The sequence below is a fragment of the Rhopalosiphum maidis genome, chromosome 1 (assembly GCF_003676215.2).
Source record: "Rhopalosiphum maidis isolate BTI-1 chromosome 1, ASM367621v3, whole genome shotgun sequence".
In the NCBI taxonomy this organism is placed as follows: Eukaryota; Metazoa; Arthropoda; class Insecta; order Hemiptera; family Aphididae; genus Rhopalosiphum; species Rhopalosiphum maidis.
In genome coordinates this window covers 39833570-39898791 of record NC_040877.1, presented here as the reverse complement: position 1 = coordinate 39898791, position 65222 = coordinate 39833570, and the positions used below count along the sequence as shown (strand labels likewise).

Sequence of the window (65222 nt, the reverse complement as noted above, 5' to 3'; positions counted from 1 at the left end):
GGACACAACAAAACATGACGTAGCTGTGATGCTGTGAACCAATATTTATTATTTTTGTTTAAAAGCTAGTACATCGATGATGCGTTCTATTTTTAAAAATTGATTTTCGTTTACTGTTATATTTACTATTTACATTGTTATAAAATGTCATCAATTTATCATGGATTACTAGAAACCAGTGGCGTCATTTGAGGGAGGGCAAGGTGGGCATTTGTCCCTGTCTGATTTTAACAGCAGCCCAATGAGCCAGTGTCGGGTTTTTGCCATTTAACCATTATTATATTTTATTAGTGAAAAAACATAATTATTTTTACAGTATTTTCAGAGAATATTTTACAGTCTAAACTAACTACTAAAAAATTATTGTCACAATGATACATTTTTAATTAATTGAAAGTTGGAATTAATTTATATTTAAACGCATGCAGGACGTGCATGTATGTAAATGTATATGCGTGTGTGTATGTGTTTTGTGAAGAAAAAGGATTTAGGAACACTAACAATACGCACAATAATAATAATAATTAATATCATAATCCCGTATAGTTTTATTTTTAAACTTGATCCGATTTTGTTAGTGTCTTTGTAAAAAAAGAACTAATATTATAACTACTTGGAGTCTTTTTATAACAAGTCAAAGAATATTTTTTTTTCAAAACTATTTTATTGTAATACTTTATAAAACGTTAATATTTCTCGTTTCTTGATATAAATAATTATTTAATTGATATTTAATAAAAAAATGTATGCAAGGTAACTAAGATAAGAATAACAGTGTTAGGTAATTTTCTACACCACCTTTATTATTAAAACATGTACAATAACATTGTCCATATTGTTTAATAACTTTATGAGGTATTACACGAGGCGCGTTTTTTTATTGTGGTGTCCCCTGTAGGCCTATTCCACATCGTAAGCGAGAACGCATCATATGCAGGGGCGTATTAGGTAGGGGCTTTGGGTCCCATTGCGCAGAACGGAGAATTTTCAAAGATTTAGAGGGGTGGCAAATTTTTATTTCGTACTTTACATACTGAGTACTGACGTAGTGACGTCAATCATTAATATTTTTCACAATAAATATGTACCATGAGGCATCGAATACTATAGTATTTACATAACATGGTGTTTTATGATATTAACAGTTTCACCATTATTTTTCACCAGTTTTTTAGTTTTTTTTTACTGAGGGGGAGGTAGCAAAATATGTGTTTCCCTTATCCTAAAATTCTTAAATACGCTACTGATCATATGAATGCATTCAAATAATAAAAAAAATATACAACAACTTAAACTATGTAGATACCAATAATACTATATAATTTATTTCAATAAGGAAACCTAGGAATAAAAATACGATTTTCGCTATTGTACAAGCTACAAAAACGGCTAATGTGTATAATATGTGTGTTGCCGGCCGGCGATAGTCAATGTGTTGGATGAGTGGATGAGAGATGAGCGCTGACGCGTAAGGGGACAAATAAATAAAAATTATTATAATATAATAATATCAGTAAAAGGTACATAAATGTATTAAATAAGTGTAAAGTAATAAAATACTTATATATTATATACAACATCATTACAACTACAATACATACTAAAAATAATTTAATAAGTCTATGTACTAAGTCCTTATACTAATACATAGGTATATATATTATATATATACACAGTCGACACATTTTCCATCAGCTCAATGACAAATTCTTCGTCGGTGGATAGTCCATGATCCAGCCAAATTTTTGGTTCCTATAAAACTTCAACTAATGTGCAAATTAAATGTAATTTAAACTTATAGAAAAAACAATTTTAATGTTTAAGAAATCTGTGTTGATGTTCTTTTATTTTTGAATTTAAATTAATTTTAAATTTTATATTCATAATTTATCAGTTAAAAATTTTAAACAAGAAGATTATAGTATAGTGTCATTTCACTTTCTGTTCGGTGGCCAATTTAAACATACACAAAGACAAACTAGCTATGTGTTAAGAAGAAAAATTAAAAAATTTGGTAATTTATCAATGTATTATTAAAATTAAAAAAAAAGAACACCTAAAACCGTAGTACAGTATATTATCTGAAAAAAACCATAAAAGTTAAATACAACTTAAGTAAATATTCATAATATACTGTACTACTGTTCAAAAAATTATCCTATAAAACAAACACATCCTGGCAACACTTAATATTAAGATGAGCTTCTTATTAATGCTGCAAATCTTCCTTCGGGTTGAGTTACACCCAACACATTTCCATTAGCTTTGTGACAAATTCTTCTTCACTAATAAATATTATATATAATATACTGTACCTACTACGATCCTAAAAATTATAATATAATACAAACAAACCCTTTCGACAGTTGAAATTAAGATGAGCTTCTTATTGATGCTGCCAATCTTCATCCGGGTTGAAACGAAGCCGAGTGCCGACATATTTTCCAACAGCTCAATGACAAATTCATCGTCGGTGAGTAGTCCATGATCCAGCTAAATGTTTGGTTCCTATAAAACTTCAACTAATGTGCAGATTAAGTGCAATTAAAACTCATAGAAAAAACAATTTTAATATTTCAGAAATCTATGTTGGTGTTCTTTTATTTTTGAATTTAAATTAATTTTAAATTTTATAATCATAATTTATCAGTTAAAAATATAAACAAGAACTAAGAAGATTATAGTACATTGTAGTTTAACTTTCTGTTCGGTGGCCACCTTTTAAATTACTCACTCTCTTTTATAAGAAAGTTAAACAGCACAATAACTATAAAAAATATAAATTTAAACATACACAAAGACGAACTAGCTATGTAATAAGAAAAGATATTGAAAAAATTGGTAATTTATCAACGTATTATTAAAATAATAAGAACACCTAAAACCGCAGTACAGTAGATTATCTGAAAAAACCCCATAAAAGTTAAATATAATTTAAGTAAATTATATTCATAATATACTGTCCTACTGTTCAAAAAATTATAGTATTAAACAAACACAGCCTTGCGGCACTTGTTATTCAGATGAGCTTCTTTTTGATACTGCCAATCATCCTTCGGGTTGAAATTATATAAGGATATAGCATAATATTTTCAGTTTTTTTGTTTTTCCGATATTATGGCAAGATCTGAATTTTTTTATTTTATTTTACTATTTACCACCCAAAGTACCAAATAGATAATATTTGGTACAAGAATTCACAACAAAAAGAAAATAAACTACATAATTGTAAAATCATTATACATTTTTCGCTATGTCCAGGATCTAAGAAGTACTTAACGACTTTATTTTATTCTTGGCAATTTCATTATTAATGCATGGTCGGTAACCTTTTTTGAACTCTCAGGCCACATTCACAAATTAAAAACAGTTTGCGGACCAGATAAAAATAAAAATTTTATATTCTTAAATTATTTTCTATGGAAAAAAATATTGTCTAGAACTTTAAAATAATAAAATATAAATAAAAAAAAATTTTCAGTATTTTAGAATTTAAAACGGGACGTATATACAATAACCCACTGGTTACCGACCACTTCATTGGACTGGACGATCGGAAATAAAATATAGGTCTGTCATCGGGATAACAGCTTTTAGAAGTCAATAAACATTTATATTATGTATAAAAAGTAAATTTATTACTACCCCAAAATGATAGGATAATTAACCTACGTAAGTATCCTTCGACGCTTTTCGGATAAATTAAGCTGTGCCATATTAAAGTTCAAACTTGTACCGTCGCCGAAGAAACAGCTAGTTTATTTCTTCATTCGTCTTCTTTACGCTTCGGAATGGAATTATTGAAATATTTTATGAAAATGAGAGTACTTGTCATGAACTGGTTGTTTGACGACTGTTCAATAAAATTATTAGAATTGTTAATCGTCTCCTACAAATGACGACGATTGTCGTTTGCCATGGATGATAAATATTATAACGATGTTTTTTTTATAGAACTCTTTGTGATTTTATAGGATTTATTATTATATTACAGTTGTCTTGCATACAAAACTTTTGGTATCTAATTAACTTCATACGTAAAATCATAATATTTTTGTATTATCCTGAATTTTTTTTTTTTTTTATTAAAATTTTATAATTTCAGTATTTGTTTGGTTTAATTTCTCACCGAAAAATAAGACCATCATTGACCAGCATAATTTTACATTGTACACAATGCTTATACATTAAATTCAAATGGTACAAATTCGTTAAAGTGACATACTTAACCTAGTTTACATGTAGTCACCTTATATAGTAACTATTATACAAGAGTTTACGATTTGGCTGAACTAAATGATTATAATTTTAAAAATATTTAAAAGTTTAATCATTAAACTGATATTACATACTAAATAGTTAATAGATTATGATCTATTACATATAATAAAGAAAGCTTCCAAAATTAATAAAATTAATTTCTAAATAAAAGCAGTTATTCACATTAAACTCGTTGTATACATTAAGTCACATATCATTTCCATTTAGGTACCGTCCTATTTAGGAATAATACATACTCAAACTATTTTTACTGATTTTAAAATTAATCGATAAATTCTAAATAGTATGCTCAGATAATTTGCGATATTAATATAGATATATAATAAATGTATCTATTTATGATATTATGCTGTGTTTATTTTTTCCTATAAGTGTACAGTTAAAATATTTTCAAAATTATAATATTTATAAGAAATGCAAACGTTAACATTTGTTAAAATTATCAAATAACTATAGTAATTCGTTTTTAAATTAAAACAAAAAACGGTTGAGGAGAAATAGTTATCACAGAAATATGAAATGAATATTTAATAATGTCATAAAAATTCAATTATAAAATATTAATGTGTTTTTCGGAAACTTTTTATTTTTGTTAGGGATAAAAACAACTTATATTAGTCGGGTACTCTGCCGGTTAAAAATGAAAAATACTATTTATACAATTAATATAAATATAAATTATTATTCTATAAAATGGGTCTGATAATATGACGATTATGTATTTTCGATCTCACGTATTTTATGCATTGCGCGTTCGGGAATAAAATATGCATACGTGTACGTCACCCGGCGGGTAGAAGATTGTCCGGTGCAATAAGTATTTATTTATGTTATGTCTAAAAAAGTAAATTAAAGCTCCAAAAGTATAGAAAATTAAACTCACGTAAACATCGATTTTTTTTTTGTGAAACTTAGTTGTGTCATATTTAATGTCCATACGTTCAGTAACCACATCGCCAACCCAGGAACACCTTTCCTCGTCCGTCTTTACCGCGTTTCGAATTGAAAATATTGAGATATTTCATAAAAATATGCTGAACAGAATGCATATGCGTGTAAAATATTATATATATTTAAGTACGGTTTAACGATTTGTACGTCTATTTTGTTTCTCTGTTAAAATTATTCGACGAATAGCGAAGATTGATGATTGCCATAGATAATGAATTAATATGATAGATCCATATCCATAGATCATATACTGTATTATTATATTGTAATATTATAATTAGCCAGACATTTAAATTTATTCGGGAGTCTGCCGTTCGAGAGACTCAATTGTATACTTATACAAATTTTATATGCACGACAAGGCAAAGGGCGTGGTAGATTGTATAGATGTTGTTCAGTACATTGAGACTAATAAATATAGATTCATTCAAAGTTTCTACCATTGGCATCGCATAAATTAGTAATTAGTTGTTGTTATCGATATTTTTCGCCCTATATTAAAAAAATAATAATAGTATTTTTATATTATTATTTTATTAGTAATACATGATACATAGAACAATTATTTTTTTAAATACAGCATATATATTATACAAAATAGAACACTTAAACGACCAATATGAATGGTGAATTACACCATTGTTTAATAAATTACAAGGGTGATATTTACAGCGTTTTTTAACATGAAGAATCAAAATAATTATGACAACCTACAATATACCAACAAATATGTTAGTTAAGACTGGTGTTGACCAATTGTCCTCGCATAATATTATATACACGATTATATTACTAACCCGTAAAATAAAGGAAGTAAATAATAAAATAATAAATAATTTACAATTAAAAACCAGATTTTGCATATTTTATGCATGTTGTTATTTTCAACATAATATACACGCATTCAAGTCAATGAGTGTCTAAAAAATCATTAAACTTATCTAACTGATTAAATATCAAATTTTTTTACTGCATATTTTTGCATATTCTGACATTAGTGCATGTTCTCAGTTTTGTATATTTTCGCATATTTTAACAGATATCCTCACGGTTTAAAAAGGTGTCGAACAAAAACATAAAGATTATAGGTAAGTTAATATATAAAATATTTTACGTTTCAAAGAATTATAATTATGTATAGGTGCATAAAAACAAAAGTAGCAAAAAATCATAATTTTTAACCTGCATAATATTATATGGACAGTGGACAGTCCTAAATTTGTATAAAATGGAAAGGAAAATTATGACATTCATAGTATAAGTAATGATCATATTATGAATGTAGACATTTACTTTTAGTAATTTTAGACAAATAGCATATTATCTATAATATCCACATAACATACATTCAATATACAGTCCATATTATTAATGGTTTATGACAACAATAAATTTCAAGAAAAAAAATATTTAACAACTAGTGCCATTTATATAGTTATTAATAATACAAGATCAAAAACAAACTATGAAAAATTAGAAACAAAAATACTACACTATTTTATAAAAAAAAATATATGTTAGCAAAAATAACAGATTTTTTTAACATAAAATAAATACACTTTACTTTTAAATAATAGAAATATTTAGTTAGAATGTCTTGTGATTAAAATATAATAATAATATAATGTAATGTTTAGTAATAACTTTTTTGAATATTAATAAACTATCAGTTATTATTACCTATTTTTCTTAGTCCCTTGAACACCATAAAAAGTGATTTTTTCGATACTTTTTTTAACAAACAATTATTAAATTTATTTTTATGATCAATTAATTACTCATTGTTTAATATTTCATTATAAATAATGTATCACTTAGCCATTTTATAAAATTAAAAAATATATATTGTACAAAATAACATTTAATATGTTAATTAAAGGATTATTAATTGTTATTTAAAATTATTTGAAACAACAACTTAATAATCATAATATATAATGTGTTGATATAGGTGATGACAATGTGTTTACTTGTAATACTAGCCTTAAAATAATCAATAAAAAATTTAAAAATTGTATATACGTGATCACTTTAGAGGGGTAATGAAATGTCAAGAGATAAATACATGAGACATACTTGCAGTTTATTAATAAAGTCAGCATATACATGTCTAAACATATGCATTTATTTAGCCTACAATTAACATGATACTAGAAATTCAAAACCTATAGATATATTATCAAAATTAAAATGACTGATTATTGCACTAATTAAGCAAAATAAGCAATGGTTTGTAATACTGCTAAGATTTAAATTTTAAATTCTGATTTTAATTAAATCATATCATATTTGTATTTATAGAATTATCATTTCTCATGTCAATGGAATCATCATGAAATAAAGAACTACAAGGTGTCTGTGTTTGAATATTAGTAAATTCTAAATCGCCAAATAAACATTCAGATTCTGCAGTCTGAGTATAAATATCTAAAAATTCGAAATTGGTTTGTGTTTCTGAATCTAAAAACATTGGATCTGGATCATTTTTAATAGAGTCACCCATAGGATCAGTTTGAGTCTGTGCACATAACCGTCTAATAGGACTAGAAGTAGCAGAAGAGAGTTTTGGATCATTATATCTTAACATGCAATCCTTATTTTCAAATGTAGTCTGAGTTGATGAATCTGATAAAGTTTGAATATCAGTAACAGTTTGTGTCTGAGTTGATCTTTTACTAGATTCTAATTCTTGTACATCTTCTGTGTTTGGCAACAACTTTCTTGTCTTCAAAAATCTATTTACGAAAAACATAAGAACAAAAATAATTTTACAACAAATTTATAAAATATATCATACTTCATAATAGTTGAATATCCTAATCCAATGTTATGCTGTTTTCGTTTTGTATGAGTGAGAAATGCTTCTGGAGATTTGTATTGAACCCCACAATAACAAGAATATATTACTCCACATGTTATACGATGTGATTTTAATGTTGATTCTAAAGGAAAACCTTTTTCACAATTATCACATTTGTATTTTTTGTCGGAATGCACTTTGATACAGTGCTAAAAAATTAAAAAACAAAAACATATTTACAATATAATGTATAAAACACACTGTATAGTGTATAAGCTAACAAACTTACTTGTTTAAGAAGTTTTTGAGTTTTAAAAGATTTCATAGATTGACCAAAATGTAAGTTGTACTTACAACCCAAAACTGGGCAATAGAACGTATCATTAACAATTTGTTGACCATTGTTTCTTTTTAGACCGCTTTCCGACAACACCATAACTAAACAGTTTTTTGACATATCTTACAATATTCTTTGCTTATACTAACCACAGATTGCATAATATACTACACCATAAATAATCTTAAAAGTAATCAAATTTAAAAATTACCAGACAAATAGATGAACAATAATTCATTTTAATAGAAATAATTGTTTTATAATAGATACAAAGAAAAAAAGGAATTTACAACAGTTTCCAATTATTGTCTAAGTTAACTAAACTATCTAAATTTTTAGATAACAGTGAAATTGATAATATTGTATAATCACAATAATAACAAATAACAATAATCACACGTGATAAGACTCCTTGATTATATTTTAAATATTGTTTTTTATTCTCGTTTACATTGTGTGATCATAGACCATAGAGTAATTTATTACTCTGTCATAGACTTATTAATAATAATGATATATTTCAAATGATAAGCTTCCTTTAGAATAGTTAAAGATTTAGCATTATTTTAATGTACCAAAATCAGAATTCGAATGAGTAGTAATTGAGTTATTTAACTGTATGTACTAAGGAGTAAGGTCAGTAAGGATAATATCACAACCACACAATACACAGAATGCTTAGGTCTGAAAATGTAGTTTGATCTTCAACCTTAATTATTTAGTTATTTTACTCCATTGTATAACTGTTATACTTATATTATTGTATATTTTGTTAATTCTATATCATATTATCTAAATTTTTTTTCTTTGTAACAGCCAGTTGGCGTATAAATTATAATAAATGAAATAAAAATAATTTTAAAAAAACCAATTATATCCTTAGCTCCTTGAGATAGTACCTGATCGCCTACAATAATTGATTTAGAATTAAATAGATAAAATTTTCTAAAATAGTATCTCATGTTACGGCAAATGATTATAAAACAATTTTGTAAAAAAGTTGTCATTGGTTTTCTTGGAGGTACGGGCCCCCCCTGTGCTCTAGTCCTTTCTTCACCACCCCCTTCTTATCAGCCCTGTACATAAGTCATATTTTAATTATAGTTTACTTAGCTTATTCAAATTTAGACATTAACAAGACAGTTAATTCATATTGGTAATAAAGGAACCAATATATCTGTTGCTATTTAAATATGTATAATAAGAATACATTACTTAAAATTAATATTCATGATTTTTTTTAAATTTAAATATAATTTACTCTCAAGGAATTTTTTTTTTGTTGATAATTTTATAGCAGGTATACTTTCTAAATTAATTTAGATATAATTTGTAAAAATTAATTAATTCAAACATTTCAAAATATATTATTAATTAATGTAGGTATTTATTGTCATTGTCACAGTCAAATATTGTTTTTACAATAATGGCGCGATGCACATTTATAACCACACTAATAATGCTAATAAACCAAAATACTACCTTACGTCAATATGATATAGACTGAACTTAACATTCTTAGTATTGTTTATTCATTACAGAAATGTTTATATACAATTAACATTTTACAGTATTTATTTTTATACAATGTCAAAATGTTCACCTGTTATTCGCCATATTTTAAATATTATCTCATACCATTGATTTCAAAATGTCTATTTTAAATTTAGAGCAAATACTTACCTAGGTATATATTTATTTTAGTGCATAATATTATTAATAACATTAAATGTTATTTCTACAGAATATTAAATAATTTTTTTTGTATATTTAGCACATTTTTTCAATTTTAGACCCACCATTAATGTTAATTCATTATTTTTTTATTTATAACAAATACCAATAGTCACCAAAATTGATAATAAAGGTCAACAATCAATGATTTGGTGGTTACACATCTTAACAAGCATTTTCAGTTTTAATTAATGTAGTTGAATGGTTATCAACCTACTTATCAACAAGCTAACAAAAATCATAAAAAAAAAAAATTAAAGAATGAATTTTTCATAAAAATACCATTCAAACTAGGATTGTAATATTGGCAATGATTAATATAAATAAGCAGGCCCGGAGAGTTGCGAAGTTGGACTCAGTAGACCGCTTAAAATTTGGATCGGAATTAATGTCTGTCTTATTGAAAAATGGGCCATTTACTTTTTTATGGCCGGTTAAAATCCTAAAACTCAGTGGGCCAATACCTTGCCTATCCGGCACTGTAAATAAGCACTTAATAAAATAGAAAGAATAAGAAAAAACAGTACTTGGTTGTTTTAAGACAAAAATGGGCAAATTAAAATTTTTTTTTAGTACTTATTCCAGTTATTATTCAATTATTCACAATACAAAAATAATAATTAATGAAAATAAAAACATTGTTTAACTAATGCATTCCATGTTTGTCCCTCAAAATCTATAAATAATAAATAAACAAGGTAAAATCTATACATATTTTTCACTTTTATGATAAAAGTTTTATCATAAACTATAGTAGAGAAAAATTTGACATTATAGACTTTTTTTTGTACAACTAAAGGAAAGTAGTATTCATTATAAATAATTGAATAAATAAAAACTCATGTAATTTTTTTCAAATGTTGTTTTTCAATGGAATAACATTAACATTGCCTGCGTACAAGTTATTATTATTTTATATATTATATAATATTCACAATAATAATATTAAAAACCGCCTGTATTCCTTTGTTATGTTTGTACAAACCTTAAAATGTGTAATGTAATAATAATTTTTGTAACATTAATAATTTATTAATATTATTTTTTTACATGCTATTTACCTGTACAAAACAAAAAAAAAACTAAAAAGATTTAATTATAATATTAATTGCATTATTATTCGAAAATGTTTTATATGTATAAATATTGACTTTGGTTAGAATAAATATATAATTTAATTTGTTCAAATTGGCTACAATTCTGTTGGAGTTTCTACAGGATTTTTTTTTCTTTTTTGGTCAATTTGATAAATATTTTACATAAATAGTTAATAAAATATATATATATGTATATATGTACAATTCAATAATGATAATAATATACGATAATAAACCAAAATACATTTATAAATAAATATTATACAAGTAGTCTGTTTTAAAAACAGAAAGTGGAGGGGAAATAAAAGCCCAAAAAAAAGAATATATAAAGCTAAGACATTAAAACACAACAACAATCACATTTAAATGTGACTAAAATTGACATTTACTAAAAAAAATAATAATTTAGTAAGATAATAAAAAAGGAGAAATAAATTATATTATACAAAAAAAAAAAAAAACTTAAATATGAACAACCATTAAAACGACACAATATTTTATGGTAACTCGTTCCTTGACAATTTAAACAGAAATTGTCGTTAAAAAAAAAGAAAAAAATAATGTATCAAGAACAATAATAATATTATTACATTCAAAATTTACCTATAATGCACTGTTTAAAATAAAATTGCCCTAAACATTTTTACTATCCATTGGTACCTAAATATTACATTATATGTTATTTGTTAAAAATTTGTAATAAACATTTTGTCTACACTAAAATGGTGTCCAGTTATTTTTCATTTTGTTTTTGTATTTTTTAAATATATATTTTCCTTAAAATAAAGCTACAAATTTACAATAATTAAATATCACCTTAATTGACCTAAAATTAGCTGAAACAATAGAGGAAATGTTTCGCGAAAATTTAACTATGTTATTCGAAAAACATGTTACCGTCATATAAGAGCATTCATAGTGTGGTAAAGCTGCATTAGTACTTGCATGTGTATTGGCAAGCAAGACATTCGATCATGAGTGTTTGAGTCCAATGATAACCATGATAATGCATTGTAACCCTCCAAAACATACCTATGTAGATATTAAATTAATACCAATAATTGCTATATAAGAAATGTTATGATTATTAGTTATTACCTTAGGACATCTGTGGTATATTGTGAATCTAGTGGATGTGCTGAAACCGCAGATGTAGGATGAAGAAGATCTGCAGCTGCCGGATCAGCATTATTAGGTAATTGCACAGTATGCATGTGCAATGCACTTTTAAGGAATGCAGGACTGCATTTCTCTATGTCAGGTGCACATGACGCCCAAAACCATGTGGGCATACGTCCTGTTGGTGCAGTAGATACTAGATAACCTAAAGCCAATGGTTGTTGAAGTAATGCTCCTACTTCTTCATGCCCATCAATACAACTACCATTCTGTATATAAAATAAAAAAATATTTTATAAATAATTGTATTTGTCTCATGACATTTATATTCTTACTCTGTATGAAGATGATCCACAAGTATAGGGACTACACGGTTGCGAAGATGGTGGACTACCAGGTTGAGAAGAACAGTCTCCTCTGGGGCCCATTGACCCTCGACCCATTCCTATCGAACCACCCAATGATCCAGAACCCATAACGCCTCCTATAACATTATTGCTTGGACCACCTAAAACCCCGGAAACACCACCACTAGGAAGTCCCAAGCTCGTATTTCCCACGGCATCCGAATCATTCCATGTGTTAAATATGTCATTGAAGTCACCCATGCCCTCCATACTTTGCATATCTTCTTCATTAAATGCACTGAATAATTCATCATCACCAAGTTCAGGACCATTAATTTGTTGTTCTTGGAACGCAGTTTGTGAAGACTAAAACATAAAAAATATTCGTGTAAAATAGATTAATAGTAACAGCCTACAATCATAAATTACCTGTGTTGTAGCTGATGTTGGAAAAACTAGTATATGAGTTGATGATACATCACGGGGTGTAGAGAGTTGACAAGCAACAGATGCTTGGCTAAAGCGTTCATCAGGTGTGAATTGGTCTGTCATCAGTCTTAATGAAGAATCTGGTTCCAAAGAAACTAAGCAAGCGCTAACTACAGAAGGTACATCAGATTTTTGGTACAACAGACTGCATTGGCCACAAGATTCTTTTAAGTGGCGAGATGCTTTCATCAATGCTTTTCGACTCAATAGCCACGACCAACCTAAAATACACATGATACACATATTTATTTAATGGTTATTAAAAAGCAATCTATATTGTTTATTTACCTTTAAGTTCTCCATGTCCAATTCTTCCCACTCTACCTACAACTAACCGCCAAGGTGTTACACTTTGACTCATTACACCTAAGATGAAATCCATTAACTTCTGAAGACCAATTCTTCGGGCTGGAGATTTTCTTCGCCTACTAAATATTAAATACATATTACATATTTTCATTAATATAATATAAAAATAATATATCTTACTTATTTGGTACATAAATATTAATTGTAGCTGTTTCTAATAAAATGCCCTGTTCGTCGGTTGCTGTAGCTAATATCCACCTTTGATCTTCTGATATACAATAACTGGCATAAAGTACAGAACATTGTTGATCGGTACCTGAAGGAGAACCAGTTCCATTGAGTCCACCAATATTTGATAATGAATCGCCACCACCGCTACTACTATCGCCAGCTATTCCACTATCCGGTCGGCCAGTTTTATTATTTCTATAACCCGCTAAAATAAAAGGGGGAGTATATGCTTTATATGCTGTTCGGCTTTTTTCCTGTAACAAATCACATTAAATAAGTAATTAAAGAACTAATACCCAACTTGAAACTTTTAAATATACGAACATCTTTATTTTTTAAGAACAATTCAGTCATGGCTGCTGTGCCAAATCCAGTTAAGGCTTTAATATTAGCAGTGTGAGTTAAATACCGCCTACATTGACTAAACACTGACAGTGCTAAAGTTCTCATATTATCACTCATTTTAAGATGATCTGAGGATCGACCAAGTTCCAAAACACTTTCTAAAGATATTAACTGAAAATTGAAATTCACATATAGTACACTAGCATAAAATAATTTTTTTTAATATTACTCATTAAAAATTACCTGGACTGATATATTGGATCGTATAGTTTCTGGAAGTGTAGCCAAAACTGTATTATAACATCGTAAAAGACCATGGCAAGCAATTCTTGCAAGATTACTACTATCTTTGCCAATTGAAAAAGGTTCAACCAGATAAATAACAATGGCTGGCACTTCTCCATCATCTTCTTCACAGTGACTGTTATCTCCATTACTATTAAAACTTTTATCAGCCTGTGAACCACTAGAAGAATCATCTAATCCATCACTCTTAGGAGTGGGTGCACGTTCATTAGATGAAACAGGTGATTCCACAGAGTTAGGTGTCATTGACGATGCAGGTGGTGGCATTGGAGAAGGTGGAGGTCTTGGAATACTGCCTTCTGGTGGATCTAATAAAGTCTTATCCATAGAAAATTGAGAGAGTTGTGGAGCTAAATAATGCCGACAAACTTGGGCATATAATTTTAACATGGATGATTGATGATTTTCACCCAACATTGAGAACCATTCATCTACAGGTTCTTTAGCTAATTTTGCAGCAGCTGATTTACCCACTCTAAGAATACCATCTCGTAACACTTTAGTAATAGGACAATGGCGACCTAATCTATTGATTTCATAAGCTGCACTTAATTCTTTGAAAAATGCTCTTGTTCTTTGTAAAATAAATTCATTATCAGGACTAACAACTATGTATGCGACATCACGTGAATATGAAAAAGGTTCTAGTAATAATTTATCCCAATAATGAAGTGCTAATGGAGCAACAGCTACCCAATCTTTGTCATGTCCAACAAGAATTGGAGGGATTGGTTGGGGTTCACATCTATCATCAGTACCCCGACCAGCTAATCTATGGAATTGTCTCCAAGTTAAAGGTCCAGTGACCGTATAAGGTTCCCATAACCTGGTAGTAACACTTCTTCTTTGAATAGCCTCTTGTAAAAGTGGTTGTAATGTCCTCATAACTCTTATAAGCTGCCTACTACTACGTGGTCCTGGTGCTTGACTGTAAGCCCATCTATGCACAGGAGGAGAATTATTATTCAATGGTGGCAATGATTGTTGGTGATGACCAGGCCAACGGTGGTGTTCAACTTGCCAATGAGTATTCATTCCACCCTCCAGCTGTGCAAAATAAATTAACAAATACTTTATAATCTACACAAACAATTTTACTAAACTATAAAATAAATTGTTAAACAAACCTTAGCTAATCTCCCTTGTTCCAGAGCTAGCAGAGCCACTTGATTAGTATCAGTAAATTCTAACATATTGACAGCTGCAGTCTGTGGTGGATGATTTATGGGAAACTTTGCAGCTGCTCGTACTAAAGAACTACAAGAGCTGTAAATCACAGCAGCACATTGTTCCCTAACTAGTTCTAATACATCTGGGTTCATAGAATTATCATCAACACGTACAGGGCTATCTTCAATAAGTCCAGTTATTTCAGCCTCATCTTCAGGAAATAATCCTGATTTATGTGATAATCTTCGGTTCACAACAGCACTAAAACCACAACTACATCGGATTCCATCCTCATCGCCTAAGGTAATATAAAATAAATTTAAGTAAATTACATATGATTTATAAAAATTGTAATAATTACCAGGAATTCCAACAGACATATGATGTTGTTGATACTGAGATGAGTATCCATTAGGAGTTAAAGTATGAGTGAGATAAACAGCTGCATCTGTACCTTTGATGTTACCAACTACTTTTGGACCAGCATTACAAACACACAATGTGCAACTGTCGAAATTATGATCTCGGAAGACATTTAGTAGTGAGTCAGTTAGCAAGACATTCACAACTATTGAGTTAGCTTCAGGTACAGGTGGAGACATATTTGTCGGTACAACATTCATATTGTGATGCTGTGAAAGTGCAGGACTATATGGTGGAGGAGGCACTTGTTGATGTTGTTGTATTTGCTGTTGTGGAGGTCGATGATATTGATTTCCTCCTCCAGGCCATGGTGTACTACTATGTGGTGATGGACTCATCATTATTGGATGATGATAATGATTATTTCGATTGACATTTGGTAATAAATTGTTATTAGCTGAAGATGCTGGCGGAGGAACAATCCTAAAATAAAACAAATTTAAAACTATATTTATGACCAACCACACAATTAAAATTAAGTTTACAGTTCTTTAAACTTAAAAAATTCAATTTATTGTATTTCATAAACGATACAATTTTCAAGCTATTTGACTAATTTTGGTATATTTTTAAGAAATTTTTTAATTAAGTATTAGTTCAAGTTTATAGGATCCACCAAACTAATTGAACATTTAATTCAAGATGCCACATAAGATATCTTATAGCAATTTTAAATATATAAAACATAAATTAGCGTGCAAATTTTTATTTATTAATTTTCTTCAAAATTGGATACTTGAATAACTATTTTAGTTATTTTTTAATTAAAAATACATATATTTTTTGTGGATATTTTCGATTTTCACTATATTATATATAATAGCATACTATTATATTAATAACATTATTAATATAAACAATGAAATTTTCAAAATAAATCAATTCATTTAAAAATATCATAGTAATTAAATTATTAGGAGAAACAAATTATTTATAAATAATGTTTGTAACATCTAATTTATCTTTGTATAGGTAGGTTAAATTCAGCCCTATCTACAGGACCATAACCAAAACTTAACTATTATTTAATTTTAATAACATTCTTTTCTTAAAAAGTGTATATGTTTTAGACAAATTCTACTTGTTTTTCTTATTAATTATTAATTATTAATAAGTGATTAAATTAAGTATTATTTTTTTTTTGCGATTACTGTTGAATTTGTATGTAATAAAAAACCAAAAATATGTACATATTTATATAATTAAAATGGCCAAAATATGTAGTGTAAAATAAAAAGTATGTAATAAATATTAAAAATTCTGTTAACGTGTAAAACTAAATTAAATTCTAAGTAATTATTTTAATTTCTAATCAATTTAATTTAAAAAATATAAAATGTAAAGATATTTTCTAATCCATTACCATTTATCAAAGAAATATTGAATACTCTAGGTAAAGCAGCAATTAAGATAAATCAATAAGAGATAAAAAATAATAAAATTTGTGAATGTATAATCTAACAAATTAAATATCAGTTGTTATTTTGATGTAAATACACATAAATTGATCATCAATCACTTTAAATAGTTAGTGAATATAATTGGAACATGACTGATTATTTACAGAGGATCTCACACATTATATTTCATTAAAATAAAACTACAATAATTTATTATTTTTTAAATCATTTAACAATTATATTATTTAACTATACTAATAGATGTTATACTATAATATACTATTGTTTATAATTATTATTTTCTTTGATAGGTATATAAATACGTTCATATCCGTAGTTTATATTTAAAAAGTATAAATCCCCAAGTCGAAATGTCTCATTTCTAAATCATGTCTTACTAATTAAATAATATAATTATCAATAATATACTATAACTCAATATATAAAGAGAATTAAAAAATAAATCTATTGAAAAAATTACTGAACTTACTGATTTGGTTTTTCAGGCTGTGGCGGATGATGTTGAATTTGTTGAGGTTGTGACGAGGCATGGTAAACAAAAGAGGAAGGCTTATAAACACAATTGGAAGGTACTATTAACGGGGGTAGGTTTTGGCTCGGAAGATTCGTGAGAGGTGCATATTTTGAAGAACCAACCATTTTTGCTATAGCTGGAGGTTTGTACACATACGACCAATCCTATTGAATTAAAAACAAATAAATATTAATAAAATACCAATTACTTTATTTAGAATTACCTACATCTATGTGATCATGTTGAGGACTTCCCATATAAGAATTTGTTTGGTAAGTACGAGGTGGAAGTAAATCTATGTCAGGACATGGAGATGCTATAGGATTGTGTTCTAACGATGGAGGAGTTGGAAACATTTTTACTAATTCTTCAGGCCTTAATACACCACCGCCTCCACTGCCACCACCACTACCTCTTGGGGGTCGCACTAAAAGTGTTGTCAACCCTCCTCCAAGACAATCATCAGGTTTATTTGAGCCAGGAGGTGTTTGCATTTGTAACTATAAATATAATTATTATTAGTAGAAAAACAAAGTTAAAAGGGGAAATAAATCCAGTAATGCTTACAGCTGCCACAGCCTCATCACTAGATAAATCATCAGAATTGTCAAACATGTGATCAATATCTCGTATATTATCACTCGTACACCTATTTCCATTCATTAACCCAGGATCGTATTCTTTTTTTATATCTTCGTTCTAAAAAAAAAAACCAATATGATTTAAAAAGCCTCTCATAATACAATTTAAAAAGATAAAAATAATAGGGAATTTCAACAGAATTGATATTTTGATTCAATATTCACAAGATTTTTAAGGAATTAATTACAATATTGATTATATGTTGAAAAATTGATGTAAATATTAATCAATATAATATTTTTGTTTTTATTTTACAAATTATCTTGCAAAATTAAATATATAAATTATACTCAATTCGAAATGAGATTAGACCTCAGCAGCAGCCAATTTTTGTTGGGCGGCAGTCAGACAACAACAGTTTGTCAACTATCTGTACATCTGCTGTGTAGTAAAGCCGTGCACGGTAATTGGTCAAAAAGTCCGAGGACATAAAGTCTGAGTACAAAAAGATCGTGGACAAAAAGTCCATTTTAAAAAAAGTTGGACTAAAAGTCCAGATTCAGTTATTATAGTCAGACAAAAAGTCCGAAACACAAAATATTTTATATAATATAATATTTATTTAAAAATTTTTAAATTTTTGTAGACATATATTATAAACATTATATTTTTTTTTTCCGATTTTCTTATTTACATATATAATTATATAATTTATTATCAATTTTAATTTTAATTATAAAAATTAAATATAAATTTGTAATTACTATAGATACCTAACTATAGTGGATTTCCGTTACATTTTTGTTTGTTATACAAAAATATAATAATACAATATGTGTACAAACATTTTTAAATATTTAAAATAAATATTAATTTTTGGACTTTTTGTCCGATCCCAAAAATGTGCTCGGATCTTTTGTCTGACTATAAAAACTAAATCTGGACTTTTTGTCCAACTTTTTTTTATAACAGACTTTTTTTCGCGATTTGCCATGCATACCCATGCTCACAAGTTGGCGCTGAAATCTTATTTCATTCCAAATAGAGTATAATAATAATGATAATTATAAACACAATTTGCTCATTTTAGAATTCAACTGGTTTTAATACCAAAAACCTTTTATTAAGGAAAGGTTGTTTATTAGAGATGAGGGTATTGATAAATGATAATAATTATTATTATTTTTTAATATTTCAATTCATTACTGTAGAAAAAAAAGCAATATATTTATTCAAAAATAAACTATATTTTACCTTCATCACAGCCATAGAAGTATTAAGTTTATAATCATTAGATATCATAACATTATTGCTAGAACAAGCTCCACTTTCCTCGTCAAATTCATATGGATCTGAACGACCACCTTTAAATCTAAGAGCATTATTTCTTAATTCTTCAAAGCTGCTAAAATTATTTATTGAAATTTCAGATGGTTCAACCTTAAAAAAAATATTAATTAATAAAGTCATCCAAAATAATATTAAAGAATATAATAATTTTAAATTACTGGAAGAATAGGTACACAAGTATCTCTTCTAATATATACTTGTGGAGGAGATGCTGGATTATCCATAACATTATTTATTCTTGTAATTGGCTCTTGTTTGGGTACAATGGGCTTAAATTTTTTTACTGGATGATATAACCAAGCATCAATACAAGAATAATCATATAAAAGTTTAGACGGCATTATTTCTTCTTCAACCAAATTTGCTTCATAATCTTTAGATGAGAGTTGTGGTCGTTTTAACGTGATATAAGTACTCGAACTTTGCGTTTGCATTGGAACTGGTGTTGTTGCAGTTGGCGTAGTTGCTGGGATACTTACAGTATTACTAGGTGGTGCAGGTGTACCAGAGTTACTTTCTCGTCCCGATTTCACAGGTTCCTGACTAGCAGGAGCAGATGAAGGATAAGGTGAAAATACTTGATTGGAAACAGATGATACTGACTTGGGTTGAAAGTCAACCGAAAGAGGTGTAATAGGAATTTTTTCATCATGTGGACTAAGCATTGGAGGAGGAATTGAAAGTGGAGCTGGTTGTCCAGCTGATGGAGGGGTCGGCACTGATGGCAAAGGTGGCACAGAATCTAGCCCACAAGGACTATCTGTTGGACAAAGACGTGTTGACCTAAAAAAAATTATAAACAAATTCAAATTTAATTAAATTACATAAATCTTATTATTCGGAATATTGGGACAAAAACCATTAATATTAGTTGTTTTTAATATAATAGTTCATGCAATTATGTATGTACATTTTTAAATGATATAAAATGTATATATATTAATTATATAACCCAACACCACCACCATTTCATGCCATTTATATTTATATTATAATGTTATAATATAAATGTATTATATATTATATTGGATGTCCAATAATTATTAATTATTACAATTCAAACGTTCACAATTAATAAACTAATGTAAAATACTCCCAATTTTAAATTCAAAACAATTAAAAGTTAATTTAACTGTTCATCAAATAAATTCAGAAAAAACCCAGTTACAAAAAATTGTTAATGTAGATTAGAAATTTATAAAAATAGACCATCAGTTGTTATTTTAAGGCCTTTGAAATAAATTAATAGACTAAAATCTTGTTTAGAAATATAAGATATATTTTATTTTTAAAACCATTTCACCTCCCAAGCGTCTCATCAATAGACAAACCTGAGGGTGGCATTGTTTGCATCGGGTGGCGGCTGCTGAGTGATGAAAATATCAGGGAGGGGAGTACGTCTATGGAATGGTGTGCCGATTGGCTGTGTCTGGTGCTTGGAACTCGTTTTTCTACACCTGTAAATAGCCAGCCAAATAACAAAAACCAATCGACTTCCAAAGCTTCCAAAAGACAAACATCGCACTAATATCTCGCTCACAATATATTATACAAATTATCTTACCTTGTACAGGAACATGTTAATTTTTGTAATGGATCGGATAAATGCCATTGACCTAAAGTTGGTGATTCAGGTCTAGATGGGGGGTTCTGTTCTGTATGTAGTGGCCCTAACACACAATCTTGCCATGCTCGTTCAGGTATGGCTGATACTGCATTATCCAAAGCATATATTATTGTATCTGGATGATGTTGATGTTTGGACGCAAGGAATTGTTGTTTAGGCACTAGTTAAAAATAACAAAATTATAAGTTTAAAATAATATTATAATATTAAAAAAAAAAAAAAAAAAATACTTTGTTGCTGCTGTTGTTGATGCAACTGTGGTGGTGTTGGTTGTTGTTGTTGCTGCTGCTGCTGCTGTGGTTGAGGAGATGTTTGATGAGTATTCTGATTTTTGTATAACTCAGCAGTACTGTCGTCTAAATCAGTTACCAAAACATAACATGATGGATACCTCATTTTTACACCACCTATAATAAAGTACAGTTAAAAAATATAAGATTTAAACATTTCGGATAGAAAAATTAAAAATATTAATGATGTTAAATTAAAAACAAGTAAAAAATATTAAGACTTACCAACTAAAACTTCTACTGCAGGAGTTAATTCATTAGGTCCATTATTATTAACAACTGGATAAAAATGACTCCATTCATCCATCATTCGGCTAGTTTCAGTATCCATATTTTTATACACATGGCCAGTTAATGTACCAGCAAGGCCAAATGGTGCAAGCATTACTATAAATATTGAATTGTATTCAAAATAATTAAATATTCATAATAAATAAATAAATAACAAACAAACAAACAAAAATTACCTTGAATATTTGTTCCACTTTGAGGTTGAGAGGATGCTTGTGCTAAGTGTTCTTTTGATAAAGTTCGTACTATAGAATGTTGCCGTACATCAATGCTAGCACAAACAGTGCTTTCTCCGTGGACAAAAAACGCAAAAGAAAATGACAAATGACTTGCACTAGAAAAACATCATAATCATAATCATAAATTACAGTAAAATATATTTATTTTACAAGAAATTTTACCTTGAATTATCTAACTTCTCTGAAGATGAATAAGGTTGTACAAACCATTTTCCTAATCGAATAAATTCTCTAGACATTAAACATCTGAAAAAATAAATTTTTAATCAAAATTGAAATACATTTTACAATGAAAAATTGAATTTTAAATAAAAATAGAAGTACATTTTATAATGAACAATTGTAAACAAATTTACCTTTCTATTAAGTTATGAAGTGCCTTAAATAAAAGTGAACGACATTCATAAGATAGACCACTTTCCCATGATCCATTATCACCTTCTGTAAATAAATAATATTTAATAACAATTTATTAAAATTTCAATCAGCAGGTTTATTAAATTTAAAAATATAAATTTTACCATTAAGTAAAAGTTGAGGAGAAACAAGTCCAGTCAGATCTGGTTCTTCACCATACCAAAATATCCAAAGCTCTTTCGATGCTTTTAAAGAAAGTGCCGGTGGAAGAGCTGGTATGGGTGTTGGTGGTGCAGGAACCAAGGGATCAAGTGATGTCTGTTGAGAGTTGGCAGGCGGTAATGAAACACGTCGCCATACAGCCAACATATCATGTGTTAAACATCTTGTATAACTGGATAACACAGGATCCTCAAGCACCGACCCACAGGCATTGGTTCCACCACCAGGACCACCTCCCCAATCAGGAGGTCCTTCTGGACCAGCTGAACAGTGAACAAACTTACGCCATTTTATGCCGCATAAGTCAGTCTAAAATTTCAGTATAAAATAAATTTATAATTTAGTTTGTTTAATTAAACTTTGTGTAATTTATTAAAATAATTAAGTATTTATTATTATTTATTTCAATACTCAAACTATAAAAATAGAACAATTTTTAATTGTGATATACGATTTATATGAATATATAAGTAACAACTAAAGACAAAAATATAATTAGTATCTCAGAATCCATAATATAATCCATTATCCAAAGTACTGAGCAAATAAAATGTTCTTGATGTTATCAATTAAAAAATATTCAATTGGTTGAATTAAAAATCCAAGGGTGATGATATGGAATGATTCACTTATAAACCAGATCAAGCATTCACTAATATAAGATACAAGTTCGATAAGTATTATCAAGTCTATAAATTCATTATATCATAATCCAAAGTTACGTTACCTACTAAAAGTTTTTAAAACTTGGTCTATTCATAGTTTTTAAGTTTTTTAATCCATAATTTTTTAAGTACTTTCTAGCTTTTCTTTCAACATTTTGTGGTCACACAAAATTGTAAAATATATACGGAAAACAATTTATTTATGAGATACATATTTATCAAGGTATCAATAATATTAATAGTTTTATAATAAAAAATTAGTTTAAAAATATTATTTCAAATTTTAGATTGTGGATCTAAATTATTCTCAATCCTGTACAACTCTTAAAAAGTGAATCTCGTGGGAAAAATAATTATAAAGATGAAAGGTATTGTGTGATGTATCTAACACATACCGCAAGAAATCAGATATATCTTCTGAAGAAAATATTTATTTATTTACAAAATGTAATACATAATTGTGTTTACGATCTAAAATCCAATCCTAAAACAATGATTTTTAATTTACTTTCCTGAAATATAAATATGCTATCTCTGGACACGATGTAACTTGTGACAGTTATACCAATACGAAAAAAATCTTAAAATGTTACGAAATCAATATTAATAAATAATAATACATATATATTTAATAAAGATCAGTAGTTTGTTCACCATTCCGCACCTAAAACAACAGTTGAAAGCAAAAACTCTAAAAGCTCAACATAATATTATTGTTGTTTATCATCAAGGATATATCCTTTGCATATTTTGATAACCGGGAAACCAACATAATATTATCAATAATTGTCTAACGCCATACAAAGTGGACTAACGCCCGCCTTCATTCATTTACTACAAGTGATATGTTTTTTTGTAATGTAAAATTATTTAATATTATAGGCGCTACGCTGGATTATTTTCATTACAAAACATTTGTCTTAGCCAAGTACAGAGAGATGTTTGACGGTAATATGAATGTTTACAGTCTGTTTTTGCACGTTGACCGTTTAACCACGTAGATTGGTACTTAAATATTTAGTCGATACAAATATATATGTAATCAAGAAAAGTATGTGATGCATAACCCATAAATTGGAACGCTTATGGGTGGCGGTGATGGGGTTGTCGACTTATTAATATACCTAACTAGCTACCACCTCTCGCGCGGTTACGAAGGCACGTGGTGATGACGTTCCTCCTAAATATAAACAGCCACAGCGACGATAGTACAAATGCTAGAGGGTGGAACGAGACGGTGGTCGGGTGGGTTAGTTGTGCAGACAACCGACCGGTGTTACGGCACACGTGCGGTCGTCGCGGGTTGGTCCGATAAGGGTTGATACGATGACGCGCAAAGTGGGGAAACTTATTATTTTCTAACGAATTATAATATTATAATTTATAAATATTTATTACAAAATTCGAAATGATATATCCTAGATGAACATCGTCACCGATAATATATGCATATAATATACGCGAAATACGTATTTTTAATAAGTGATAATGTGAAATAAAATGTACGTGCAAGTATGAAACAAAAAGTAAATTCACGACCGAATACACAGATTTTGGCAAAGGTCGAATGATAAAAAGGCGCGAGAACGACGACGTAAGGCAAGAATACGCGTTCTTGTGAAGTAGTGCACAGCGGCGAGGGGGAATTATCGACTATGCATCCTCGTCTTCCCAAAGACATGGACCCGCCGCCCCCACTTCCGCGCGTTAGTCACGAAATCAATATCCGTTGGTGGCCGAGACACGACCCTGTGGCGTCACGCCGATATACCCCCTTCGCGCGCGCATTCGTGTATTCACATTGAACACCAACATAATACATACACTTCGTACTTGACGGTCTCTGTAGTGTAACTCACAAGTCCATTTTTAAGAAAGCTTATGTGTATTATAGCATTGTACACAATGCCGAATTTAAGTTTCAATAGGTCAGAATATAATTACTATTACTAATATAAGAGATTAGAGGCCTATTAAAAAAATATTTATTTAGAAGTCATGAGATGTATTAATTAGGCATACATTTTTTTTTTAGTATTTGATAAAAATGAAGATGAATATAAAAAGATAATATTTCAACTATAGGTACATCTATGGCTTGTGTATTTTTTTTAAATTGAGTCATAAGAATAAAATGGAGTTCATAATATATGGGTGAAGTTATTTCATAAAATACTATTTTTCTTGACCATTATTCAATATTCATAATAATTTAATACTTTATTAAGTCAAGAACCCGGTTGATGTCCCAGAAACAAACTTAGTTCAGATGTCCCTGTGCATTGCAATCCCTGTCAATCCAGCACTGGTTGTACATGCTAAATATTTCTAAAGTAAATGCAATTTACGAGACACTTCAGGAGGGGACAGAAGACTACAGCAGTACAGCACCCTCCGAGACGGACCAGTTCAATTAGACCATACATTACTAATACTACTACTACTACTACTACAACAACACCAAACCGTAACGGTGGAGGTCGTTGTCGACGCCGCAGCCGGTGTATGTTGCGGTGGACATTCAATGTGCGTGCGGCGGATCATCACATTCCAGTGGGCGCCAAACGATATAATATACAATAACAGGGAAGACGGGTAGGTGTAGGCACGTATGTGCGCGCAAACGACATATACATAAATAATATTTTTTTTATACGTTTATATCAACCTCTTTTACTCCTTCGTTACCCAGTGAATTTTGGATTAGAAAAACCGATGCAGTCTTTTCGCCAACGAAACGAATGAGTGCTCCAATAAGTGCTTTTATATAAACTGATGTTTTATCCTGCAGGAGTAAAAAATAAATGATAATTTTAAGTAGTGAAAACACAGACAAGCCTAAAAGAATTTCAATAAATGTAGAAACAATTTTTTGCATATTCAAATAGCCACCAAACACCTTCAGATTTACACGCAAAAGTTATGGTATCTACATGTACCGATATATACATTTATATTAACAATAATTTGTTTAGTGAGGTGCTTTTTTGGATATCACAATAAGCAAATAATGTACAACTCCCAAAATCCACTAACACAGATATTGCTTATAATTTCATACTTAGTGTATGAATTGTTGACGTTTTAGATTTACTACAGATTTGACGGGAGCGCGTGCGCGCTCTGCGTAAACTAGATACCAGAGAACACTGCAAGAAGACACCGTTAACCCTTGCAGGTAGACCTGTGTCGGGGGCGGGCGGCAGCCGACCAGTGTTAATAACCTGAATGATGTGTCGGACACGATTGTTTCTCCTTTTCACTCTACACGGTCGTCATCCGTATACACAGGATACGCATGCCACCCACGACATATCATAATAGTACTGTAGAATAAAATTAGTAGTAGTGAACTTCGATGGAAAAATAGTTGGCAACACTAGGCAATGAGGGGAAGGGGGAAAGCGTAAAATGGAGAAAACGGCGAGGGTCGAGGAGAGAAAAATTAAGTGTACAGAAAATAATAAGTATTAGGTTTGGGATTATTAGGACGCGCGGCGTTTTCACCGGGTAGAAATCATTGTCGTTTTTGGTGGGGGGCAAAAGAAAAAAGATATTTATATATGCACATAAAATGAGAGTACATGACCTCGTTCATAAAAACAAAATACCTATAGAAAATACGGTCGAATAAATGGTAACTGTCAACGATGGCGATTAATGGCCTGATAAAAACAAATGTGTATTAAATATTTTGTTTTATTTTGTGTCGTTAAAAATTGAAACAATTGGGGTTGATACGATAACAATATCGTAAAAATATAACCGTCACGTTATCGTGATGTTTTTCAATATTTTGGTAACCACTGCATACGTCCGGTTGTTACGGTACGCGGAATTACAGAGGTGTCGGCAACGACGGAGGTACAGAGGTTGTGGCGGCAGCGGGGTCCCCTCCACCGCGACATAACAATACGATCAAAAGAAACTGCATGTAAATCGTACGGCGTAACGACACCGGCCGAAGTGAAAGAGGTCGGAGCCGGTCGGATTTTTGCGCAAGACGATCGCCGACCGTGACCGAACGAACGGCAACGTCGCCCCCCGCCATCGACAACAACTCTACATCACTAGTCGTCCCACTATAGTTATACTACACCGCGACCGCATCACCAACACCACCCCACGGCAGTACTAAAACATAGACGCGTTTTCCCACCATGTCCGCACGATGGCGGTCCCGTCGACCCGAAAAAAGAACATCTGTCGGCGGTGAAACTCCGAGGGAACGCACACATTACAAACAATAATATTATTATTATGTCTATGATATTATAAAAAGTATTAAGCTTATTGTATGGTAGTACGCTAGTTATAGTCGCCAAACATAATGAGAGGTGGAATGGAAAGGTGGCAGCAAGTTGGCATCCTCCACGACCGAAGAAAGAAAAGTAACCCCCACCCAGAAACCAATAATTGAGTGACCGGTGAGTGACCGGTGATGTGACGTGTTTGGGTTTGCGTATCGAATGGTGGAAGGGGCGGCGATGGGTAAGAAAACCTTCAGTTGTCGAACCCGCGAATTTTATCCGACGTCCGGATAAATTAAATAACGTCTGGACAATCGAGCGTCGCCAAAGGTGGTTTCCTCCATCAGCGCTCGGCGAAATCACACTACTGACGGTTTAATGTGCATTAGACGATCTTCTAGACAGACGAGACGGGAGAGGGGTGAACACCTATTTTGCAGTCAGGTCACTTTTTAGAGCGGTGACGGCCGACTGCGGGGCTCACCGATAGCGGGCGGCAATGATTGCACTAATCGAGCGCAGTGTTATTATCCACTACTAATTGACGGAGTGGTGAAGGCGCGGGTACACACGCTCATTACAAACGTGTTTATTATCGGGTAAACGCTACCGCCGCGACGACGACGACGAGACCACCACCACCGTTTATCACCCCAACAAAATCATACTATTATCCCTCCGACTCGTTTTTCCCGTAAAGGGTGAAACACCTCTATAGACAACGATACAACTCCCCACTGGCACACAACAATAATCCAGTTTTTTTAACTGTACACATATAACAACTATCCGGCACGCAACAACATAATGATATATTTTAATATTTTATAAAATTATGTGTGCACCTTGAACGACGCGAATGCACACACGGAATTCTTGAGTATGTCAACTGGTCGTCGTTACCGCCACAGCCGCATTTAATGAGAGGGAGGACCCGATCGAAAAATAGACCGAGTGCGTTCACACAGACATACATATTATTAATTATTTTTATAGTTTATACGAAACGATTTAAAAGAAAAAAAAATCAGTCGATAGCCATGTGGCCCTCTAATATGCGTGTGACTAACAGAACAGACTTAATACTTGTATATATGAGTATATAACGTATACTTTAAGGGACGTGAACTGCCGAGAAAACTATTCAAGATATATTTTATAAGAGGAATCTTTTAAATGTATATAACAGTAGCAATAATAATATCAATAGTAAATATTATATACACTGCATGAACGATAGTCATAAGTTAAGAAAAAATGACAACGAAGCGGGGTATTGAAAAACCTGTTAAGTATAAATAATGAAATCATAGTCAGATATTATATATTATGATTGTCGATTTGTATTATTTAAACACATGAGACACGCTACGCAACTAAGTCGTAGACGGTCAAACAATACGAATATTATATATTTCGTCGCCGTCGCCCCGTGTTTATCACAATACTATTGAGGGCCACAGACGAAGTATCCGAACGTATATAATAGCAGCAAATGTGTATTTTTCACGGGGACATCGTCGGTTATAAGAAAAACGCGCGAGTATGATTATTAGACGGACGAGTCGGCGGCAGCAGTGGAGGTGGCGACGAGTGACGACAACGGAGGTCTTCCGGCGGGCGCGGGAAAAATCAATATTTAACCGATACGGAAATGTTTACGAAATTTTCGACTGAGGAAAAAAACGAAAAAAAAACTGATAATGTCGGTTGCCCGATTTTAGGAACCACTGAAAGCGGTTTGAAAATACGTAGGACATTGCCTCTGTGTATGTATATATGCACGCGCGCGCGCGCGCGTATTACTTATAGTAGTGATGAGGATAAATATATATATATATTATAACTACATACATATAAATTATAGCGTGTATTTTACGGGGAAAAAATATTTACGGAATTGTATCTTTAAGAAACAAGATTAATATATAGGTATTATAATTATGTTCGTATCAAACGTCATCAAGGTTTGTAGATTTTGAACTGCTGATTATGTTTGTGAATACTAGAGTCGATATTTTCACGGGGTGAATGCAAAGTTAACTACTGCCATGCGTCCGCTTATCTACGTGCATGCGTCTCGCCGCCGAGTTTTGATAAAGAAAGTCAATAATAATAATAATAATAATAATAACAACAACGAAAGCTACGGAACAGTTATGTTATTGACGATAAGCGCAATAATGTTCAAAAATAAGTTTCGATTGAGGTACTATCTTACCGTGAGATTATAGCAACGATATAACAAATTCTCGTCTGATAAGACTTAAGGCGTTGACACAACATAGTAGTAGTATCATATTCGACCTAGTGGCAGTTTATATTTTAATTTATAGCTAAACAAATTTGATTACGAATACTTAATCAGTTGTTTACATTACCAATGGTACTTATATTATAGTACTCAGAAACATCGAAAAATCGACTTGGTCAAAACAACATTAAAAGATTTAACCCTTTGGATGCTGGCCAATAAATAAAACTAGACAATGTCCAAAATTACTACAAATATCAAAATAAATATGAATAATTTAAAATTTTTTTTTTTTCAATTATAAGTATAGATGAAAAAGAATGCTTTATTATAGCTTTATTTATAGGTACAATAATATAAAATAATAATAAAATTTTTCATAATATCTGAAAAATCTAAGAATTGAAATCCTGGATTAAAATGTAATGAATAACTATGGTACCTGTACTATTATAAAAAACTTAATAATAGAATACATTTTGTAACTTTCAAGTTTGCACAATTTCTTATCATTCATATAAATATTGCATTAACAGAAAAATTATTTTGAAGATCATTCGCATTTAAAATCTGTAAATGGCAAGTATTAATAAATATAAACTGAAAAATAGAGCACAAATACATAATTTACTATAATAAAAGTAGAAAAATAGACATCTGTTTGAATGCAAATTGCATTGTTGTTATTTCACATTTTACTTTTAAAAATAAAATCCAATAGGTACCATCTAATACATATCCACATATAACTATTTATTAAACATAGGTAAATACCATTACACTTTCCAAAATAGTATGATTCTTAATAAATATTTAAGGACAATAATGTAGCAATTGAAATTAAAATATAATATAACAAAATAAAATATTTAACTATATTAACCATAAAATAACCAGTTTTCAAAATTTAATAGAAAAGGAAATGCACCAAAAATTACCTCAATATTTATCTACTATTTATTTATTTAGTTATATGACAATTTGAACACCATCATTTCCAAGAAGATATTTGACAAAAATGTAAAATCACTGATTTATAGTTAATAAAAAGATAATACTTAAATAACCCTTTAAACCTGAGGTTCACAATTAGTTTTTAAAAGTTTCAGAAAACATTTTTTCTGTTTACTATGTTATTTTAAGTTTATTTATTGCCACTTTGTACTTCAAAGTTAGACCATGGACAGCCTATTGTCTACCCCTATTTTAAACTAACATTAATATATTTTTTTCAATTTAAATACTATGATTTTTTATAATACAATTTGAGACATCAGTTTTATGATAAATATAAATTATGTGAAAAATAAATTCTATATATAATAAAAATGTCTTATCTATAAAGGCAATAAAATATATACAGTAATCATTACAGAATGATATACTTACCTAAAATCACTAAGTCAACTATGATTGACAATGAATTATTAAAAAAAAAAAAAAAATGAACCTTATACTTATTACATATAATACTTTCTAACATAACATTTAATTAAATAACAATTGATTATTTTTAAAAATTTTTTGCTTGAATATCAAAATTTAGCTTGATATAAATTTGTTCATACTAACATTGTGGATACATATTTTAATACCTAGGTAATAAAGATGAAGATATATTTAAAATGGATCATACTATCATGTTTCATCATTTTGAAAGTAATTGCAGAAAATTAACACATCAATGTATACATATATTATATTTTCTAATATAGGTACTTAAATCAAATTCCACGAGAAGAAAAATTATCTTTAGCTAAAATGAAACATGAAAACAGTTTAAATTTAAAATAAAGTTGAGAAATACTTATCTATTATCATTGATGACCTAAGAACATCTTATGACCTGTCTATCATTCTGAAATAAGGACTAATGGAATCCTAACTAGATATGTATATGAATATCAACTATTGAACTTAAAATATTTAAGTAAATAAAAATAATTTTTAGACCATTAAAGCAAGAAAGAAATTATTCTTAAGAATAAAAATGAATAAAATATATAAAGTAAAATTTAGATAACATTTTTAAAGATTAATTTAATTTAATCAAGTATTTTATTTGTACTTTTCAGTCTTTATGTGGGCACCATTTTAATATAAAGTATGATAGTTGAGTAAAATAAACAGTAGTTATACTGGAATTGAATATCTTATCCTTACACGAGTATTATCGTACTAATATTAATCAAATTTAAATAAAATTTTATGTGCACTTAATTAACCTAGTTTTATTGCTCACAAAATTTTAAAGACTTTATAAGCTTTGAGCTTGATATAACAAATAGAAAATAATTGAAAGTTATGTTTTCTAAATAGGTCAATAAGTATAGAAATTATCGCAAAATGAGTTTCATTTAGTGTCCTAAGACTTTCATTAAAATATGTATTACGCATCACACAAACAAACTAGAAAAAGCCAACAACCATAGAACTGTAATAAGACAATAATAAACATTTGTCTAAGTGATCTAATGATGAAGGAATGAATGTGACATGCAATTACATCAAACAGGCAACCAACGACAATAAACACGCTAATAGTTTAACTTTATAGTTTTTCACCAGATAGATACCAGTCCCCAGATTATATAATCTGGAGGAATGTATGAATGAGTGTAATCGAGTAGTAGAAGATAGGGGCTGCTGGCGGTCAAAAAAAAGTATATATTAGAGTTTGGCGATAGCCAAACAGATATACATCGTATGCGTAAAATATATATATGGGTATACCTACCTAAGCGGCTATAAGGAAAACGTTATATAAAACGGACGCAACTAATGGAAATTAGGTACTAACCAGGGCGAAGAAGTTTGTGTGGCAATCCTCCAAGCTGGCGCCGTTGGTCTGATGGCTGGAGTGAGTCATTTTTCATTGGACATTTTGCCCGGTACGACGGCTGCTGTGACGACGACGGCGACGTCTTGGACGTCACACAAACACCACGGCTGAGGCGCCGGCGGACCGCGGACACCACGACCACGACGACGCGACGGTATACGCGAAACAGTTTCGGCCGAACGACGGACGTGCGTCAATAACGAGTACGGACATAATCACAGGCCGGAAACGCGACAATCATTATCCGATGCGCCCGGAGCTGCGTTGTTGTTCATGTTCGACGGCGACGAGTCGCGTAAAATGGCGGACACACCAACACACACACTCGCGCACGCACGCACGCACTCTCTCACGCACGCACTCACTACCCGAAGGACCCGCTACCCGATTGGCTCAACACCCGTCACATGGTTAACACAGTGGTAACCAGAATTGCGGCCACTACGGTAAAAACATACGCCGCCGTCGTACTACCGAAGCAGGTATATCACGGGTTAACGATATGTATGTAATTTATGATAACAAATCGACAATAACATTTTAGATTTAGGTTTTTCGAAACTACAATGACAACGACGATGATGGCCGGTTACGTATTAAATCGCCCAGGCGCCTCACTACGATTGTTGTTATCTGCGAATACCAACAACAATAATAATGCTGCTGCCACGACTTTACACGACCGATTCGCCGTCCAGGTAAACTAAAGAAATTCGCGACAATCGTAATCGTGTTACATTTTATGTGATCGCGTATATTAGATCAATAGTTAATTTAGTAACACTAAACAAATGTTTTCGTCTTAACGATATTGTACGTGTTTTAAATGTTTTCGTCCTGTAAAAGTGTCTTGACGATGAAACTTTTTGAAGGTTATGGCCGAAGTTTTCGTACAAGAAGCGCGGACGATTATAAACTTGATTTCAATTTGTTTTTACCGGTAAACCGACAAAACGGTATTAAGACAATAACAACATCATAACGATTTTAACAAAAATATGTATAATGATATAAGATGTAACTGAATGTGGTTTTACGTGAAAGTCATAATCGTATTATTAACGATTTATAATCGTTTTTTTATCATTTTAATTTTTAATTGTGTTAGCGATGTGTGTAAAAATCATTATCAAATCTGATGAATTGATAAAATAATATTGTTTTGGTCGGCGCTGCCGCCGTCTTCTGCCAGTGTCGACTGACATGACAGGCGCAAATTTCCCGCTTGCTAAACTGTGCGAGCAGATTATATAAATAATATTAAAATATTAAAAAATTAATATTTTACGTTTTCGAAATAGGATTAAACTTACATGTTTTATAAAATAAAATATTGAGACCCTTAAGACTCATGCTTTACATTTTACAGTCAATACTCTTTTGTAAATTGTAATAATTAGTCACTTTAGTGTCCTCTAATAAAATTAGTTTCTACTAATATTGTGTAATTATCTGATTGATTAATAACGTACGCAGTAATATAATGAAGATCATAATATTATTGTGGGTTGTTGGTTTGCCTTAGCACTTCGTAGTTAATTTGTCGATTGGTTCATGAATAATCGATATTTATTATTTGGATCTAACATTAGAATTAATAATGTTCAAGGTGTATTGTTATTAATATTATTGATTAAATATATGTAATATACGAGAAAAACATTTTTTTAAACTTAATGTTGTGAAAACAGTATTACACATTATCGAAATCGAATTCGTTACCATTATTATGGATATAGATGTTTACAATTACATAATATACTAATATACAATAATTTTAGAAATATTAAATGATCCACTGACAATAATTATTTTATTTTCCAATAAAACTTCTATTTTGTGTGAATATCCACTACAATAAAATTTGTAGAAATAGAGAAATTTTTATTTATTTCACATGAAGAATTTAATTAACTTAATAATTTACGTTTCATAACACTTAACTTTTGGATCGCCTAACTCTTGCTTAGTTGCTCGTTATATTGTAACAAAATAAATAATAAAACTATATTAATATGAATGCAAAAATTAAACAAAAGCTACATATTGTCAGCTTAAAACTTAGTACCATAATATAATAAATTAGTAACATATTTAATTGAAAAAAATTCTCTATAATAGCAGATAAGCTCAAGAATAACATCTTTAAATATAAAGAATATCAATAATTTCAGTAAATTCAATAATTATTTCTTGATATTTCCAAAATGTTGTCATAGTGTAATATGATATAACATAAGTATTCTAAAAAAACTAAAATACAAATTATATATTCTCATTAAGTAACAACAATTGTTATTTAATTTATTTAATTAAACTTATTTTGTTTATTCACAGGTTAGACATTTACACAAAAAAGTAAAAAGAAGTATACCATGGGTACCTCCACGAAGCAAATTTGAAGGAAATGCTAAGGCCATAGCGTCAAGAGGGTGGGTAGCTATATTTTAAAATAATAGTTAAAAATTGTAATAAATATTATATTTTATATGTTCAGATTTTTAAGGCCACTTAAGGAGTATGACCCTCCATTAGATATCAGGAACATCATAGTAAAAATAGCTAATAATACAGTTAATCAAACCAAAGTGTCATACACACTAGATAAAAATGAAAAAATTCGTTTACTAAAAAAATGTGAAGAATTGGTTGATCATAAAGTACCAAATTCACTTTTACATACTGTGAATACTTTAGGTAAATTTACAGTTAATTATAATCCTCAGTACATTTAATTTATTATTTTTTTATGTAGGTGATGTATTTGAATTTTATGAAACACCTGTAGACACAGTTGTACCATATGATGCACTTCAGAATCGTGAACTGCCGCCTAATCTTCATATATTAGCCAACTATCATAGATTCCACCCAGAGACAGACCTAATGTTTGATGGTGTCACTGCATTTCCACGCAGTTCAAACTTGGTTACTGGTCTAAAGACTAAAAAGAAATACAAAGGATTTACTACGTTATCTCCTTATGATTATAAAGATTAAAATTATTTTGTACTATAATTTTTAGAAGAATATTAAAAGCAAATAGTAGTCGTTATTGATCAACTTGTATGTTTTATATTATATTTATTTTTCCTATGACATAATAGTTACATAAAAATTCTAATTGGTTTAATTGAAAAAAGTAATATATTTAATAATTATGTGTTATTATCACAGCATAGTAATTCAATATTTACATAGGTGAAATGATTTTTATATAACCTTGTAGGAGTTAATTATTTTCAAAACTAAGGAAAAATCAGTTATTTTGAAAGATTAATTGGAAGCATAAACATTTCAGCCAATCTTGATAACATAAAAATACAGTACGTGTATTATCAACTCTAAAGTAACAGTAGAAACTTTTATTTTAAATACCTGACACCACACACAAACATATCCAATTTGAAAAATAAAATATTGCATTTTAATTTATTTACTCAGTCAAATGCTTTTTTAAACTTTATCTATTAAGATATGCTAAATCAACATCTTTTTTTTTAAACATAAATAAAAATATTTATTGTAGTTCACTACTAACTATACTGTGCATTTTTTCCTGTGCCAAAAATATTTGTAAGTTCTTTATTAAGGACCCTATTTTAAAAATTATTAAATACTTTAATTGAATTCTTTCCATGCTAAAATATTAACAGATACATATCAATATAAATATTAACTTATTTGATATTTGTGTATAGGATGATAGGACAAAATTAGTAACTATTAAAAAGTCAATTTAACATAAATATTAAGGTTTTGGAGTTCAATGCATTTGCATTTTTTTTTTTTTTTTTTTGAATATCTTACTCGATGCTTTCCAAGCTACAAATGTGTTTCAAGTACTATGTGTTCTAACCACAAAATGGTTTTGGGTCATTTTTAGTGCATTTTTAGTGCATTTTTTATTTTTTAGGACATTTTTAACATCAGGTAGTCCAGTTTTAAATTAAACAAGGCTGTGCTTTAAATTTCTCTTATTGTACAGTATAATATAAATGTAATTTAATTTTTATTCATTTTTTTACCTAATAATATGAATTTATTTAATAAATAAAACATTTTTTGATATTTTTAGAACATTTTTTAGTCTTTATGTCATAAATACTAACCTAAGTACATTTTTTGGTATTTTTAAGAGCATTTATTTCTGAGCCCTATAAATAACATTAGATTTGGCTCAGATTTTTCTTTTTAGATTCTCATAAACAGGTAATTCTATAAACCAGTAAATAGTGATTACATTAAACAGAACTAACTTTATATGTATATTTTATAATATAATACTTGAACTAAAAACTTACCTATTCTAGTGTTCTATTAGGATAATTAAATTATTATAAATTTATAAATATACTCAATACTCAACTATTTTACGATACTAGTATAACATACATTTAATCAGTGATATGGTTTCAAATAATCAACTTAATATCATAGATATTTTAATGTTTCTAATAAAAAAAAAAATATACCATAACATATTGTATTTGAATAAAGGCCATAAGAATATTGTCCAAAAACAATATAATGATATCAGTAGTTCATTTTTATTTTAAAAAATGTATTAATATTATTTTATGAATTAATGAAAAAAAAATGTTTAAAATATTTAATATACTTAATATAATATCTTAATTTTTTAACAATACATAATAGTGTATTATATTAGGTTGTTATTTATAAATAGTTTATTTTAAAATTTGTTAAAAAAACTAAAAATGTAGAATTTAAAGAAATTATGATTACTAATTCTATATAACTACATTATATGTATTATAAACTTTATAAGTTAAATTATTTTTAAACTTTACTAACTATTCTATAATTATTAATAAATGGGCAAGCATAAAATGTAGTGACTTATATTAAAGCAATAAATTAAACACAATTAAGTTTAAATATTTTATAAAAACCAATAATAATTCTTTTAATTATTAAAACACATTGTATTTGCTAAATGACAGTTTTGATAAATTGTTAAAAAATTTTAAGTACTTAAAGTACTTACAATAAAAATGTATAATTATATTTTTATCTTTCATCTAACCTAATAGCTAATACCACATGCCAAAGAGTTGTTATTATTAATAATACTACAATGTTTGTTTAAGAATTAGAAGTTATTGCACTTAGTGTACCTTATCATTGAGTTAGTAATTATTAGAAATATAATAAATTTGAAAATATTTTCACATGTTGAATGGCCAACAGGTAATAGAAATAATGATAATTAATTTTATAAGTACAGTGCAGAACTTCATTTATGTTTTTCATATGAAATTTCAATATTTTATAAATATTGATGAAATTTTTATAAAAATTTATGAAATACAATAATTATAATAACTAAATACCAAGTAACAAATTCTTGAATATATTTGTACTTTCTTCTAAAAACATGCATAACTTAAGAGCACTAATAGTACCATTAAATATTTTTGTTATAAAATAAATATATTTTAAATATTTCTTAAACAAATATATTTTTAGGTAACAAAAATCAATATCACAGAGTTTATACAAAATATAAAATAATTTATACCATTTCTATTTAGGAAATTTTAGTATACCACGTTTTGAATTTCTATGTTCATTGCGCTAAAAAAAATAAATAAATATTTAATAAACTACCAAAAGTTTAACTAAATTAATAATATTTTAAAATTGTTATAATACAATTAATTGACAGTATAATATTGTAATAGAGCACTGATACTAAAAAGTTAATTTAACGCTAGTCTTAGAGATTTGAAAAATAAAAAAGCTCTTAGAGTTGATGAAATCCCCGAGGAACTACTACAAAACACAAGTAAAAGCATAAAAGATACTATGTTCTATCTTATAAAAGATGTTTATAGAACAGGAGTAATACCAAGGGACTTTTGTAACAGCAGAACTGTAACATTAACGAAAAAGAACAAAACTAACTCATGTACAAATTTTAGAACTTAGAGCTTATTCTCCCACATCTCAATGATATTCATAAAAATTATATATCAACGGATATATAAGATATATAATAAAACCAACCAATATCTTGGAAATGATCAGTACGGATTTGAAACAAAAGGGAATTAGAGAAGCAATATTAGGATCTTAATAAAAAAACAAATATCTCAAAATAAAATAACTTACTTAGCATTTATAGATATTGAAAAGGCTTTCGATAACATTATTGATAGACAAATTACATTTTCAATAATAAAGGAATTGGATTTAGATTTATAAGTTAGAAGAATTATATATAACCTCTACAAAAATCAAAATACAAAAATTATAATAAATGAGATAGCTAGTACAAAAAATTTGTAGAGGTGTGAGACAAGAGTATCCACTTTCACCATTACTATATTTACTGCTACCAGAATGCTACATAGAAAGAAATATAAATTAAGTTAAAAAGCAACTTAACAGACTTAAAATTGGGATCAAAGTTGGTGGTATATTGATTCCAATGATCCGGTTTGCAGACGATCGTACTATAAGCAGAACAGAGCCTTAACCTTCAGAGAAGCCTGGTTGAAATGCAAATGACTATAAATAAGTATCAAATACATATAAACTCAAGCAAGACAAAAAATTTAGTTTATGCTCATGAACCAACATTCAATACAAACATTTATCTAGGAAGTCATCTTATAGCCCAAGTTTCCAGTTTTAAATATTTGGATAGTTTAATAATAGCAGATGAAAAAAGTTCACAGGAAATTAAGCAAAAAATAGGACAAGCAAAGACAACTTTTCTTAAGAAAAAAAGAATTTTGACATTGAGAAAAATTAATAGAGGAATAAAGACTTTTGTATGGATTGTTGCTTTAAATGGCTGCGAGACATGTGTTGTGAATGAAATGGAAAAAAGATCACTTGAAGCTTTAGAAATGTGGTATTGGAGACAAATAGCAAAAATTAATTGGGCAGAAAGAGTAACAAATGAAAAATGTATTGACCCAAGTAGGAGAAAAAATATCCATATTGAATGTAATAAAGCGATGACGATAGGACATGAGGAGGCATGTTCTATGCCATGGTGAAAAGTTGCATCACACTATAATAAAAGGAGCAATGGACGAACACCATCAGAAAGACCAAAAAACTCATACATATCTCAATTGAAAAAAGATGCAGGAATTAACACATACGCTGGATTAAAGAGGTTTGCAGAGATTTGTAGATCATGAAAAATGAAGAACGAAGTTAAATGTTATAAATTAAACAATTACAGGTTGAAAAAATAATTGTAATAATATATTATGGATTATATTTACCACTAATTTACTGCCAAACAGCATTCGAGCTTTATCTTCTTCTTGTGGCGATGCACCACCATCTGCTATTGCTTTGTTAGTCTTTATTTGCAACTTGTGTTTAATAGCCTACATACAATTTATTATTTAATACCTTAAAATTGTATACAGATTTTTTTCTTAATAATTGATAGTAAAATAAATATAAAAATGAAAATAATATAAAAAGTACTAAGAACAAACCTGTGATAGTATTACTCTTCTACTATCAGTTTTCATAGCTTGGCAAAGGTCTAACCATGTCCACGTAACATTATGGTATTCAATTGTGGGAATTACTAAACTGAAATCTCTAATATCTTCCAAATTTTTTTCTTTGTTACCTTTATAACTAACTTTCACAGGTACTTCTGGTATTTTAATGTAAATAAATAATTTGTTTTTTTCAGCTCTTTCCTAAGTTAGGATTTTATTAGTCAATAATTATAAACTGTCAATATAAAAATATATTTTAAGTAACTTTACCTTCATTTTTTCAACATCATCTTTATGTTCAATCGGAACATAAAAATTACTTTCTTTATTTTTTTTCCCTTTAGATGAATTTTTTTCATCTGTTTCAACATCTATATTTTCAGGATCTCTCTCAGAAAAACAAAATCTCATCATGGTACTATAAAATTTTTTGGTCATGCCTATTTAAAGTTATAGAATTAATATTTGCTATATTTATTAAATATGCATTAGTAATTACCAATTGTCAATGGTACCACATTTATTTCAAAATGTTCTTTGACTGATATACCTCCTACAGGAGCTTTTTCTCTACAAAATATTCTTACTGCTCTCTAAACGTAAAATATATTTTTGAATTTTGGATAAAAAAGTTATTTTATTTTTAAAAGTAAAATATTCGACCTTTCGATCATCAACCGGCATGTTGTTTTGAATTTCTGTAGGCACAATAACTTCTTTATACAATTCATTGGCAAGAAGATTTGTCATTCTAATATATCCTAATTCTAATAAATGCTCAACTGAATCATCACTTTTAGAATTTTTTGTGTATCTATACAAGAGATAAAAATGTTAAAAGTACTTATTGATTGATATATAATATTTCTAGACGTACAAGAAATTACTAAGTACTAAATCTGCAATTCCCAGTTGACCATCATTTTCTGTTAATCTCCACTGCGCGTGTTTGAAGCATATTTCATTAGCTCTTGAAGGTACAACACTTGGTTTATCACCTCGTAATGTAGCTAATTTTTGAGTTGCTCTAAGTTGTGTTTCTTTGTAACAAGACACCATCATATCTAATTCTTCACTTTCAGAATTTAATTGATCTTTTAATTCATTCATCTAATGATTTAAAATGTTAATTTACTTAGAGTGATGTTTCTTTTTAGACTTTCTTAAGAAAAATTATTAATTTTTTTACTTACTTGTTTTTCTAAACTTCTAATTTCTGATGATAACAATTCCTCATTTTGCCAATCTTCTTCTTTTTTTAATAAAAATATTTCTTTTTCTAATCTTCGCAATTTTGCAACCAGACACCTATTGTAAAAGAAAATTTGGTAATTTTGTTTTTCATTATTCTTAAAAAGAGAAAATATACCGAACATGGTTTTGTAGTTGTTGAATAGGTTGTCTATGATCTTGACTACTTTGAAGTTGTAGTTGAAAACGCATTCTTTGCAAACGTTCATAAGCTTCTTTTCTACGTGGTTCCACATATAATAATAAGTTATTCACAATATCCAAGATCATAGCATACTATAATTAAAAGTTGATAAGTGAAAATAATCATAAATTAGTTGATAAATATATATATATATATATATTTAGATTTAATACCTGAAGAGAATTGGTGCAAACATCTAAATCATGATGCATAAGTGTAAATGCATCAACTGGTTCATGTAAATCTGGATCACCAACAACATCAGGTGTAGCTGTTGGTGGTGGTGGTACTTCAGTTAAATGTGTTGGATTTAAACTACTCTCACCGTGGCCAGCATAAAAAAATTCACATTTACATCGTGAAACAATTCTTTGAAGCTAGTAACGATAAACAAAATATAATAATATAATAATATATTCCATATTATCATCAGTAATTTTTAACACTGACTTACCTGTAATGGAGAATTTTCTCCAACATTACTTGCACCAACCGTTTCGCTGACTACACCTCCAACACTATGACCACTTCCAACAAGATGTGGTAAGTCAGGAAGGTCAGATATTACTGTACTATCTATATCTTTTTCTTGTATATTCTCAACATTTAACCACATAATATTTTCTATTAAAATATTAAATAAATAGTTTAATTTTAATATAGAACTTAATTAATTTTTAATATTCTATTTTACCATCAATAAAATCAGTTTTCCCAGCACTAACTGTAGCATAATACTGCATACTATCTAAAGTACCAACCCAAGTAGTTTTAGATACTAATGAATGATCTTTCCATACTGGACAATGAATTCTTTGTAATATTTCAGCTTTAGCTGCGCTCACTATTACATATCCTTTAGTTTCACATCCTTTAAGCAACACTTGGCTATTTATTAAGGCAACTAAAATATTAATTTTTGATATATTAATTAAATCATAAAAATAATATGAATGATAAGTCTTACAAATAAAACTTACTCAACCAATTCTTATAAAGAACATCATCTTGTTGACATCCTGATAATCCTTGTAATCTCCGTTCCCTAGTTACTTGCATAGAAAGGTCATCACTGAAAACAACAGGTTTATTGTCAACCTCAGATATAAGTTGTTGAAGCATGGTAGCAGCTTGACCGCCACATTGAAGTTTGGACATTGGAGATGGACTAGCTTGACAAGTAGATGGAGCAACAGATGCAACTGATGATAATGGTGTAGTTTGTTCTGTAGAATCTGCATTTCTTGTACGGTTCTTCATTGGTGTACATCCATTGTCATTCAAACAAAACCCTTTCAATGCTTCTGTTGATAGATTTTTTTTTAATTTCTGTAATATGAATAATTTGAGTTACTGTGTTAAATATTTAAACATTTTAATAATTTCACTATTTAAAGATATAATGGAGTACCTGATTCTTTACTAAAGAGTTGAATAATGCAAAAGCTACATCTCTATTTCTTGTTGTCCAAGCTCCTTTTAAATGATATACAACTAATCTATGAATTGGAGTTGGACTTCCGTCAACTTCACATGTACCTGTAGTTTCTCTTCCATATGAAACTTTGCTTACACTTAATAAATAACATTTTTCAACCGGTTTTTCTTTAATTTCAGCCTAAATTTGGGAAAAAAAAAATTTAATTGTAATAATTGTATATTTTTTAAAATAACTATATTGCTTTTACCTCTTCTTCTTCTTGTTCAGATTGCAGGGCACTTTTTAACCATATTTCAGTATCCATTAACTCACAATTCATATAACCAACAGACCAAACAGGTCGTGAACGGTGTTTCAAGTCATCTTCAAAATTTGACGATAAGTTAAGAGTATGTTCTGAACTTGTAGATATTCGCTGGCCAAATAGTTCAAATCCTCGTTGTAAAGCAAATGACATCCAATAGTGTACTTGAAAATGTTGTAAAGACACACACAAATGAACTTTTCTATAGTGTCGACTCAATGTTAATTTTCTATGTCTATTGTTATTAAATAATGGACCACGCCTGGTAGGCCTTGTAACACCAGATAATATCAATTTTAAGTTTTCAAACCACCTGAAATAATATAAAATTACATAGCCTATACATGAAAATCATTATTTATTTTATATAATATTATAGTTATTTGTTTACTTTAATGTACTGCCATATAAAAGAGCAACAGGATAATCTGTATCTGTATGAGGAGACCCAGTGTTTGACTCTGGTTTAGTTTCAATAGAAAGACTAACATTGAGATTTTGTGAACGGAATGCTCTAAAAGAGTCATGTTCCTAAATAAAAAATATTCATATGAGATATTTATTTTTTGAAATAATAATTTTAATGAAAACTTACTTGATTACTAGAATATTCTGGTAATTTATCTGGTGCACAAGGCATAACTGAATAGTGGTCATTAGGATCACCCAGACAAGACCATTTTAACTTGATACTTAATTTTAAATTTGGAAGATTTAATAAACATACATCGTCATATTTAGAAGCTGTTCGTACAAGAACTTTTAAATGACCTTTGAAAATAAACTTGGCTGGAAAAAAATTAGTTAAATGTATTAAATTTATAACTAAAAAGGATGGGCAAGTGGGTAAAGCTCTGCTGTATAGTAGAGACGAAGAGTAGGTCACTATAATGGATGTGTTAAATTTGAATGCAATGGCAGGTATCATTATACACAAAAAACAATTCTGAACGGAAATGAATTGTCAGTCTAGGATAATTAGTAGGATATATTATATTATTAGCTACATTTAAATTTTAATATATCGTTATTTTATGCGATTTTGTAAGAAATTTAATTTCATACACTCATAAAATGTTTTCTATATTGACGTTAAAATTTTTTTTACAGTTACTTGAAGGAAAACTTTTGGATAATATTGTATTGATTTTTGTAATCTTAGGTATAAATCACAAACATTTTACAAATTTTCAACTTAAAATTTCCTTGCAAATTTTCACAATTTTGATATATTTTATAAACATACGTTACTACGATAAGTACAACTTTAATAAACCTTCTATTAAATTTTAAAGATTTTTTGGAATAACATTTTTTTTTTTTTTATCGGCATTTCAAAAAAAAAACTTAGAAAAATCGAAAATGGCATTTATAAATAGCCTTATAAAAGTCAAAATATTTTGAAAATTTAATCGTAAATAGATAACGCTAATATAAATATTTGAAAATTTCAAGTATTTACAATGATTCGTTTTTGATTTACAGAAAAATAAAAAAATCTATTGTGTCAAAAACTGGTTATGCATAAAAATTCCTGTTTTTCCGTTACTTTTTTAGAATTTTTCATGACTCTTTTGAAAACTACAAGACATTTTTTACTTTTGACCCTCTAAAGTACCAACTAGATGAATTTTCCTTTTCAAAGAGGGACAGAAGTTAAAAATTAAAGCATTATTACTACTTTAAAACATGATACAAAAAAAAAAAATTATAATAAAAGACACACTTAATTGTAAAATCAATACATTCATCTGTATGTTCAGAATCTAAAATTAAATTACCATTGGTCCAATCCATAGCAGTATTATACCAATTTAATTCCATTTCTTCAGTTGTGTTGTATGGATCAAGAGATGCATGCAATTTCACTTTTAATTCATTCACAATCATTGTTAGGCGACCATGATATATTAATCTGATTTTATCCCAAAATGGCAATGGTGGACTTGGATCTCTACTAGAACCCAATACTTTTTCTAAACCTATGTAAAAAATAATTTAAATTTTGAATTAAATTATATACATATAACATTAATATTATATAAATACATAGTTTGCACTGTGCAATGACAGGTTCCCAACATGGACCAAATGAATAAGTATATTTATCAACTTCACAATTTAAGTCATAATAATATTTCAATGAAGTCATTCCTCTTTCAATTGTCACATCACCGAAAGGATCACTTAATTCAATAGTCACACTTCTTTTAGCTAAATATAAAAATCAGATACTTAAAACAATAAAATTTAATATTTATGTTCTACAAGAAAACAATTATAGAAAATAATTTAATATTATAATAATATTTATTGTTAAATATATTGCCTCGAGCTGTTGGTTCTTGTTCAGCACCAGCCAATTTTCCCCAAAGTTGTAATTTTCTAATATCAAGCCATGTTTGAGGAAAATCCCTAAGTTGAAATTTCCATTCAGCACAACTTGCAAAAATCATCCGACACCAAAGAATACAAAATTCTAAGCCTTCCTCAGGCCACAAGCTATCTGCATCCATTTCACATATATGATTGACAACTTTTTGAGGTGTATGCATAGACTCGTCAGCCAATATAACAATACAAAGATCACACATAGTCCACGAAAATAAACGAGTTCGTACGGGTGCTTGTTGTTTCATTTGTTTTGAACGCTGTATGTATATTTGAGCATTCATTTTTTGCAAACTAGTTAACAGTTCTTCAACTTTTCCCGCCGGTAGAAGTAAACGATCTTTGACCACTTCAGACACTTTAGTTTCAAGCATTTTCTGACGTTTTAAACTCTCTTTATATTCATCTTCAAGTAATTCATAATTATCTCTGAGCTTTACTTCAAAATCATCATCACTTAATTCAAAAGTGAATTCTTGAACCTATAAATTATTATATTGATACATAATAATTACAAAATGACTCAAAATTTAATTATTGATTTACTTTTAAAACTATATCACTTGGAAGAGGTTCAGGTTGGAGTTTTGGTTTTTTATGTATTAATTTTAACCATTTAAAAATACTAATGAATTCACCTTGAAAAATACTGTAAAATTCAAAACCATAAGGAAATACCATTTTTAAGTTTTCAATAGACACATCCCTATTTCAAAAAAAAAAAAATTGTAATTTATGATTTTAATGCTGTAAATCAATATTTAAAATTGTAATTTTTTTTAGTCACCAAATATTGTTTGTTTCGGTTATCAATCCTTCAGAATTTTGTCTCTCAGCTTGAACTTCCTTATTAAAATTTGTTTTCAACATTTTAAAACCTTTTACAGTAAATATATTAAACTGATCAACAGCAATTTTGAAACTTTTGCTTTCAAGATGACGCATGTTGCCATCCTGTTTAACATAAGTTAAATTCTCTGAAAATAAAATCAAAATCATCAAGTATTATTTTTGAATGCAAATAATGAAATAAATTTTTTACCAGTTGAAAATAATAAATAATGAGCAGAAGAAACTTTCATTGAAAATTTGAATTTTGATTTGACACATAGTTTAATGTCAACAAATGTTGAATTATTTGAATCTTTAATAGAACAAAAGCCTGTAAGAAGAAATAACATAGTTCTAAATTCAAATATATATTGGTAATGTTAAGAATAATATAGTATTCTTATAATATTTTAGTATTACCCAAATGATTTTTTAAATCAGAGATGTCTGTAAATATAGTTAATAATTTAAGATGAACATTTGCACTCCATCGACATTCAAATATTTCATTAATTTCAATCAATATTTCTTTAGTTTTCTTTATTTTTTCCAATTTTAATGATTTTATGTGTAGCCACCAGCTCTATATTAGTTTTAAATTTTGAACAAAAAATACTTTTTATAAATTCATATAGATAATAAAAATAAAAATGAAAAAGTACCTTAATATCATCAGAAGATGTGCAAACATAATGGTATTTAGTTGGTACTAGAGAATCACATTTGAAACCTTCAACTGCACAGATTATCCTAGTAGTTCCAATATCTACAGAAATAGTATCCACACGTACCAAAACACAAACTATAAATCAAAAAAGTAAGAAATTTATAATGTTTATACAGAAAAATGATTAGAAACATACTTTTTTTATCTGCTATAAGGAAAATATTTGCGTTTGTTACAGAAATACTAGTTGTAATTATCTTAGATATAGAAAGTTGTTGATCAGATTGGTTACTTTCAGATTTCAAATTTATTTCCAAAGCAGAAACAACTCTTTAAAATTTTAAAATACATAATCATTAACAACAATGAACACTTTTCAATCAATGTACAAAATAATAATACAAGAATTATTTTATTAAATAAAATTTGTCTCCTAAAATAAACCCATAATATACAACTTACTGCTGTATAGAATTGTGTGCCCTTAATATGAACTGAGCAAGTGGTGGACTCCATTCTAAACGTACAGTATCAAGTAAAACATTTAGTTTAGGTGAATTTGATGGGATAGAATTTTTAATCTAGTAATTAACAAAAGAAAAAACCAGAATAAATGCATTGAGTCTTAAAATTAAAATTATACAAGTTACCTGTACCAAAACTAGGCCAATGAACAAGGGGGTACCCCAAGAATGACATTTTTTCATACCCGGACTGTATTCTGTGTTTGTAAATGGTTTTAACCAACAACGCACAGTTTCTAACATCAAGTCACTAGTCCATTTTCTGTGACACAGCCCAAAATGCCAATTTTTAAACACTTCAGCGTGATTTTCTTTCCCTAATTATTAAACAAATAAATTAAATTTATAATATTATATTGGAATGCAATAAATTATAGATTCACTTAATAAATACAAACTTAGAGCTGGATTACAAGATAACATTAGCTTAAATTTATTTAAACTAACAGATGCGCATTCTGAACCAAGTCTAAATGTTGTAGTAACATTTAAAAACTGCACCAATAAATCTATGCTAATATCATCCATTGGGCTGTTCGGTGATATTAACAATTTATTTGCTGGTAAAGGCGAAGTTGATTTTAACTAAAACAAAACATATTTATAATAGTAAAAATCTTGAAAACAATGTCTAGGACCAATAGGGATGGGATGTGCAATAAGACTTTATAGTTATTTAGGGCTCTATAAAAGTATAACAACTGGGTCTATAGCAATAAAATAACAAAATAATAAAAAATAAATAATGTTTATAAAAACATAAAAGAATATTGCTACTACAACAACTATATTATATAAATATATTTTGCATTAAGAGTAACATGACTGGACATATACAAATGAATATTGGACATATATATGAGAGAAATCATATTTTACCTTATGTGGATTCAACATTTGATCAGTATAAGAAGTATACCATTGGTAAATATCATCATGTGAATATAAAGTATAGACATTATTTATCTTTAGATCAAACTTCAATGATTTATTAAAGTACTAGAAAAAAGAGAAAAATAAGTTTAAGGTATTATTAATTTATCACAACATTACAATATTCTATTGAATAATTTGTTTTAAACAAATGTATACCTTAGATTCAAATGAAAATTTTTCAAGTGATATGTATGTTTCTTCATGACCAATCAAACACAAACTCTCAAAATTTATTTTTAAAGAAACATTACCTAAAAAATTATTGATTTTATTACAAAATATTATTATACTTAATCAATTTTATGTTATTTTACTTTGTTTTATTGAATGATTATTGTCATCAGGAATAATAAGATGTTCTATAGTCAATAATTTCAATTCTCCTTTCATCTCTGTAACTAAATTCTCTTTTACATCAACAATTGTAAGCTCTTCTAGATGTATTTTTATTTTCTATACAAACAACAAAATTAAATATTAAAAATTAACAAATCAATATAAATGATTGTACTAACCTTAGGGACCAATGGTGGTATAGAAAGTGGAATGTCTTTTGCAACCATATCCAAATGACTATGTTCTTCATTTTTTTTAGACAATATAGAACTGGCACTATTATTTTGAATAAAACTATACAAACCTTTATTTAATACAATTTTTGATTTATCAAGTTTCAACATTAGTGACTGAATTGATAAAGGTTCGTGTGTATCTAATATGCTTTCAGCACATACATTAACAGTAATCTTTGCTAAACAACATGAATTTGGATTCATAGGATGACGAAGTAATTTTGCTTCTGCATATGGAGCGTTAACATTAGCTAATAATTGCCTGGATGATCCAATGACAGATGCATCCAAGTGAAGGTCTATAACTGATACTATAAAGAGCCATTCAGGAGTATTTGGTTGTAATGACATAATTGATATCCGACTAATTCGAACAGCTAAAAACTAAAAAGAAGAGTTAAAATCATATTTTTTATTATATTACATCATTTTGTGTACTTGTGCAAATTTCATAACGATAGGCAATATATCTTCGATTTTATTTTTGCTTTGGTTCTGTTTTTTAACAGTAGAACTATTCCATTCTATATTTTTTTCAATTCTCACATCACGAGCTACAAGACACACCAATTTATTCACTTCACTGCTAATAAAGCTACTCCGAAAACCAATATTGTCAATGTGCTATAAAAGACAATAATCCATTAAAATGTCAACTAGAATCATATTTATTGTTTGCAACATACTACTGAATAACCATTTTTTAAGAAAATTATATCTTGCAATGAGAATATACCAGCTGTGCCAATTTTTACATTCAAACAGTATTTGTACTTGAGATATAAACTGATGGCTTTGGGTAATAACCTAAATTTCAAAGTTTTAATGAGTTACAAAAATTAATTGATAATTGGACAACTAAAGAGGATTTAACTCACCATTTTAAAGAATACAGTAAAATGGAAAATACACAAAAAAATAGAGTATTAAATTCAATCATTATGTTTGCTTGTTAATTATAAGGTGTATTGTTAAAACTATAATCGATTAAAAGTGTACATTTTAGTCTATACTGGTATTTTCCATTTGGTTATACTATTTAATGCGGAACCATAAGTATTTATTTATTAAACAAATATTAAAACTTAAAACGTTTTGATATTTGATGTTGACATTTTTAAAATGGTAAGTGTTAAGATATAATAATAAAATAGATAATAACCATAGAATATTACTCTATGATAATAACTGTCTCTTATCTATAAAGTATATTATCTTACATTTTATCAAAGAAGCTCGTATAATAATATACGAGACTATATATCTAGATAGCTCTATAGAATATTTACGGAAGCGTTGAAGGGCCAATCTTATGTTTTTTTTTATCTCATTATTATTTTTTTATTTTTTAAATTATCATAAATTACTTAGAATACAAATAATTTCAGATATTTTACATGATTATCTATCTCTTTTAAGCTATTAGCTTGTGTTAGAGATAGAGAGTAATATTAATTATTAAAAACATAATATATATTATATAATTAGCAAACTAAAGTGATGAATACATTAGAAATTAAAATAATATTAACAATAGAAAAATTTTAAAAATGAGATAATTTTACATATTAAATATAACGAAACATATTATGAAGGTCTTAGATTAATTAAGAAAATATCCAATGATATACAATTTTTTTAATATTAAATTTGGAACAGTGAATATTTTTTTTAAATAATTAAAATATTATAGATTATCACAACTCATTATTATCAATTAAAACTCGTAATTATCACAAAACGCAACTCAAAATTACGCGTTAAAACATGTCGTTATCATGGATTAGAAATTAGAATTCGTAAAAAAGAAAAATTTGTAAATGGAGTTTATGGGTGCTTTCAGATTTTTATAATCGATTCAAATTATTGCCAATCATATTACTTAATACTTTACCATGGATTTAAACAAAACTATTAAAAACTATATTAATATGGGACTCAATTATTCGGAAATCTTGGAATTTTTACACAAAAATGATGGTATTTTTATGAGTTTATGCAATTTATAAATAGAAAATTAAAAAGTCTATCTATTGCTCGCCGAAAATGTGCTAAAATATTATAAAGTGTAATGTACATAGTAATAAATTACTACATTAAAAAAAATCGAAGTACCCTGCAGTGAACCTAATTTTCAATAAACAATCTTTTTTTGTTCAATATTATAACCGACATATCTACTCTCCTTTAAAATATGAAATCAACGAACAACGATTTTAATACAGGGATGTACGCCGAAAAAAGTTTTGGGTGGTAATTTTGAAAATCAATTATTAAAAAGTGTAGAACTTTTTAAAATATACAAAAAAATTTACAAAAATTAGGTATACTTAAAATACTTTTTTAAAATACAAACATTGATAAAACAAAATTAACATTAAAATTGAACAAGTAAATAACCATGCAAAAACCCAAGTATATTTCGGGGGGTGTTTGAACACCCAAAACACCTCCCTGTGTACGTTCCTGATTTATTATATTAATTATTAATAATAGGTTTATTGTACCTAAATTTATAAATATAAAATATAATTATAAATGTGTTTATAGGTATAAATCTGTATTAAATAATATGGTTTAATATTATTATAGGTATAGCCGATATAGAAAAACTAAAAAGGATTACAAATTAAAAATAAATTATTTAAAATCTAATTTTCTTGATTTTTTTTACAAACTTATCAATTACATATTAATTTTTCCACTCATTTGTTAGTTCTTCCTATGTATAAAAACGAAAGATTAGTAAATCTACTCTGCATCATACTTACGACTTAAGATAGTTATTTTAGATAACCATCTTAAATCGTAACCATATATGATACATAGTGCGTAAGCGTAACCAAATCGTCTTAATGCGGCGCATTGTCGAAAATGATCTTTCATGAATTGCTGATGAGGTTGGTTATTGCATCTTGAATTAATTTGTAAAGGTCCAGTCATATTTTAAAATTTAAATATCATAATCTATGCTTTTAAACTTTTTTATGAAGTTTCTAAAACATTGTAAAATATCACTACTAATAGAGTTTTTTTTTCGACCAAATTGTGTTAAAGGATATATCCATAGGCGTGCGCAGACTTCAATTTCCGGTCGAGCCTGGAACAATTAATGCCCTAATACTTGGACAGTGCCCATAATTTTTAACACATTAATACACATTCTAATTGTAAATTACAAACTGTGTAAATAGAATCAAGTTGAATGTGCACACAATATTAATGTGCTAATTTCTAGACATATATTTTTGAAGTTTAACATAGAATGATATAAATACAATTATGTATAAAAAATAGAATAATGTATGATTATATGAATAAATTAATACAATTGTTGTAGTGGTACACAAATATTTTTAATCTTATTTCATTATTACAATTTACAACAAATAATATTTTCATGGTCTCGAACATATTGTTATAATTAATTATTAAATATATACCTACATAAATTTTAAAATGTATTATGCCCCCCAAAAAAGTTCCGGTCAAGCCCCGGCTCGCCTCGTGCGCACGCCCACGGATATATTTACTAAACATTTAATTAGTAAAAACCAAATTGAAAAAAAAAATTATATAATAAATATTGACAAGCCGATAGCTATAGCTTATGATGTTTGGTCCCGTTTCCAAAATCCAAATGCGTTATAATTTTATAAATAGATAATATATATATATTGTACTTAAATCACAAACCCAAATATCTAATATATATAGCATGTAAGTATGTACGTCCATGGCGTTTATGCATTACCAATACAAACTTATTAAACTCGTACTTATAAACGTAAAATTACACTTTAAAAAATATTTTTAGTTCAAAATAAGCTAAGGGTGTTAAGTACTCAGTTAATAGTTCTTAGTTCTGGGTCATTCCCCAATTTACGATGTGTAATTCCTTCAATATTATTATTTATTCTATACTATATTTTTAGGCCTAGCTGGTTTTCGACTCAGGTTTGTTTAATATCCTCTTCTAATTAAGTATTTGAACAGTAAAGCTTATATCGTAGTACTTACATGTATTTATATTTTATTATAAAATATCAGAGCAGGTAGTACTGTAGTAGATGTGTCCCATTACAAACAATCAAAAATTTAAAAGCACCCACAAATCCCATTTCCAAAATATTTCTATTTTACGAATTCTAATTTCTAATTCATAATAATGAGTTGTGATAATCTATAATAATGAGATAAAAAAAAACATAAGGTTGGCTCTTCGACGCTTCCATAAATATTTGTTCGAACGATCTTTTGTTTTGTAGAAAAAGTGTTTACCGTTTTACCGCAAAAAATATTTTTTGAAACAAGTAAAACAATAAACAATAAGACATTATAGAAACATCAATCATGGTTTGTCATCATAGTTTTCATATTTATAGTTTACTAGCTGAATTACCCGGCTTTGCCCGTGTGCAGTTTTTGCTTTCTCAAAATGAAATTCTTAAATCAACATATATTGTTGTGATTTCAGGGGGCTGGAGCGTAATCCATTCTAAGGAGTAAAAACTAGGCATTTTATATTGCAGTACATAAGGGTCATGACAATGTGTTGAAAATAAATGTTCATTAGTGTGTGTGATTCATAATTGTGTACTCTTCGAACTACACTATCCGTTCAAAAACTGGTTTGACATTATGGCCATTGTCATTAGACATGCTGCAATTCTCCAAATTTACAATAACTAATTACGATACCATAATAATATTATTATTATTTATTATTCTTTTGCACCTAATTAAATTGTAATAAATAATAATTAATACTAGTCAAAAGTAAATTGGTTTATAGCTCGATAACAATACTACAATTCTAATAGTATAACTACCCGGCTTTCCGCAAGACAGTAGCATTTGCATTCAACAATATGATATTTGGATATAGGTCAGTGATACAAAAATGATGACTCAATTTTTATATTTTTAAATACTATAATGGTTGGTTTATAAATAACAATAGTTTTAACTGGATAATTTTCCTAATAAATGTATAGGTGGTACCGTAACCTTATTCATTTATTAATTATTGCTATTTATTTTTAATTTGTCATTAATATTTCTTCTTTTATCAAGCTCGACAAAAGATGTTTCAAATAAAAAAGTTCCAGTTTAACTTTCATATTATTTTCCCAGAATTCATCGTCACGTTGAATTTTTTCGTACATGAAACCTGAAAAAACAATATTATTTGTAGATATTATTAATTTAATTTAATATTTTAATTATTAAAAACAATATTGATTACCTTTTGGGGTCAATATACAAAAATAGCAATACATTCTCCGACTGATATGTAATTGCCCCTGAACTTGGTAATAATAGTTATCACTTCGTTTTAGTTGTAATTGTCCATTATTTACCAAGCAACTTTTAATTTTACCAATAGTTACCGCTTCTTCTGGTGAAAGTTCTTTCGCGCTAGCTGGACACTAATCTCTACCAACGAATCATCACCTATAGTACCATCTGGGGAAGCTGCTAAAAATGGTACATTTATATCAACAAATAAACCAGAAGGCAGAATTTTTATTTTCAATTGTGATTCCAATTGTTCTTTAGCTACTATTTCATTTGCAATTCCATATCTAGAGCGGCATTTCCGGTAAATGTCCCAAATAAAATATCATCTACCGTTTTCACGCGAGATGTTTTTTCACGCAATTTACAAATTTTACCAAAAAGAGATGCAGTAAATCTGTGAATAATAATACAATCAAATGACAATGTTAATATTGAACTAGTTAAATTTATTTTTGTGAATACCAACCGTTTTTTTCTTTCAATGTACCATTCTTCGCATTGATTTTGCCTCTTAGTTCTAATTTCAAATGTTTTTATTTGGTACTCAGAAAGTGATAATTTTTCTAGATATCTACGTTTATAAACGAAAAACATTTGTTTTATAATTTATATAATTGAGCTAATCGGTGATCGGGGTTTTACGTATCTGAACAATTCAAATCTACACGCCGATAAAATACACACACAAAAAAAAGGTCAGGTTGCAGGTAGCTGGAAACCCTCGGGACGCCGTGCCGTACCGTATTCCCGTTATCGGCCGACTGCTATTGTTATTGTTATATGAATATAGATATACAAATTACACGTAAAAATTTGTTTTCACCGATTTCAACCCCTTAAAATCAAAGTTTTGAAAATCGGACAACGTGGCGACAATCAGATGGGTATTTTGAACAACTCTGTGGAAAAAAATTAAACAGCGTCGTCACAAAATTGATACATAAAAATGGCCTGTTCTTTTATATATATAAGGATACCACTATTAAATTCTAATACCTAATAAATATAGGCCCGTCGACCGCCGTTCTTTTCTCTGACCATCCAACCATCTTCGTAGACTACGATAAACTCGTTGGCATTTTTATTTTTTACCAAAATAATGATAAACCGATTAATAAATATTTATTTGTTTTTTATATTTTGATTATTGTTGGTTTTTGTATACATTTTTTTTACGAATAATTCAATAACATTCATAACACTCATAACTCATCTAAAATCAGTAAACCACTATAGGTTTACCGTCTGAATGTATAATGATGTTACCTATACAACTTTTGAACTTTAACTAAGTCATGAAACATTAAAATAAATTTTAAATAGGTACCTATTGATAAATAAAGCGCACGGGAATAAGATTTCAGCTATTGCAGTACTTGTAAAATGTATAATATATATAATAGAAATATAGAAATATAACACTCTCGAACACGTCTTTATACATAGGTATTTACTATTTAATGAAAAGTAACTACCTATATACGTTAAAAACGCCCTTGTATACATTAGGTGGTATAACAAAATAATAAGCTGTAATAATATGTTTAAAAACGTTTTATAATTCATTTCAAATCTTACACACAATACTACAATAGGCAGAATTCACACACAAGCTCATCCTGTCACTTTCACATTTCCGCCCTCGCGTCGTTTGCCAAGTATATGATTATCCCTGAACCAGCCTGAACGGCTTTTTACCATAATCACGGTAACAGTTTTAGTGTTGCGATAAAGCAGATCATTTCTTCGATATCGGTTATTATATGCATTATGATTATATAGTTCTCTGTCAGGCAGGTAAGGCAGAGAAACTATCCGGTCGTTTCTTAGATACCATTCAATCCGCGCCTTTTGATTAGTATCGTTATCTACCATTATTACGTGAGTCATATTGGTGGTTATAGTTGGCGAGTCGGTGGTTCTGTGAACTACCAGATTTTCAAGTAAGCTTTTTTTAGGCTATATGTGTCTCTTCAAATCACAAAGAATGCCAATCTAAACATTTATTGTTTATCGTACGCAAAATTGGGTGAATCACGTCAATATAGGTATTATACTGATGTATATTGATTCAAATGTATGTAAATTATAGTATATATTGATTTAACAATATTCGTATAAACAATGGTAACCTGGTACACATAGTTTATTACAATATTTGTTCTGTAAATGTAACTGATATGGAACGCCATATGAAAGAAAAAAAACCAATGATTAACAGGGCTTAGTATTTTTATTTTTTTCAGAAAATGTACTATTAGTTTTCCTTTGATTTATGTAAACTGATCAGGTGTATTAGCCAAAACTTTTTAATTATTTTTATTAATTTATTATAACACTATTACATTTTTTGTATGCATACGTATTAGTATTGATGAAGTGTAGGTAGTATTTATAATAATGCAATCAGGCCATCAGGGGCGGCGCTACACGGGGGCCAGGGTGGGCAAGTGCCCCCTCAACATTTTGTCCTTCCATTGCCCCTCCCCTATAATTTAATGTAAAAAATATGTAAAGAAATAAAGAAATTGTAAATCATTATTAATATATAAAATAGCATTAATTACTTTAAAGAACTTTTAAATTTAAGTTATATTATTTTAAGTCTGGCTGTTATATTCAAATTAAATATGCTTTTTTTGCACATTTAGAAATAAATATGCTTAATAGAGTATTAGTTAATACTAACGCACACTTACTAAAATTTCATACATTATAAAATAAAAAGTTATGTATTGTTACATGCAAATAAAAGAAAACGGAAGAAATGTGTAGTTTTACTGTAGTACATTTGTGACAAAAATAAATTAGGTGTATATTTTAATTATTTATTTAAAAATATAACATTTATAACCAAAACATCTTTAAGAATATTTTACTGAAAATATGGTACAAGCAAATTAATGGGTGATCAAGTAGCCATACATAAATGCCCCACCAGAAAAAAATTTCTATGGTATCGCCAAATCATTAAAAAATATCTGGTGTCGCCACTGAATGCAATACTACGGATGAACTAGCAATTTGCTAGATGTTGACCAGCACTAGTTGCCCTCAAACTAATGTACCAATTGCCCTCACATATTATTATATACATGATTATAAATTATAATATCAATCCGTAAAATAGAGGAGGTAAATATGTAAATAATATTGATAGTATATGAAAATAATAAAAATGTTATTAATGAGCTCACTTGGTACAACGATAGTATTTTACCAGAGTGCGTAATTTTAGACACGTTTAAGTATAATCATGTGTTGCTATTAGCTTAGTAAGTATATCGTACATAGTTATTCCGTAGACTTTGTAATTCACCTACTGATAATAATTTTGGACATAAGTAATATACATCGATTATTAAAAATTATAAAATAAATATACCTAGGATAAATAAGTCAACTGCAGTTTAAATATTTATAACTTAATTAGATCACAAATTCTCATAGGAGTGTGCTAAGTATACCTCCAAATTTCAAATCAGTACTCACAGGACGGATAAATTTTTGTGAATTAATTAGATTTTGGATTTTTTATCACATTAAAAAATATATATTTATATATAATATATATATTGAATAAATTATTTTTATAACTGTTAATAATTTTATAATAATATTTACTAACTGCCTTATTATCTATTAGTTATTGATACGTATTTCACTTACGTACGCATGTATGTAAATAATACATTCTTAAGAAGTTATGAAACAAATTATTTTAGCACCCCAACTTAACATTAAATGTGTGCCATAAAACTTTATTAGATGCCAGTTTCAAATTTAATGATAAAAATTAAAACGGAAACAAATGGTTTGGTGAAGTATTTGAATAATACACTACTATATAGCACTAGATATATATAATATTCCAAACAGTTTTAATTGATTTATTGTTGCAACGACTGATGGTTATAATTGCTCTTGAGTGTATTATGTTTGATTTCAAATTATTAACCAAACGCTCAATGAATACGATGCATATAGTGTGTTATTCAATATTTTAATTCGCTGAACTTATTCAAATTTTGCTTAGAACAATATAATAATAATATATACATTTCATTTATAAAGCATATGCCATATTTTTCTATAATTATTTAAAAGCAGTTGTTGTCTTCTAAACGAGCAAACACATGGGCGCAACTTGGGGGGAGCTTAGGAGTGCTTAGCACTCCCAATATCAAAATTAGCACTCCCAAATTTTCTATACTGTTTTTTTACAATATTTGTAAAATTTTTGTTTTGATAATTAATAATTTACCTGTATTGACCAGTAAAATTGATAATTTATCAAGATATTATAAATGGAAACTTATATTATTGTAGTCTGTAAGGCGTATAGTATACATAAATACGTAGAATCAGAATTTTTTTTCAAGACAACGTAGTACCCGCATGTGTTGTCTCCGTCTTACACACGTACGACATGGCAAATTTTCGTTCACCAGTTTCAGCATTGTACTGTTAGTTTTGATATTAAAGTGAATTTATCTATTACAAAATTTAAAGGTCAAATTATTATCCAGGGCCCTACGTAGCTTTTTAATGATATTATTATTTTTAAGTAAGTTATGATCTTTTTGAAACTGTACATTTTAAAATGATCATAACTGTTAGATCCTTGCAGTTAACAATTGCCTGTGAAAGATCTTTTTCTGTAATGCGAAGAGTAAAGAATTGGCTTTTAACAAGCATATAACAAAAGTGTTTTAAAAATCTAGTTTCAATATGTATTGAAAGAGAAATTACCAATAACATAAATACTGAAAACATTTAAATTAAGTTTGCATTAACTAATAACAGAAAAATTAATTTATTATAACAATAGATGAGTATTATATATAGCCATACTATATTAAACATTTTTTTGTGGATAATAATTTTGCTTATCATAAATAATGGGGGGGGGGCTCTCATGTTGTACTATAGGTTTTAGTACTCCCATACATTTTACCCTAGTTGCGCCCATGAGCAAACAATAACATTAGTATGCAGTCAAATAAAATGTACACAGTATCATTGTGATGTTTTATTTAGAATAATTGATCTACATTTATATCACAGTAGGTATACAACATGTGATAAACCTATAATTTTATGAAATTAGTAGTTAACCATCAGTACATATTACATAGTGAAACAAAATGTACTAACATTTAGTAAACAATATAGTTGTAACTTTTTATAATGGTGAACATGAAGCACTATATAATAAACCCACTTTACACGTCTCTTTTTTTGGTAACGATTTCCGTGGTATTTGTATCCTCATTCTCATAAGTTGATAATTTGTTTTAAATTGAATATTATTTCATACAATTTAATTTCAGAGTATCAATTTTTCTTTTGGTGGAAAATCATATTTAAACACAGAATTTGAATTAATTTATGGAGGTCTCAAGTTTTAAGTAAATATATATTTTTTTACTTTATTTTAAAACAAACAATCTGTAATTTATTAATTACAATAAATCTGAATGCGGATTGCGGATATATATTATATTTAAGATACGATAAAAATGAGATAGTAACTACCTAAGACTCAATGACGACTCTTTACTTTAGGTAAATATAAATTAGTAACTAAAATATGATAGTTCATTATAATATATCCTACAATAGTACAATAAGACATTATTATGGTTATATAAACTCAATTACTTTAATCTATGACTTGTTTAAAATGTAAATTATTTTTTTTTCGCCTGCACCGAAGGTTTGATTTTAACCATCATTTATTATAATATATAATTACTAATTTAACACTTATTAATTAATACATAATATCTAGCTATTACCTTTTACGTTATTATATAACAGGGAACAAATTAACTGTGGTATAAAGTATGTAATTGTATAAGTTGTATACGTTGTATTTTTATCATAAGACTAAACAATAACAAAAAGCGATTGTATTTTTTTTTTAAATTTTATATTTATATATATTGTTAAAGCTGTTTTTAATAAATATTGTTTATACCTATACGTAAATAATAAATTTTATATTTTAATAGGATACATTTTTTCAAGGGAACCGATTCAATTCTTCCGACTTACGTACGGTTTAAATGTAGATTAGGGACTATTTAAAATATAATTCTGTAACTATACACAACAATTATTACAAATACAAAAACATTTCATGATATTAATAATAAATAGTAACAATTGATACTAACAAGCACATACTGGCCCGCCAAGGGGCCCGGAAATTACAGGAGACCAGTAGTATGTATTTGAATGTTCATAGTACTTTTTAGCAGGAAGATTTTTTAAGTTTAAATTTTTTTAATATTTTTTCTATGTAACATAAAATAGCAGTGATTCTAAAATGTCATTCTCACGAAAATTTTAATAAAATTTGATACGATCATTGGAATTCAAATTAACAAACCTATATTACATAGTGACCCACTCGAAACCCATAATGTATGTGTTATACATTGGTGGTACTACTCACTTGTTCATCGTTTTTATTATTAATTTTTTTATTATTCATCAATGTTGTCTATATATTCGTGATTTTCGTTAAAATATTTTAAATTTCATATTATTTTTTACATTGTTTATTTTTTTTTTATTTGTATATTTTCTTTGACTTCGCACTAGTTGTGTTGAAAAAATGTCGATAATATTTATTAATTGCGTAAGTGTATCTATAATGATTGTGTTGATTAGGTTAACTGGAAATTGGGTATAGTTTCTTTTTCGTACGTTTAACATTGAATTAGAATAAAAAATAAAAATAAAATAAATTAGAAATGTTTTACCTATTTTTATTTGTATTTATCTTAGGTACTCATTTTCACACATCATAAAACATACACATTTTTTTTTTATTACATTTTAAATTAAATTTTGAGTATAATTTATTTTATTAATTTTTATTTGTGTTTATACAATTTGTAAATATATATATTTACAAATTTACAATGAGTATAAGTGATATAAGGGGTAAAAGAGGACTGTTGAAACTTAAAGTGTTGACTTGAAGAATTCATTCAGCGATCAACTTCATTTATTTTATTTAACTATTAATTTAGCATTACATAAACACATTGATCCGTGGTCACAGATATACAAATTTTAAAGAGCGGCAATTATCACCCGTTTGATTTTCTATCTTATCGATTTTTCGATGATCGGTGTTGATATTTCATCACAATGTTCATACATTAACCTTTTCCCAGTCACTATTTGAAATAAAATGTTCAACATTTATTAAACAACAGTAAAAAATGTAGCATAATAATTACACACAATAATTACTAAATATAAATAATATACATTTTTTATAGAATTATTTAATTGGTATATTTTTGGAATAAAAATGAGATAACTAGTTTTTTAATTTTTAAATAAAGAACGTTTATTTACATAATTTAAAATAAATTAAATAATTTCTTTTTTTTTGTAACATTAAAAACAAAATATTAAAATATTAAAATTCAATCTGTTAATTTTTATTATAAAAATTATAATTATAATAATGATATTGAATAATGATTTTGAAATTTATTTACACGTGTGTATATTTTTTCATAATATTCTTGTACTTTTTTATTGATATTACGAGTCTAAAAATCAGATAAATAATTATAAACTTATATTAGTAATAAATAATAATTAATGTACTATATAGTAAATTACAATAAGACAGTAAAGAAAATAAATCATAGGTGGCTTGGTGTGGTGCGATCGTACACTCAACCGTGGAAATGCTCTGAGTGTACGTATCGGCGGCCGGTGTTGCTAGCTCCCGGATGGGTGACCACCCGGGATTTTAGTGACAAATCCTTGCCACACATACAAAAAACGTGTTTCAACCTACCGTTCCACCCCCACTACAAATGAATAAATAAAAAAAAAAAAAACCACAGAAAACATAAACTGCAAATACAATAGGTATTAGAGTAATTCTTGTAAATTTGATCATTAACAGAACATGTATGATTCATTATAAAAACTTTAATCATTTATACCGTTTTTATAATGCTTATATTAATAAAATTACCCATAAAATTTTAAAATTCAGCATATATATTTTTATTTTCATTAAATTTCGAAAGTACTAATGTACTGATGTGAATGCTGATGTAAGAATGTTGATTGATTTTTATGATGTTACACGAATATATTTTATTTATAAGCATTAAACGTTTAAAGAAATAGAGTGAAAAAGCATTTAGGACACCCAATACAATTTAAATTCAACTTATCGAAACTTGAATGCTTACTATAAAAAAAAACCAGGAAAGTCGCTCTGCTGTATCGAAGGTGTCGAATATTAGTTTATTAATTGAGAAGTATTATATACTTCATCAATTAATAGGTTAATGAATACATGTTAAACTGTTAAATTTGAATTCAATAATTTACTAAAAAACGATTCTAAGCAAGTCAGTCAGCCATTACCTATTTCTAAGCATATATTTTTTAAATATAATTATTATAACATAAAAATAAATTACTTATAGGTTAAATTATTTTTTTCTAAAATCAAATTACATATTATACTTAAACCTTGTACCGTAATTAGTATTAATAATAATTATTTTAATTACTAATTATAAAATATTATATCAACGTAAAATAAATAAGTAAATATTGACATGCGCATAAAACGCTAAAATTAATATAAAAATTTTGAAAATTATAAAAGACTAGAAAATGCTCATAACTATAAATATTAATTGGTAGAATCTATTTTATTGAAAACTGTTTTGCGTAAAAATTCATGGTTGTTTAAAATTTTTAGTTTTTAGAGAAATATTCAAAATTTCTCTTTTAACCCTCTCAAAGTACCAACTAAAAAAATATTTATAGCAGTAATAAACCTTAAATTTAAAGATGTAAGTATTTTAATTAGGTACCATAGAACATTAGAACGTAAAGGCAGTGTTTTCTCATAAAATCTATAAAAATTATTTATGGAACATTGATATTTGTAATTTAACATTTTTATAAAAATACTATACCTATTTTATAGTTCAAACTATTACATTTAAAATAAGTTTTTACTTTTATATTTATATTACCTTTGTGTCTACAACTTCTGCTTTACGTGCTATACGAAGATGTTTTAAAGTTGATTCATCATCACCTTGATGGTCATATGCTTTTGCTAATAAATAATGATATTCTCCAGGGTATGAACCAATTTCTTTTAGGTCTTTTTCGAATACTTTTAATTCTGTAACACAATTGTAAGTCTTTTCCTTCTTAGTACCACCCATATAAAATTTCATTACTGCTTTTAGCAATTTGTTTTTATTTGCTTGTATAAATTTTATCTAAAAAAAAAATAATAATAATAATTTTATTAATATAAAAGATTAAAAGATGTAACATTTAATTTAATTCAAATTTTTAGTATAGAATATATATTTAAAATCGTCATTTGTTTAATAAACTATCTTACTATAGTGAATTCTTGTATTATAATTTATAATAATTTTTTTTTAATTAAAAATAATTAAATTAATAGTTACAGTTTATATATATCAAGTACAAAAGTATTTATAAACCTACCTACATTTTAAGTTATAGGAATAACCAAATTTTAAAAGCATTCGGTAGTTCTAAACAGTCCCACCCAACAAATTAAATTAATGAATAGTCTTTTGAGGTTATCAGTGATTATGTGGGAGGATAGTCAATTGATAAGTAAATTTTGATAGTAAGTTAACTTAAAACGAAATTAAAGAATAATTTGGTCAATCGAGTACCTAACCGTAGACATTTTCAAGTCATTGTGAAGATTATTATTTTTGAAGATCCAAATTTGTCGAAAGCAAATTGATTGGATGGCCTGAAATGTTCTTAAGTTGAAAAATTTGACAGAGCTCCATACCCGAATTCCATAGAACCACGCATTGGTCTTATTTATAGTTTTATAAATTAATAGTTCCGATAATAGTTCTAGAAGGTATCAGAACATTGGATGGAATGATTGTAATAATAATAATATTTTATTGTTCTATAAAATATTATTTGTCATAATATTTTAATAAAAATGTATAAATAATGAATTTATTCAAAATTTAAGAGATATATAAGATGAGAAAAGAGATCCCAAACTAAGAATATATCTTTAACGACAAAAGGGTAATTATACTAAGTTATTATGAGAAAAACCTAATTAAATAGAAGACACTAAATAACGTTTAGATTTTGATATTTTTTATCGTTATTATTGTTAAAGGATATTTTATTACAATTTACGTTTTACGCTTTAGTATCATAGGAGGAGATCGGTGGGTGCTTGGGGGGCTTAGGCCTCTAACTATTGAACATTTTTAAAAGTATTGAATAGGTAGCTATTTTGTTACAATATTGCCAAAATTAGTCCCCCCCCCTTTAAAATTCAATCAAATCTCCGCCTATGTAATTAGTATACTATTATAGTTTATCTTATTCGTCATAGGTAATGACCGTCTATTCATCATATTTGTTGAAATGTTATCGAA

At 28.1% G+C, this 65222-nt stretch overlaps 4 protein-coding genes across 8 annotated transcripts; 1 reads left to right on the top strand and 3 right to left on the bottom strand.

Moving 5' to 3' along the window:
* Positions 1-7046: 7046 nt before the first annotated feature.
* On the bottom strand, positions 7047-8683 carry LOC113548893 (ATM interactor). Of its 2 annotated transcripts, XM_026949993.1 has the most exons (4): positions 8581-8683; positions 8322-8470; positions 8030-8241; positions 7047-7967 (listed from the first exon to the last, which is right to left on the bottom strand). In XM_026949993.1, exons 2-4 carry the CDS (start codon positions 8466-8468, stop codon positions 7511-7513), a joined length of 816 nt encoding a protein of 271 aa, XP_026805794.1. In that variant the 5' UTR covers positions 8469-8470; positions 8581-8683; the 3' UTR covers positions 7047-7510. The 2 variants fall into 2 exon arrangements, with proteins under 2 accessions (XP_026805794.1, XP_026805793.1); XM_026949992.1 differs by having other exon boundaries at positions 8322-8677.
* A 2280-nt stretch (positions 8684-10963) lies between these two features.
* LOC113550269 (mediator of RNA polymerase II transcription subunit 13) lies at positions 10964-33114 on the bottom strand. Of its 3 annotated transcripts, none has more exons than XM_026952001.1 (24): positions 32802-33114; positions 22775-23141; positions 22610-22694; positions 22416-22499; positions 22191-22348; positions 21949-22110; positions 21664-21840; positions 21371-21593; positions 21138-21263; positions 19965-20589; positions 19711-19896; positions 18442-18573; positions 18102-18374; positions 17830-18038; positions 15878-16362; positions 15474-15814; positions 14284-15393; positions 14020-14211; positions 13645-13949; positions 13444-13583; positions 13096-13376; positions 12655-13032; positions 12299-12588; positions 10964-12232 (listed from the first exon to the last, which is right to left on the bottom strand). In XM_026952001.1, exons 1-24 carry the CDS (start codon positions 32868-32870, stop codon positions 12100-12102), a joined length of 6531 nt encoding a protein of 2176 aa, XP_026807802.1. In that variant the 5' UTR covers positions 32871-33114; the 3' UTR covers positions 10964-12099. The 3 variants fall into 3 exon arrangements, with proteins under 3 accessions (XP_026807802.1, XP_026807803.1, XP_026807804.1); XM_026952002.1 differs by having other exon boundaries at positions 13444-13580; XM_026952003.1 differs by lacking the exon at positions 21138-21263.
* Positions 33115-33211: 97 nt separating this feature from the next.
* Positions 33212-35906, top strand: LOC113550271. Of its 2 annotated transcripts, XM_026952005.1 has the most exons (5): positions 33212-33325; positions 33388-33541; positions 35181-35275; positions 35341-35540; positions 35599-35871. In XM_026952005.1, exons 2-5 carry the CDS (start codon positions 33410-33412, stop codon positions 35841-35843), a joined length of 672 nt encoding a protein of 223 aa, XP_026807806.1. In that variant the 5' UTR covers positions 33212-33325; positions 33388-33409; the 3' UTR covers positions 35844-35871. The 2 variants fall into 2 exon arrangements, with proteins under 2 accessions (XP_026807806.1, XP_026807805.1); XM_026952004.1 differs by having other exon boundaries at positions 33288-33541; positions 35599-35906.
* A 2346-nt stretch (positions 35907-38252) lies between these two features.
* On the bottom strand, positions 38253-50529 carry LOC113548084 (protein KIAA0100). The gene is made up of 36 exons (XM_026948753.1): positions 50325-50529; positions 50133-50253; positions 49885-50070; positions 49390-49830; positions 49189-49327; positions 49031-49125; positions 48818-48937; positions 48337-48523; positions 48065-48255; positions 47877-47995; positions 47611-47744; positions 47410-47549; positions 47168-47330; positions 46959-47078; positions 46704-46893; positions 46463-46622; positions 45855-46398; positions 45575-45739; positions 45307-45507; positions 44121-44314; positions 43917-44056; positions 43469-43838; positions 43192-43398; positions 42761-43109; positions 42475-42684; positions 42235-42404; positions 41954-42157; positions 41715-41872; positions 41539-41653; positions 41223-41455; positions 41009-41159; positions 40845-40938; positions 40616-40785; positions 40334-40546; positions 40112-40219; positions 38253-38444 (listed from the first exon to the last, which is right to left on the bottom strand). Exons 1-36 carry the CDS (start codon positions 50384-50386, stop codon positions 38394-38396), a joined length of 6615 nt encoding a protein of 2204 aa, XP_026804554.1. The 5' UTR covers positions 50387-50529; the 3' UTR covers positions 38253-38393.
* Between the last annotated feature and the right edge of the window lie 14693 nt (positions 50530-65222).

Coding starts and splice junctions, on each gene's coding strand:
- LOC113550271 (XM_026952004.1), top strand. CDS start 33,410: ATGACAACGACGATGATGGCCGGTTACGTATTAAATCGCCCAGGCGCC. Junction 33,542..35,180: donor ACGACCGATTCGCCGTCCAG/GTAAACTAAAGA, acceptor GTTTATTCACAG/GTTAGACATTTACACAAAAA. Junction 35,276..35,340: donor AAGGCCATAGCGTCAAGAGG/GTGGGTAGCTAT, acceptor TTATATGTTCAG/ATTTTTAAGGCCACTTAAGG.
- LOC113548084 (XM_026948753.1), bottom strand. CDS start 50,386: ATGATTGAATTTAATACTCTATTTTTTTGTGTATTTTCCATTTTACTG. Junction 48,938..49,030: donor AATTTTCATTTGAATCTAAG/GTATACATTTGT, acceptor TCTTTTTTCTAG/TACTTTAATAAATCATTGAA. Junction 40,547..40,615: donor ATGATGTTGAAAAAATGAAG/GTAAAGTTACTT, acceptor ATCCTAACTTAG/GAAAGAGCTGAAAAAAACAA.
- LOC113548893 (XM_026949992.1), bottom strand. CDS start 8,489: ATGTCAAAAAACTGTTTAGTTATGGTGTTGTCGGAAAGCGGTCTAAAA. Junction 8,242..8,321: donor CTCAAAAACTTCTTAAACAA/GTAAGTTTGTTA, acceptor TTAATTTTTTAG/CACTGTATCAAAGTGCATTC. Junction 7,968..8,029: donor GGATATTCAACTATTATGAA/GTATGATATATT, acceptor TTTCGTAAATAG/ATTTTTGAAGACAAGAAAGT.
- LOC113550269 (XM_026952001.1), bottom strand. CDS start 32,870: ATGACTCACTCCAGCCATCAGACCAACGGCGCCAGCTTGGAGGATTGC. Junction 21,594..21,663: donor TCAACAACAGCAGCAACAAA/GTATTTTTTTTT, acceptor ATTTTTAACTAG/TGCCTAAACAACAATTCCTT. Junction 12,589..12,654: donor GTGGATCATCTTCATACAGA/GTAAGAATATAA, acceptor TTTTATATACAG/AATGGTAGTTGTATTGATGG.